General features: G+C 38.7%; 3 protein-coding genes across 6 annotated transcripts; all 3 read right to left on the bottom strand.

The window, feature by feature from the left end:
- Positions 1-1,212: 1,212 nt before the first annotated feature.
- gfpt2 (glutamine-fructose-6-phosphate transaminase 2) lies at positions 1,213-24,705 on the bottom strand. The gene is made up of 19 exons (XM_065287521.2): positions 24,558-24,705; positions 23,696-23,803; positions 23,114-23,209; positions 22,899-23,024; positions 21,268-21,326; positions 20,506-20,640; positions 18,488-18,549; positions 14,974-15,053; positions 11,656-11,776; positions 10,833-10,996; positions 10,646-10,741; positions 10,353-10,450; positions 8,405-8,525; positions 6,613-6,770; positions 5,005-5,119; positions 4,778-4,905; positions 4,502-4,669; positions 4,252-4,413; positions 1,213-2,272 (listed from the first exon to the last, which is right to left on the bottom strand). The coding sequence occupies exons 1-19, from the start codon at positions 24,562-24,564 to the stop codon at positions 2,228-2,230; spliced, it is 2,049 nt and encodes a 682-aa protein (XP_065143593.1). The 5' UTR covers positions 24,565-24,705; the 3' UTR covers positions 1,213-2,227.
- Positions 24,706-36,152: 11,447 nt separating this feature from the next.
- On the bottom strand, positions 36,153-53,383 carry kiaa1191 (KIAA1191 ortholog). Of its 3 annotated transcripts, none has more exons than XM_065287518.1 (9): positions 53,194-53,383; positions 52,416-52,540; positions 49,563-49,663; positions 48,788-48,981; positions 48,339-48,450; positions 48,130-48,254; positions 47,199-47,302; positions 46,922-47,103; positions 36,153-37,482 (listed from the first exon to the last, which is right to left on the bottom strand). In XM_065287518.1, exons 3-9 carry the CDS (start codon positions 49,588-49,590, stop codon positions 37,271-37,273), a joined length of 957 nt encoding a protein of 318 aa, XP_065143590.1. In that variant the 5' UTR covers positions 49,591-49,663; positions 52,416-52,540; positions 53,194-53,383; the 3' UTR covers positions 36,153-37,270. The 3 variants fall into 3 exon arrangements, with proteins under 3 accessions (XP_065143590.1, XP_065143592.1, XP_065143591.1); XM_065287520.1 differs by having other exon boundaries at positions 46,943-47,103; XM_065287519.1 differs by lacking the exon at positions 52,416-52,540.
- A 946-nt stretch (positions 53,384-54,329) lies between these two features.
- Positions 54,330-71,040, bottom strand: LOC135776668 (uncharacterized). 2 transcript variants are annotated; one of them, XM_065287516.2, is made up of 3 exons: positions 70,881-71,040; positions 61,007-61,085; positions 54,330-56,336 (listed from the first exon to the last, which is right to left on the bottom strand). In XM_065287516.2, the coding sequence occupies exon 3, from the start codon at positions 56,332-56,334 to the stop codon at positions 55,522-55,524; it is 813 nt and encodes a 270-aa protein (XP_065143588.1). In that variant the 5' UTR covers positions 56,335-56,336; positions 61,007-61,085; positions 70,881-71,040; the 3' UTR covers positions 54,330-55,521. The 2 variants fall into 2 exon arrangements, with proteins under 2 accessions (XP_065143588.1, XP_065143589.1); XM_065287517.2 differs by having other exon boundaries at positions 61,007-61,082.
- Positions 71,041-71,475: the final 435 nt, after the last annotated feature.

Genomic DNA, 71,475 nt, shown 5'->3' with positions numbered 1-71,475 from the left:
GGTTTTAAATTTTGCTCAAAAACAGCTGTACCTATTTTAACAACTAGATGGCAGTATGACATTGACCTGTGGCAGTAAGTGTGCACTATAAGGTGTGCACTAGGGATGACTATATACTCTATGAAGTTTATGGGCACTGTACACTGCACTACAACAAAATGCACAGAAATGTCAAACAATTAAGTTCTACCTACAGATTTAGAAATGAGATTTTTGCATTTTTATTTATACTGACTAACTCATATAAGTTCTTTCTAGATAACACATGTATAAATTAACTGCTTCTTTAAACTCTTATTAAGAATGTGTTGAATATATTTAGATTTACAGGGAATAAAAAAATCATTGAAAATAAGAGACATTTGGGGATTTGATGTGAATGTCAACTGAAGAGAAACTATAAGGGGCCGTTTCCCAGACAGGGCTTAAAGGACAACACCACCGTTGTTCAATATTTTACTATGTTCTTACCTCAACTAAAATTAAATAATACATACCCAATTTTTTCAATGCATGCACTTAATCTTTGTACAGTGCATCATGAATGTGTTAGCATTTAGCCTAGCCCCATTCATTCCTTAGGATCCAAACAGGGATGAATTTAGAAGCTACCAAACACTTCCATGTTTTCCCTATTTAAAGACTAGTTACACAAGTAAGTATGGTGGCACAAAATAAAACCTTTTTTTTAGATTTTTTTCGTGGATAAAAAAATGAAGAGCACTTCACTGAAAAAAATGTGGTGTTTTCCTTTAAGACTATATAGATACAAATATATCAGTGCGAGTGTTGTGTCTTAAGATGCACACCAGTAGTGTTTATTTATAAATTATGCTTTTAAAAAAAGTCACTTAAATATCCTAATTTAACTAAGGCCTAGTCCTGGTTTAAGCTAAAAACTGTCCGGTAAACCACCCATAAGTGAATGAGGAAAAGTGCTACGGTACAGCGCAACACAAACTAGTGGAATTTACACCACAAACAAATGATGTGTCTGTCCTCAGTTTGTAGCTGCATTGGGTAAGATTAGATCCATGCTCTTTCATACTTCTTTCACTGGATCTCAGTTTTATTCCACAATATTTTCATGTGGTTTTCTAAGCCTTCCAACTCTTCCACATGGTCATAACATTTCTGTTATAGTTTTAGAGCAAAGGAATGAACACATAAATATACGACAGACAAGAAATGATTAAGTAACTGACACGTAAGCCGTTTTTTATAGCATTGCTTTATTTTTATTGATCAACAATCAGGAATATAAAGTATTTCATACCTGCTCTTTTTAGACATGCCCATAAAACCCTTTACCCATTACTTTAAAAATACAAAACCAATTTAAAATGGATATATTTATAAGGCAAATAATGGTTTTAAACTATACAGAGACAATCAAAAGACGTTTATCCCAGCGAAACCGTAAAAAAATAAGTTATGGTTAAGAGTCTGAAATCTCATTCGGCACATCATATATAGATTGTGAAAAATCACTAAAATCATTTTTTAAAAATTAAAATGCATGTCTAATAACACGATAGTTACCACAATGAGTTCTTCACAGTCGACATAAACTCAAACAGTACAGTGAATCTTCCAGTGAAACCCAATAATTTTAAGATTTATGTTTTTTTATCTGAAGTGTTTGAATGCTATTGGTGAGTTAATGTAATTAACACTTGCTTGCTTCAGCTGAATATTAAACATGATGATTCGTAGTACAAATGTAATAAATGCAATGCATGTATTCCTTCAAACGAAATTCGGCTTTAATCTTAACTACATATAAAACATTCGCTCATCTCACACTTTTCTACACACACTTCATAAAAACGTTTTTGGTTGCTGTGATTTAAGACACTTTTCTTAAGATACACAAATTCATTGTGCAGATTAAAGTATTGCACTCCAGTTTGCAACAGGTAAACATTTGACTTATTTTACGATGCTTCAGGCTCAGTTCAGAGCTCATAGGATAAGGCACAGTTTGGGATTCCCTTAATTTGCAATTGGCACATAGGGATGAAAAGGCTACAATGGAATACAACATCCCCTACCGGTTCTCTTCAGGTCTGGACACCTTTAGTGTTTTGGTCACAATTCATAAATACCCACATTCCCACATTCACACGGACGCAGACACTCGTAAACATGCACACTTGGAATTGCACTTTAGTGATTAGGATTCTCATCTTCTGCATTCATTATTTCACATTTTGACGCGAGGAGCTTACTCCACTGTCACAGATTTGGCCAGGTTCCTTGGACAGTCCACCTGATGGAAACACAACAATTATAATGATTATAAGCACAAAAATACATAAAAATTAATCATAAAGAGCTGTGATTTATAATACACCACAATTGAATAACACATTATGGGCTCTATCTTACACCCGGCACAATGCGCGACCCAAGTGTCTTTTGCTAGTTTCCACCCTGTGCAATGATCATTTTCACGTTTATCGCCACGTTGTTTAAGTAACAAATGCATTTGCACCCCCTTTTGCGCCCATGGGCGTTCTGGTCTGAAAACGAGGTGTGTTCAGGCGCATTGTTGGCGCGTTGCTATTTTGAGGCAACTAAAATAGACTACGCAATTAACCAACAAAAACCTGCTCTAAAGTCTTAAGTCAATGGCGCAATATGTTTTCTGTTATTTAAAGAGCGCATTAGGAATATGCGCCTAAACGGGACGACAACGCGGGTTTGCTGATCACATACATAAATGCGCAGCAGCACAAAAACGCTTTTAAATATGAAAGATTAAAGGATTGAATGTAAAAGATTATTATTGAGTCTCTTGGACATAAATGAGGACCGATTAAGAGACGTTAGAAGGTGTAAAGAGCTGCTTCACCTGCAGCCTGATAAGTAAATAAATGCTTTGCTTATGAACAACAAAGAATATGAACAACCCTTTTCGACCGTGCGCTCGGCGCACAAACCATTTTTACCGTCGTTAAATTAGCAAAAGTGGCATCGGACATGCCTATTTAGACCGTGCGCCGTGCGATTTAGACGATGCCCTTAGATTGTTAAAATAGGGCCCTATGACTGTATAAATAATCCTTAACCATACACTTTCCGCTGTTTTACATTTTTTTATTATTAGTATAATAATAATATTGTATTATTAAAAATGTAACAGTAACAATGCAATCTTGGACTCGCACAAGCGTTTTAGGGTAGTGAGCATTAATTGCCATTGGTACGTTGTGCAGCAAGTCCAAGATAGTGTTGTTACCGGAAGCTAGTTCTTAAAGTTTCGAAAGTTTAAAATATAGATATTTTTCTTACAAAATCATATCAATTACCCACAAAGGACCTTTATTAACCCTTTGGAGGCGTGTGGATTACTTTTGTGAGGATGGATGCACTTTTTAAAGCTTTAAAGTCAGACGTTTTGATCTCTTTTTTCATGGCACGAAATTCAGCTTTTTTACGTGCCTTGAGCACGAATGTCTTTGTTGTGTCACTTGCACAAATTTCTATAAATAGTTTCTTGTGTCCGTGGCATGACTTTCCTTTTTGTTTCGTTTCATTTTATGTATTGTTTACTTATTTTTTCCCCTATTTTCTTACTATTTTCACTTGGGCTTGGGGTTAGAATCACTCTGTTACATTTTTAGACATCCTAACCCAAACCCCAACTCTAACCTCAACTCCAGGCGTGAATAGTTTTAAAAGTGGAAGAAAAACATGTAGAAACCAATACATAAAACATCCTAACCCAAACCCCAAATCTAACCCCAAGCGACAATGATTTAAAAATAGAAAGAAAATGAGAAAACAATACATAAAATAACACAAAAAAGAAAGTCGTGCCACTGCCACAAAAAACTATTTATAGAAATTCCTGCTGACATTCGTGTTCAAGTCACTTAAAGTCAGTAAAGCTGAATTTCGTGCCATGGACACGAATAAATTAATCGAATTTTTTGTGACTATAACACGACTTTCCATGAGATCATGTTGGATTTCGAGGCCTTGGCAGTGACCACAGAGTTTATTCTTCTCGGATCTGATCCAAAAGTGCATACCACCGGCATTATCCATGGTGACTAAATAACCTAAGATTTTCCATGGTTTTTCCTACACTATAGCGGTGCATGGTCATACAAATTATGGCACGCCACAAATGTATAAACGCTGTAACATTTGAAATCCTGAACTAAAACTGTTTTGAGTCAGCTAGTGGGACGCAACCTCAAACCACAGTTTATTTGTTAATGTAAAGTGATGCAAACGTACATCATATCCTCTGAGAACAGCCAGATGAAAGGAGATGAGCTGAAGGGGAATGACACTGAGGATGCCCTGCAGACAGTCCACCGTATGAGGCAGTTCAATGGTCTTATATGCCATCTTACTGATCTCTGGGTCATTCTGGCAACAGAGGATTATTGGCCGGCCCTACGACATACACACACAATGTAAGTTATTACAGAAAGATGAATGATAGATCCACAAACTGTAACTTTAAGAGTCTAATGATTGTTACCTGTCTGGCCGTGACCTGTTGCAAAGCATTTTGGCACTTTTGGTAACAGGCATCTTTCATGATGATCATAATGACCGGCATGTGCTTGTCAATCAGCGCCAAGGGGCCGTGCTTCAACTCGCCGGCCATAATCCCCTCCGAGTGCATGTATGTGATCTCTTTGATTTTCTGCACAACACACACACACACCAGAATCACACACTAGTCTAATAATTTAAATACTGCACGTAATTTGTCTTTGCTTGCACTTGCAACAATATATTATATTTGACTCACCAGCGCTCCCTCTAGGCATGTGGCATAATTGTAGCCTCGACCCATCACCAGTAGAGACTTCTGATGGTCGAGCTCATCTGCTAAGCTCTTGATCTTGTCATCAAGAGACAGAACTTCTTTGATCAGCTCTACACAAAAGACAAAGCCAATATGATATCAAATTCTTGCAAATATGGATAATGTAAATTATAGTACAGTAGACGTGGCACGCGTGCACAAATACACACCTGGCAGTTTCTTGAGGCCGTTGATGATCTCCAGTCTCCTTTGCTGCAGCGAAAGCCTGTCTTCGCTCATCATCAGAGCAAACATGATGAGAGACACAAACTGACTGGTGTAGGCCTGCATACAACCATAAAACAGTCAATGGATGCATGCAATATGCCAAACTTTAAAGATGACTTCACATGACTCTCTTTAAAATGTCAAATAAATCTTTTTGATGTCTCCAGAGTACGTATGTGAAGTTTTAGCTCAAAATACTCCACAGACAATTTATTATAGCATATTAAAGTTAGCACGTTGTAGATGCGTGCAAAATGTGCCGTTTTCGGATGTGTCCTTTAAAATGCAAATGAGCTGATGAAATGCTCTCTCTCTCTCTTTCTCTTTCTCTCTGCACTAAATGGCAGTGTGGTGGTTGGATAGTGGAGATTAAGGGGCGGTATTATCCTTTTCTGACATCACAAGGGGAACTACATTTCAATGAGCTATTTTTTCACATGCTTGCAAAGAATTGTTTACTAAAACTAAGTTACTGGGTTTTTCACATTTTCTGATATAAGCACTGGGGATCCAATTATAGCACTTAAACATGGAAAAAGTGACATTTTCACGCTATGACCCCTTTAACTTATTACCAGCCAGCATTTTTTGAAAAGTTGCCCGCCAGCATTTTTGTGATTTTTACAGAAGTTTCACAAAATGCCTTCCAGGAAAATGTTCTTCTAAAAATATATAAACATACAAATATATCAAATGAAAGCTTATAAAAAAACAATTAGAAAACAAACAAACAAACACTAAGTTTCATCCTATCTATTTTTCTCTGCTTATAAACTCTTAAATATGAGTATTTTTCTTTTATAATATTTTTTAGCAAAAAGCTGAAATAATTGCTTTTTTGTGAAGGAATTTTGTTGGAGATCAGATTCAGAACGATTATCAAAACATACACAGAGTTCAAAATTAGTAAATAACGTTTTGGCTTCATTTTTTTCATAAATTGGACAAAATCGCGAAATTGCAGATTAACATTAAAATTTATCAGAAACAATTTTTCTCTTAATGGACGAGATGACTCTTCAATGGCGGGGAAAGAGTTAATAAATGAACTAACAAAACAATGGCCAAAGGTAGCGAGGCATTTTCAGATATAATCATTATCAGACCCACATTGAATGTGCACCATCTAATGATTTCAACTTTCATTCTTCTAAAAATCCCTTATGCATGCTTGTTTAATATACATTTGGTCAATTGTGAAACTTATAAGAGGAAAAATGTAAGACTTTCCCCTAAAATCAACACTTAAAATTCCATACATTTTTTAAGAATTCCAATTTTTTTTAATTATGTCCCAAAGCGATTAAGTGTTTTACTTCTTAACTGGCTTAACCAGCAAGATCAGAGGCTTAAACTAGGTTAGGCAGTTTTACAAGAAACATACTTGTTAAAAACCCAACATTAAATATCCAACTGAAAAAAGACAAGCAAGTTATGCTGGCCTAGGCTGATCTATTCTGCACGGTACTCTGCATTCCATTTTTATACAACTACCCGTAATATACATTTATTTTTTGGATCCCCAACATTTATTTGGCACTGTATATTACCTTTGTACTGGCCACTCCGACCTCAGGCCCAGCATTGATATGAACTCCACAGTCTGTCTCTCTGCAGATGGAGCTGCCCACGGTGTTTGTGATACCAACAGTCAATGCTCCACGCTGTTTACAGTAACGCAATGCCATCAGAGTATCTGCTGTCTCACCTGATAACACACACAAACAATCAGTTATCAAGAGGAAATCATAACCAACAGCACCACATAGACGGAAATTGCAAAGTATCACTTTTTCAGTGTTTAGGAGACTTCCTTGATCAAATCTGACTTAATAACAAATGTTTCATATAAGTATACATTTTTAAATATGCATTTAAGAGTAAACAGCTAATTGAATGTTAACTTATATTATGGTAACACTTGACAATAAGGTTGTATTACTACATGAACAAACAATAGCATGTATTAATTCTCCTTAATGTTAGTTAATGTACTGTAAAAGTATTGTTCACTTTCAATTAATGTTAGTAAATGCAGTAACTAATTGTTAAAGGATTAGTCAATTTTCTTAACAAAAATTATTTTTTACTAACCACCGTGTCATCCAAAATGTTGATGTCTTTCTTTGTTCAGTCGAGAAGAAATTATGTTTATTAAGGAAAACATTCCAGGATTTTTCTAATTTTAATGGACTTTAATGGACCCCAACACATAACAGTTTTAATGCAGTTTAAAAATGCAGTTTCAAAGGACTCTAAACGATCCCAAACAAGGCATAAGGGTCTTATCTAGCGAAACGATTGTCATTTTTGACAAGAAAAATAAAAAATATGAACTTTTAAACCACAACTTCTCGTCTTCCTCCGTTGGTGTGACGCGCCAGTGCGACCTCACGTAATTACGTAATGACGTCGAAAGGTCTCGTGTTACATATATGAAACGCATATTTGCGGACCATTTCAAACAATAAACTGACACAAAGACATGAATTAGTATCATTTGACATACAACAACATCAGAACGGTCCTCTTTCTCCACACTTGTAAACACTGGGGTGTAGTTTCGCATACATCATCCGTGACCTCTTGACGTGATGACGTATTGCGTGAGGTCACAGGACCGGAGATAGATGAGAAGTTGTGGTTTAAAAGTGCATATTTTTTATTTTTCTTCTCAAAAATGACAATCGTTTCACTAGATAAGACCCTTATGCCTCGTTTGAAATCGTTTAGAGTCCTTTTAAACTGCAATTTTAAACTGCATTAAAACTGTTAAGTGTTGGGGTCCATTAAAGTCCATTAAAATGAGAAAAATCCTGGAATGTTTTCCTCAAAAAACATAATTTCTTCTCGACTGAACAAAGAAAGACATCAACATTTTGGATGACATGGTGGTGAGTAAATTATCTGGATTTTTTTTTTTTAAGAAAATTGACTAATCCTTTAATAAATACAACCTTATAGTAAAGTGTTACCTATATAATGATCTTAGGAGATTTGGATGAGACATGTTTGAGCTTTAACTAAAATCTTAAACTATAAAATGTGAACCTCTGTCTTTTGGAAAGCACATAAATCTCTTTTCAAAGATACAGTATGATGAGACACATAAGCCTTAAGCACTCAAGTTGCTCTCTATTTAATCTCACTGGTAACTAGGAGGAACAGTTAAAATATTAAACATAACTCTTTTTCTGTCCTACGGCATGTATGTGAAATGATATGATCTCACGCACGTACTGTTGTGTAATGCGGTATCATAGGGAATACAAAGGTCATTGTAATTAAGGCCATCCGGAAAAAATGAAACATAAGAATTGACGGTAAGGAGTTGTACTTTACCCGACTGACTGATGAAGAAACAGACGTCGTCCCTGAAAACAGGTGTGATGCGATCCAGGAAATCACTGGCCAGCTCGACCATAACGGGAAGTTCGGTCAACTCCTCAAGAATCTGACGTGTCTAAAGAGAGAGAAAGAGATAATACTGTCAGGTTTGCTGATAAAAACATCTAGAATGCACAGTCAGTCGCTTAACTGTCACCCGTCCCGTAAATGAGAAGAGTGTGCCTCAAACATTGATAATCCTGCTAGATGTCACTGTCCTGCCAGCGGGACGCCTACATTTACTTCAATGTTTTGCATGTGAAATCTTATCTTATCATGAGAAACTATATATCATTTAAAAGCTCTAAGAGTGTAGTTTTAATGTTTTATCATCATTTTGGAAAAATATTGACATAGTAAGATTCATTTACTAAAATGTCATGGACCCACGGGCGGGCCCACCGTGTTTTGACTTATTTATAACATTTTATTCTAACCTAAAAAATCTGGACAAACTATACATCTTTGGAAAGTAGTTGTCATACGTATTTCAGCACCATTTTAGGAAAAAAAATTATGCAGTGAGAGTCAGTTTCTAAAAGGTCATGGGCCAGCAGGTGGGCCCAATTTGTTTTGATGGTAACACTAATACTCTGTTCTAAACCTAGAAAAGTTATGACAAAGTATATATCGTTGGAAAGCTCCAAGAGTGTAGCCTTCGTATATCATCACCATTTTGGGGAAAAAATGACGTAGTGAGAATCAGTTTCTAAAATGCCATGGGCCCACGGGCGGGCCCACATTGTTTTGACTTATTTATTACATTCTATTCTAACCTAAACAAAATCTGGACAAACTATACATCTTTGGAAAGTAGTTGTCATACGTATTTCAGCACCATTTTGGGAAAAAAAAATTACGCAGTGAGAGTCAGTTTCTAAAAGGTCATGGGCCAGCAGGTGGGCCCAATTTGTTTTGAAGGTAACACTAATACCCTGTTCTAAACCTAGAAAAATTATGACAAACTATATATCGTTGGAAAGCTCTAAGAGTGTAGCCTTCATATATCATCACCATTTTGGGAAAAAAATGACGTAGTGAGAGTCAGTTTCTAAAATGTCACGGGCCCGCCCATTGTTTTTACATATTTATTACACTAAAACCCTATTATATAAACCTAAACAAACCTAAATGACAAACTGTATATCACTGGAAAGCTCTCAGAATTAAGTGTTCATATTTCAAGGTCTTCTGATAATAGAAATCATGTAGTTTTTTGTTACCTGACCCCCCAACCCCATGGAACGCATATTCATTATTATATAGTCACAAAAATATATATTCAGAAAAAAATCATTATTATATATTCACAAAAATATATACTGTTATAAATATTGAAAAATGTTGAGAAACTTTGTATCATTGTAAGGTTTAAGAATTTATTTTATATATTTTTAAAAACTTTTAGCAGTAATAATAATGCAGTGACAGTCATTTTTTAAACAGTGACAAGAGTATGCAGCAAACCAATGACACCTAGTGGCTATTCTTGATAAAAACGCAAATAAGTGACACACACCTCATTTTTAGTGATTTTAAATAGAAATTTGCTATTTGAAACTATTTTACAGCATTTCTGTCATTAAACATTTACATTTTTATCATTTTATTTATAAAATGAATATTATTTTTGTACAATATTTTTATTATTAAAATAAATTACAATTTTTCTGTTTAATATTTTCACCTCCAGATAAACTTTAAAGTGTCTTCTTTAAACCAAGACAAAGATTAGGCTTCTAGACCAGAAACGTTATATTAATTTAAAGGTGCACATCAACTTTTTACCCCAACAAGGCATAATGCATTAATGTAAATACTTAAACCAACTACAGATCAAATACACATATAAAATGACTGCATCAGTATGAAACAAATTGAGTTTTTGTTATAAAACACTTACAGCCACTCCTGCATGGAAACTGGTTCCACAGCCAATAATGATCAGTCGCCTGCATCTCTTGATCTCCTTCAGATGGTCTTTCAGACCACCAAGTGTAACTGTGCAAACAACATTGATGCTCAGAAAATATGTTGATGGATAAAAACACCTCTTGTCAAAGATTGCCAGAAATTGATCACATAACACCTTCAGAAATGCAATAAAAACTATACATAGACCCTAAATTAGACCCTATGGGCATTACAGCAAGACCTCCATTTCATGCAAGTTATAATGGAGGTGGGTTATGTTACCTTCATTGGTGTCAAAACAGATTCTGCCTCTCATGGTATTGAAGACCGATTCAGGTTGCTCAAAGATCTCCTTCTGCATGAAAGCCTTGAAGTTACCTGAATTTAAAAAACAATGGCAGGTGTTAGTATGGCTGGAATGCAACCGGGTTCATGTGTAGTGGCAGGTTATTTGGATGTGATCTGAGACCTTTCATGATCTGCTGGAGCTCCATCTGTAGGGTTTGAATGACACGGACTGGATCCTCCCCTGCTGCGCTCTTAACGCGGTGCACATACAACTTTCCCTCCATCACCACAGCTACATCATCATCCTCCAGGTAGATCACCTTGTTGGTGTGCTCGATAATGGCACTGGGAAAGAAAGCCAGATGTAATCATGACATCATCATTCTTCACAAAAATGCACTTCCTTGTATGTGAAATGCATGTCTATCAATACAATGTATGCAAATTATGATTGGTTTTGTGGTCACAAATGCTATGTAAGAACGCTGGTCAACTTCTCAAAATGACTGAAAAGTAAAAATGGTGTAATAAGGTTCTGTGGCCTGCAGAGGACACTTCAGTTCCTATTTGAAGAAGTTTCTGGAAGTTTGCTTTTGTTTTTGTTAAAATAATTCACAATAGCCAAGCTTAATCTGAGTTCTCTGACGTGTAAACACTGTGGCTCCGTGGTGCTTTGAAAACATTTCTCTATTTGTTTAAGCTTGACATACCGTAGCGACTACAGTGTAGTTTGGGGCGGGACTATGGATTTGCACACCAATGGGAGAGACAGGGAGTGTGTTGGGGAAACCTATCATGAACAAGGCATTTTTAGCAATTCTGCCTGCTGATGTCAAAAATGACGCAATTCAGCTTTAAAACTGGTGTTACCAGATGAACCTGAATATATTCATCCGAAATTAGATTAGCTATCTATAGATAGGCTGTTGAGGGTGAAATAATGATGTCATTTTCCTTTAGACCCCACAGTTTTATAAATACTGTATGGTATGTTTTTTAGTTACCTGGCATCAGAGGCGAAGTAAAACTCCACAGCCATGCCATCATGAACCGAGTGTAAAGCATTGATGCTGCCTTGTCGGTTCCGGAAGTTTTTCTCCTCTTCTGCCTCTTTCGTGGAATCACCTACAGGAATGACATACACTTACATTTATTAACAGTTCAATAACCATTCAGTGAAATATTAACATTAATAAAAGCAAGAAAGAAAGGCCGTTGTTGCTTTATTTGTCATTTTCTTTAAAGGGATAGTTCACCCACATGAAAATTCTGTCATCATTTACTCATCTTCATATTGTTGCAAACCTGTTTACATTTCTTTGTTTTAATGAACACAAGGAAAGGTATTTTAAGGACTGTTTGAACCAAACCGATCAGAAGCCCCATTGACTTCCATAGTATTATTTTTCTTACTATGGAACACAATGGGGCTTCTGATCGGTATGGTTACAAACATTTATTAAAATATATTCCTCAGGTTGTTACAAACCTGTATAAATGTATTTGTTTTAAAGAACACAAGGGAAGGTATTTTAAGGACTGTTTGAACCAAACCGATCAGAGGCCCCATTGACTTCAATAGTATTATTTTTTTTCTTACTATGGAACACAATGGTGCATCTGATCGGTATGGTTACAAACATTTATTAAAATGTATTCCTCATGTTGTTATAAACCTGTATACATTTCTTTGTTTTAATGAACAAAATGGAAGGTATTTTAAGTACTGTTTGAACCAAACCGATCAGAAGCCCCATTGACTTCAATAGTATTATTTTTCTTACTATGGAACACAATGGGGCTTCTGATCGGTATGGTTACAAACATTTATTAAAATATATTCCTCAGGTTGTTATAAACCTGTATACATTTCTTTGTTTTAATGAACACACGGGAGGGTATTTTATGGACAGTTTGAACCAAACCGATCAGAGGCCCCATTGACTTCCATAGTATTATTTTTCTTACTATGGAACACAATGGGGCTTCTGATCAGTATTTATTAAAATATATTCCTCAGGTTGTTATAAACCTGTATACATTTCTTTGTTTTAATGAACACAAGGGAAGGTATTTTAAGGACTGTTTGAACCAAACCGATCAGAGGCCCCATTGACTTCAATAGTATTTTTTTCTTACTATGGAACACAATGGGGCATCTGATCGGTATGGTTACAAACATTCATTAAAATATATTCCTCGGGTTGTTATAAACCTGTATTCCTTTCCTTTTTTTAATGAACACAAGGGAAGGTATTTTAAGAACTGTTTGAACCAAACCGATCAGAGGCCCCATTGACTTCAATAGTATTATTTTTCTTACTATGGAACACAATGGGTCTTCTGATCGGAATGGTAACAAACATTTATTAAAATGTATTCCTCATGTTGTTATAAACCTGTATACATTTCTTTGTTTTAATGAACACACGGGAGGGTATTTTAAGGACTGTTTGAACCAAACCGATCAGAGGCCCCATTGACTTCCATAGTATTATTTTTCTTACTATGGAACACAATGGGGCTTCTGATCGATATGGTTACAAACATTTATTAAAATATATTCCTCAGGTTGTTATAAACCTGTATTCCTTTCCTTTTTTTAATGAACACAAGGGAAGGTATTTTAAGGACAGTTTAAACCAAACCGATCAGAGGCCCCATTGACTTCCATAGTATTATTTTTCTTACTATGGAACACAATGGTGCATCTGATCGGTATGGTTACAAACATTTATTAAAATATATTCCTCAGGTTGTTATAAACCTGTATTCCTTTCCTTTTTTTAATGAACACAAGGGAAGGTATTTTAAGGACTGTTTGAACCAAACCGATCAGAGGCCCCATTGACTTCAATAGTATTATTTTTCTTACTATCAAACACAAAGGGGCATCTGATCTAAAAAAAAATATATTATTAAAATATATTCCTATGTGTTCATCATAACAAAGAAATGTATACAGGTTTGTAACAACATGATGATGAGTAAATTATGACAGAATTTTAATTTGTGGGTGAACTATCCCTTTAAATGTAAATAAGCATTGGGTAAAGTAAACCATTAAAATAAAAAATCTGTAATAAACAGTTATAATAAACAAAACATTAAAAAGTGTGATTTTCTAGGCAGATATATCTTAACCGAAACCAATTATTGCCCGATATATCGGTGCATCTCTATTAAAAAGAATAAAATTCATTCTCACGTATTTATAAAAAATTGTGATGTTTTATAAAGAGAAATAAATTGTCAAAAGTATAAAAAAGTGAAGAATGATGCCCTTATAGCAAAGATAACTGGGTATTAGGTCACATTATACAAGTAATTTATGAGGTTAATAAAGTTAATACTCCTATTACACAACTAGTACATCAATCTTTTTATAACATGTTGCTCCATTTGTATAAACAGAGCATCAGAGCATTACGAATCAGTGACTAACATCACACTAAATTGGGTTATCGAGAGATGCTATTGAACCATAAAGCTTTACAATTTATAACCGAAGACAACTATGCCTCACATTCAACTTTCCTCTACATTGCCACGCCTATACGTATCTTCAGGCTTGAAAGGTATCAGAGGTCATCGCTGTATGATTTGCAGATGCTCTGTGCCCGGTTGCATGAAACTCCTTAAGTGAGGGTTTCCCTGAGGTAAGGGATTTCTTTAAGAGCGTTGCTACAAACGTCTTAATGGTCACCTTTATCTAAGTGTTTATACTAAGTATTTTACGGTAGTATCTGCCAAAACACGCCGATGGATAAGCGGTTGCTATAGTTACATAATCTCAATGCACGCAGCTCAACAGACGCAGATTTGTGTACAATGAAACATCGCAAATAAAAGACTGTAAAGTGCCGCATGTATAAAACCTCAAAGTAATTCAAACTTGAAACACTTTTCTCTAAGAGATTATTTCGATCGTTAGAAATGCGCGTTGGTTCTTCATTTTCTTAAATAACCATAAAATCAGCCATCGCGTGTGACGTTAAGGGACCTGTTATAATCCCTTACGTTTTTAAGGGAAAATGGCACTTAAGGACTTTGTAGCAACGCATAGCAGAACTTCAGGTAATACTTCAGCATTTAAGGGTTAATATTTATTGACAGCCATATGGTTCACTTAAGGTTTTTTCTTGCAACCCATTTATTTTTTATTAAGGGTACCCTTAGGGATTTCTTAGCTTAAGGACTTTTATGCAACCAGGCGCTGATATTTATATGTTTATCTATACAATACAGCCCTAGGCACAGTCTTTTCCATACATTCACTTTCAGTGCTTAAAAGCTGTTTGGGCAGATAAACAGGAACTTACCGCGGTTGTATTGCACAGGAATCTGCTCTGTGGACAGCTCGTACTGACTGCGCACACCGATGAGCAGCGGACTGCCCCTCCTGTTTCAATGAGGGAGAGATAGAAGATACATTTGCTTTAAAATATGTATTTAATTCTTATTGTTGTTAGTGTTTATGAACAGAAAAGGAAATTGAAATACAGGAGAGGACACATCAATTTTTCCTACAGTTTGTTCCCACAGCACACCTGCAGGACTTTGTCTTGGTGTAGCCCTACTGTAAACAAGACACGTGTGCAGAGGTGACACCCACCTTTCTCTCTCTCTTTTACATCCTTGTTTAGATCCGCCCTCCTCTTATCTGGTGATATTTCAGGCCTGTCCTTTCCATACACTACCTATCTTGCCTGGAACAGTCCACTACGCTAACCATCCCCTTATGTGTCAAACATGGATCATGTGGGCTCTGCTTCTCAGTGCTTGCTTTGTTTGAAGCGGTTGGCTCGTTTGATTTCAGTGTGCACAGCAAGCTACGTGTGCACCACCCCGTGAAGTATATTTTGAAATCAGCTCTGACTATGAGATAGACTGACTATAACAGAAAAGAACAGTGCGCTATTAAAACAGTTTAGATAAGTGTCACTCATAGTGATAATCATATGAAAGTGAGATTTGCAGAAATATGAGACGCATGAGACGGACAGAATGCAAAATCCAAATTAACCTGTTGTTAAAATCTTTTAAAAAAAGAAAACGCTTGTGGCTAGAAGGGATAAAGCTACGGCCAAAATCTCGCCGGGTGAGTGCTGTTTTCATCCTAATCCTAACTCAGGGTTCTCGCACCTTAGTTAACTTCAAATTCAAAGACCTTTTAAAGACTTTCCAGGTCCAATACCCTCAAATTCAAGGACTAAATGTGGGGACACATTTCAAGTGAGAGCAAGGTTACATCGTGTTACCTTTTAAGATACATTGTTACAGTTCCCTTTTGAGGGAACTCGTGCTGTGTCACTGCGGTGACACTTTGGGGACGCCTCCAGGGGTAAGTGTGTCTGAATGTGTATATCAAATTCAACCAATGGTGAGGCTTACTGACAAAGACAGGGTGACGCGGGAGCCAGGAAGTATATCTCAAAATATTGACAAAGACAGCGTTACAGGGACGCAGGAAGTATGGCAGGGGAGACGCAGCGTCTCGTTCCCTTCTCAGGGAACAACTGTTACATACTTAACCCTGTCAAACACAACTATTCAAAAAAGCATTTTGGTATGAATCAACATTCACATACAGAAGATATAAGCATTTAAAGTGAACAGTTTAGCATGTGTGCTTAAAAAGTCTAGAATGTTTATGATATTATCCTACACTACGCAGGGAATAATATAGTTTTTTTTTTTTTCGAAAACTTCTTGCATAAAATAGAATCAAGCACTTTCAATGACCTGTATCTATGCATGTATATTTTCAAAAAATTCCCAGGGCCTTGAATTTTTCCCCCAGATTCACAAACTTTTAAGGATTTCAAGGACATGGGAACCCTGCTAACTGTGCTTTCATACCGTCGCTGGCGAGAGCGTCAAATTGGCCGGAAGTCATTCATTTTCAACGAGCTCCGGCGAGCAGCAAGCGTGTCTTGGACGATGTGACGGTACATTCACACGTAAGAGTTAACGCTTATCATTTACTTTGAATGGGGGAAGTCATACATTGACAAACTGAATAGTGGATCCGTCTCGCGAAAGAAGTTGAACATTTCTGCATCAGCTAATAACTTCGCCTTATGCAAATAACCTAGTGCAGAGCCAGCCAATTACGTTTATGCAAGACCGGAGAACAAAGAAGCATGTCTTGCAGCCAGTGCGGTTGGCTGTTGGCATCCGAAATCGCGTACTGTGACAGTACGTACTAAAATAGATAAGAGGAACCTACTCAGCGACGTTAAAATCTAGTATAAATTTGGGTGGTGTGAATGACATTCCAAAATGTTGATACATAACCTGAACTTGATCGTCATTAACTAGACTGATGTTTAACAAGCGCACTTTAACCACAAGGAACAAATGTTTACCTTATGAATGTCACGTTACCGCTTTTTGAATGTGACAACACCTCTCCATCATCTTCGTTGGTTAACTCCTCTCCCTCGGGATAGTTTGTGTCTATTGAATGCACATGGATACTTTACGCTACTGTTTTGTTTATATACTATGAACGATTAAAAATAAATGATTTTGGCCTTCTATATAGTATGGGGGAAGGCGATTTAGGACGCAGAGTAGGTTTATTTTGGATGGTTGCAAATGTGTTGTTAATCAGTTGCTATGGTGTTCAGGGTGGTTGCTAGGTTGCTACTGGACAAAATCAAAAACCTGATATTAAAGATATTGGATATAACAAGATTAAGTACTCCTATTACTATCAATGCAGTTTTTAAGTCACTTCCGTGTTGGCTTTATCAGAGAGATCGGAAGGTAAATTAACCACATAATTAACAAGGGGACATTGCACAAGACTTTTTTAAGATTTAAAATAAATCTTTGGAGTCCCCAGAGTACATATGTGAAATTTAAGCTCAAAATACCATATAGATAATTTATTATAGCATGTTAAATTTGCCACTTTGCAGCTGTGAGAAAATGAGCTGATCTCTGCACCAAATGGCAGTGCCGTGGTTGGATACTAGTGCAGATTAAGGGGCGGTATTATTATAATAAGATCCCCTTCTGACATCACAAGGGGAGCCAAATTACAATTACCAAAACTAAGTTACTGCGTTGATCTTTTTCACTTTATCACTTTCTAGCACTTAAACATGAAAAAATTCAGATTTTTAACATATACTACGTCCCCTTTAAAGTGTCATTAATGTCTGTAGCACACACACAAATGTTTTAAACACTGCATAATGCTTAGGGTTTGGTCCCTACAGTAAATATAAAAGTGATAAGGTTGCCTTAAAAAGCTAAAAAAAAAAAAACTTTACAAACAACCATCCATAAAGTCTCTCAGATGGTGCTAAAACAACAAAAGCGAATCTGTGTGCAGTAACTTACGACGAAATGTTTTGCAACATGACCTGACTTTTGAAGTTTTCTCCACAGCAGGACAGAATCGACCAAAGCCAACAGCACATGCGTTCACGATCAGAGACGGACAGATGGGAATAATTAACATCGGGCCTTGGCTTCAGTCGACTTAAAATTGAATATTCAGGGTAGAGTATCAATTATAGCTCTATCCTTTCATATACACCTTTGTTGTTTTCTTAATCCCTAGTCTTGAACAGCTATCAGTGCCTAGTTCCTTATGTTTTCATGTGGAAAATCGGACCGAAAGCCGTAAATCTTATCTGGCGACTGATCACAGACAGGGGACGGTAACCTTCTGGCTCCTGCTCATTGCCAAGGAAAGAAATAATGCCCCGAACCAGGAAGTTTATGTCAGAAGATTATGAGAGCATTGGAAGGTGAGAACATTAAGTTGCAAAGGAATGAGGAAACTTGAGATTTTTACAGTTCAGAGTTTTTACTGACCTTGTGGCAACGGCCTCCCCAGGGAAATGGATGCTTTTGAAAACCAGAGCAAAAGCCCCTTCCTGGAGAAAGATTAAGAAATATGTTTATACGGCATTCCTATCAAATATCTAATTTTAAACACTAAAAACCATGCAGAGATAATATATCAGGAGATGATCTCATCTGATAAACAGGGGGCGTGATATATCTCTGCAGCATTGTTTTAGTTTCAGCTTCATAAACAGCTGTCTAGTTTTTTTTACAAGATCGCAATGTTGGTAGTGCGGCAGCTCAGGCGTGCTCTTGTGCTCCGTTACTGATTATTAAAATCTCTACGGTACAATGGCATCTTTGTGCGTGGGCGTGGTTTGGGAAAAGGGGGCGTGTGTATAATTCGATGGCTGAAAATCTGGTTTCATCGCTGCAGCATCTTTAAGGTCTCGTGTTTTTCCTACACCCCCACCCCCCCTCCGGTACAGCTCCGGATCAGGCCTGGAGCAGAGGCCCAAAGAGGTGGAGGGGCACCAGGGAGCTGAGAGGAACAGAGACCCACAGTGAGGGTTGAGCTGAGGGGAATAGGGGCCCTTTCTGTGTGCTAAGGGAACTTTTTTTGCCTCTCACTGCCCAGAAGACACACACACACACATATGTATACAGTAGACACTTTTGCTGGACATATACATTTTATGTCTACGTGCTCAAACACATTAGCTTTGCTAAGATACTTTAAAAGAAAGGTTGTTTAATGGTGAATTAGGTCAGGAACATGCAATGCAAACAATTAAGCCTATTTTGCATTATTATATTATTGCATTATATGGTGCAAACAATCTGGGACTTTTTAGTGAAAGGTTTCTTAAGGCATAAAACTTTTGGGGGTACTAAGTGCCAAGTTAAGTGCACAAGCCTCAGTCTGTTTTCAATTAACTTCAGCTCTAAGACTTCCTTCTCTCCTGGACTCTTCTCTCGCGTCCCTTTAAACGTAAGGCGTCTTTCCCGTTATCATCCTTTTATCTCCCAACCCGCCGACGGAAAGATGGTGGGGTTGCCAAAGCAGTTTAGATAGCGTAATCAATTTAAAAAAGAAGCCATAAAGCAGGTAAAAAGTCTTAATAAAACGAGAGGAAAGTCACACAGGCATTACGCTGATAGGAAGGTCTGGCATTTTATAAACTCGTGATAAAGAAAAGATTTCTGTGAGTAATGTGTGACCCTGTCTGTGTAAACCAGGCTAAAGTCTCATAATCTAATTTTGAGATAACCAGCCTCAAAGTTGATTTGAACCAGTCTTTGACGTAGTCTTCCTCAGTTAATATTGAAGATATCAATGTTATATTTTCACAGAATGTCCTTTATATGTATTTTTGACAGACATGGTCACATATCATAAAGGCACAGCCCTTATTCATACGACATTGTTTGGTTTCCCAGCAGAAAATCTTATGGCCGTGCGAGCCGTCCAAAGGTGCTAACAGTGACTCATAAAACAAGGTCCACCTGTCTTTATTTGAAAATCTAGTTATTATTAATTACCTGGAGACGAGGGTGAGCGTGTTTGCCTTTCAGTGATGATAAATGTTTTATAACTCCAAAACGTCTTGGAGAAAGATCTTGGAGATAAACTACTTACCTTAAGCATCAACTCTTAAAACTGACAAGTAAGATTGATTTAATCAAGTTCCTTAACATTTTGTACTATTTTTAGGTTACCTTACAACATTGTTTAGTGTAGGAAACACTGGTTTCCTTCATAGCTGTGATAGTTATCTTTTGCATCACCCTGTGAACCCATTCACACTGATGAGCGTCTTACCGTACATTAATCCTTTTTTAAATCATCGGTGATACATATAACGCGACTGAACAATAAAGAATTGCTTTACTGTGTCTTTAAGAAGCCAGAAAATGAGCAACACTTGGTCTTTAACTTTCACAATATGAGCAAGGGGTTCCCAGAGGCTTGTGAGTAAGACCACCAGCACCCCCCTTTCCGAAAAACACACACACACATGCACGTACACACATCTGATGCTTACCAGCTGCTTAATGACGCGCTCCACCAGGGTGGAGAAAGACACAGAATCGCTCTCGCGGTTGTCATAGAGATACTTGATCAACTTGGGGATGACCTCCGTGTCTGTTTCCGACTCGAATTCGTATCCTTTGGAACCCTGTCAGTGGGTCGGGATGGAAAAGCCATGGTTACAGACGAGCGCAAAACAAAACATGTTTTTCCATATTGGAAAATGGGCAGAATGATAAAGAGTGAAATAAGGTGGGAGTGAAATTAACAAAAATTGGTTCTGAGAGCTTCTGGAATGCTCGAGAGATTGTGTAATGATGAACTACTGTGGCGCTACTTCCAAGAAACCCAAGGCACACAATTCAAACAATTCTGCCGCCCTTGTCCTCTCGCTACACAAACAGTCAGTGTCTATAATTATCTTAATTAACTTCTGTGGTCTGAAGTTATTAAACCACGTTAGCAATGAGGAAATGGCATTTAGGTCTACGTTCTTAAAAAAAAAGGTCTCCAAAAGGTTTAAAATGTAAGGAAAATGGTTCTTTTAAATGGTTCTTCTGCAGCAAGAACCCTTTATACACAAACTATTGTATTTAACCACAACTGTCATTGAAACAAGGGTTTAGGGCACAATCTGTGCTGAGTCCACACCCTAACAAATGATTATCACGTATAGTATGACATCAGAAGACATTCAGTCTTTATGTCCTTTAAAGCCCTGTGTATACTGTATCAATCCCACCTACAATGCATTATAAAGAAGACTGTTGCTCACCAAGTACTTTTTCAGCTCCTTGTAATTTGTGATGATCCCATTGTGGATGACAACAAACTCTAGAGGCAAAAAAGAAATGAATGAATTTTCTTGGAAAGTAAGGTTATATCTCATTCACTCATTACATGCTCATTAAAGTGATAGTTCACCCAAAAATTTAAATTCATTTTCATCTCTCATGTTGTTACAAACCTGTATAAATGCATTTTTTCCGATAGATATGTTTTAAACCAATCCGTTTGTGAGCTCCATTCACTTCCGTTGAAGGAAAAAAGAATACTATGGAAGTGAATGGGGCTCAAAAATGGTTTGGTTACAAACATTTTTCATACAGGTTTGTTACAACATGAGAGTAAATGATGAAAGAATTTTCAATTTTCGGTGAACTATCCCTTAAACGCATTCTTTTGAGCATCCGAAAAACTGTTTGGCAGCAGGTTGGGTGAGATTTCGCCTACTAACTAGTAAAACTTGCTGCATGTCACAAGCGTGAGCCCATCGTTGAACGTCACGCTTTCTGTGAAACGGGGCATGGTTGTATCTTAGTCTTTGTTTGGTGTTGATATTTCATACCGTCCAAACTTCTCATTAAGAAAAACAGCTTTAGGCGCACCTTTGCATTTCAGCGGTCATGAAAATAAACAGTATATTATCACTAGTATTACTAATGATTTAGTCTTGTACACAGATCGTTAAAGTTTGATTGAATGCCAAAACACCAAGATGTAATCTAGGCCAGGGCTCTCCAACCTTTTGTGACCAAAGGAGATGTGACATCTGGAGAGCTACTTTTTTGATACAGTCTACTTAAAACATTTTGGTTTTACTTGTTTATGTCTTTTATCATTGTTTAAAGAAGCCAAGCCAATATAAACAATATGTAATAAATAAATATTACAATTGAGGCTATTAACAGAATGTGCTTTGGCGGCAACTCACAGACTCTGTGCGGGCACCATGTTGGAGACCACTGATCTAGGCAAATGTAAAACATAAGATTGTTTGGATTTGCTTAACATTTTGTGTCATGGCATAATTCCAATACTTCCATATTGGTTTAATTAACAATTAGGACTTCTTTAAAAAATAATAAAGAAGCAGTAGGTGTGTCTAAACGTTTTACCTTTAAAAGTAAAAAAGGTCTAAAAGTAAAGACCATGATGAAAACCACAGGTTCTTTTTTTCCCATTTTTACCCATTAACCCATTTTTTGTCAAAAGTTATAATGTAAAATGAAGAAAAAAAGAAAATCCATGCCAGGTCAGATGCATGGCGTTATTAAAGCAACAGTGGGACCAAATACACTCCTTTCGTTCAGTTTTCCAGAAACTTCATCCAAACAGCTTCTGTTTTACTGCTGCTGTGGGGTGAAACAAACCTCGTTGTTTTCGACCCCTGCTAAGGTGTTTATTTTCAAAGGTGAACTTTCACATCTAAGTAGTCATTCACAGCATTGCCACCTTTGAAATGTTTTCACTACCAATCAAAACCTAATAGTTTTAAAGCCCCTGTTAACTTCCCAACCCTGTATTTTCAGGACTCACAAACTGACCACAGCTGGTTTTCTAATGGCCGTATAGAAACCAGATGACCGCAGTAGCGTTTGTGTTTGAAATCGTGCTGTCCTTTACCGTTGTTCTTGTCGGATCGCTGAGGATGACTGTTGACGGCGCTGGGCTCTCCATGTGTGGCCCAGCGGGTGTGTGCAATGCCAAAGTGCGTGTCCAGTTGAGCATCCAGATCGACGGATTCATTCTCTAATAAATAAATAGGGAAAAAGCAAAATCTGTATAAAAAGGCGATGCAAAAGAGAAATGAAGAGTTGAGAAGAAGTGATTTAACATACTGTAGATCTCTTCGTCGAGTGCCTTCACCTTTCCTTTCTTCTTGAACAGGGCGATGCATGCGCCATTATCTTTCACTGGGCCATCTACTGCGACACCTGCCCAAAAACATCACCAAAACATGTGACCAAATGAAATGAACATCCTTACCTGGAATGATACTGTCTGTCAGTATTCCCAACTCATTCCCAAATGTGTTTAATGGTCTGTCTTTTGTTTTTAGAAAGTTGTGAACCTAAACAGACTTTGATTTGTGAGCAGGGATATTCACATACCGGTAGTTTAACTAAGACGACCTCACCCCAAACCTGACAAAAATTTGCAGCCAAAATTGTTTGTCAGTGAAATTACTGATTATTATATACGAAGACATGCACAGGAGGCAGAATCGAGAAAAGTGAACACTCCACAGTAATCCCTTTCACACAAGTATCGACTGACTGCTACGGCTACGGCACTGGACCGGCTGACACTCCTGGTCCACCGGGCTGCCAAAATACAGGAAACCAGGTCTCGCGAGTCGTATCCGTTACCTGCAGAATACATTGACATTAACCAGAAAGAAGTGGGAGTGTCGGTCTTACCTGCAGAGTCGTAACCCCTGTACTCCAGCCTTTGAAGTCCCTTTACGAGCGTCTGTAAGATATCCCTCCTCGACCGTGGGACTCTGTAATTCAGGTACGCAAATATTCCTGCCGGACACAAGGTATTAAGGAGATGTCAGGAATACTGCAGATGATATGTTATAACATTATAACAAGATCCAAGAAAAGTATTTCTAATACAAATCAGGACGTATTATGTATTATGAATCTGACTAGTTAACTTAAAATGCTTGTTCATAATTATTACTATGAATTAGATTAGACAGACAGATGGATGAATAGACAACATCCTTACTGTATGTTCATATTGTAAGCTATACAACACGTAAAGTATGCATAGATATCAGTCTTTAGACTGTATACAAGCAGGTGAAATGTCACATTTGGGATCAGCCACGTCGCTAAAAGTGGTAAAGCAAGTATGTATCTCGGACGTGTCTCGAAACCTAACATGCTATCTATCTAGACACAATTGTGCTATAATCACACCGAAACTACTGCGCTGTCTACCTAGACAACATATATGGCCGTTAAAGTGACGTTGGGACATTCGTCAGCGTCACAGTGTTGGCTAGGTAGGGAGCTCAGTAGGTTTTGAGACTCCCCCGCATTATCTCACTCCAAACCGGATCTGTCACCTGAGCTGTCACTTGAACTCCAGAGAGAGATGACAGAAATCAAAACGTCACTCTTTAAATGTTGTATTAAAATCATGTTAATCTTTAATGCGTAGTACGTTAACAGTCTAAGCGCACGTAGTTACAGTGCGCGCGGATCTTACAGTGATAAATATGTATCGTATTACTTAGATATAAAGTAGTAATAAACAGTCCGAACTTACCGCACATCGTTCAAGTATCTTCTCTCGAGCAGAGGGTAGTTTGGACGGGCTGGAGGTTGAAGCGAACCAGCGCAATATGATCCAAAGTCTTGGAGGAGGAATTACAAACAGCCGCCTTATAAACTGCTCCACCTCTGGATACCATGGCAACATCCGCTCCGCCTTCTGCCGGACTGTTTGACAAACGAGTGCGGGGCACACAGGTTGATAGGTTAGTAATAACTTCTTTTTGATGTTTTTGAACCTGTTTATCGACTTTAATAATTACGGACTTATGATTGGGTCACACGGGAGCCACAAATAACGTTTAGGTAATTTTTGTAATTTATTGTTTGAGGCTTTAGTGAAACATTAAGTCACTTTGAGGCATGTATATATTAAGGGATTTAAAAGAAATGATGACACATAGCATGCATACTCCAGATCAGTTTCTTTTCTTATTTCCTGCTTTAAACAAGCTGCACACGTGAGCATGAGTGCACTCCTCACACACCCATGCAAATGAGGACAAGCCCCATATTTTAAATGTTTGTGTATAAGTTTTTTTTTTTAACGTATTTTAGAAATACATATTTTTATTATTATTCGCCATGTTTCAGATACAAAATAAATGCTGTTGAATATTTTCACATTTATTGCTCATTACAGTTTACTGATGTTTACACATTATATGGGTTAACCTATTATTACGTTTTACAACAAATCGTAAAACAACATCAAAAACAGGAAAAATGCTAACATAAAGAAATATCATAGATTGAACAGAAATTGTTATGTAAAAAAGTTAGCTTGTTTATTACCTTTTCACTACTGTACTAATGGGAAAATTATTTATAATTAATTTTCAGTTTGATGTTATAATTAACAAATTATAATTTTATTATCATATTAAAATATACAAAATAAACATATAAATATAATATAATATAATAGTTTTGAACTACAAATGTTACAAGTCATTTTGGATAAAAGGATCTGAATAAATGTTACATAAATGAACCATCACCCAAATCCAATCTGTGTTACTATCAAAGAAATATGTAACTCCAAATATATTTTAACTCTGTCAACTTCCCGGTATCACATTTATTTTTATGATGGGGATTCCATCCAACATTTAATCAAAACAGGTGTAGGAGGAAGTTGTCTTGTTTCCTTCAAATGAACTCTACATCTGATAAACCTTTGTCTTAATAAATCTGCATTCCATTACATAGTTTCATTTTTCTAAAATATTTTACAAATGAATTGCAGAGTAATTGGTTACTTTAAATATAGTGTTCCTGTAGCTCAATTGGTAGAGCACCGCCCTGGAAAAGGTCATGAGCCCAGGCAACACACATACCCATAGCTTGTAATTCATTTTAAATATAAAGGCATAAAAGCGTCTGCCAAATGTGTAAATGTAAATATACTATATGGTTAATTTAAGATCCTACACTGTAAAAAGTTGGAGCAACTAATTGGTAACACTTACAAAAACACTTACTTTTTTAAGTGTTACCAATTGAAATCATTTTTGAAGTTGATCCAGTTTTAAAAAAAAGTGTGTTGAATCTACAAAATAACCTTAATTTTAGTATTGAAGCGATAGTTTACCGCTAAATGAAATTTCTGTCATAATTTACTCATCCTCATATTGTTGCAAACCTGTATAAATGTCTTTTGTTCTGATAAACAGAAGGAAGATATTTTGAAAAATGTTATAACAAAACTGATCATGAGCCCCATAGTATTGTTTTCCTTTCTTGAAAGTCAATGGGGTTTCAGTTTTGGTTACAAACAAATTTATACAGCTTTGTAACAAGATAAGAGTGAGCAAATGACAGAATTTTCATTTTTGGGTTTAGCTTTTTTATCCAAGTCCTGTTGGAGCTACAACAGTGTGAACTATCTTTTGTGTATACATCTGGGTCATGTTAATCTGAACAAGACATGGACCCTGTGTGGTCCCCCTGTGGGGGCTATTGTGAGGATTTGTGAAACCAATCTATCACCCCCACTATATATATAAAATAAAAGTAATTTTCTGCATAATATGAGTTTGTGCTATGTGTAAATAATATATATATATATATATATATATATATATATATATACAAATATACAAACACACATACATACACAATTATATATATATATATATATATATATATATATATATATATATATATATATAATGCATATAATTTCATATACATGTTTTATTTATATTTCCTTTTTATTTATATATCATATAGAATATATAAAAATATTAATAAATATATATACATATGTAAATGTTTCTTAAATACATACATAATTGTGTGTGTATTTATATTTAATTAATAATTGTACACAGCACAAACTCATATGTTATGCAAAAAATAACTTTTATTTTGTATGAGATTAATCTAGATTAATCTATGCCCAGCACTATATATATGAAGAGTGCAAAACCCGCTGGAATGATTTTTTTGTCAATTAGCATTTTTTGATCAGACTCTTAATGGATTCTGCCCCAAAACAGGTATTTCCGAAAGGCCTGAGGGCGGGATTAAGTGCATTATTTTTGACACAAAAGCAATTGATGCATGTAGTATGTGTCAAGAGCATTCGGTTACAATCATTATCTCATTTTTGACGTGGCATTTGCATCGCGGAAAAAATTAAGAGACCACTTAAAGTTTTGACTTTAATTATCATTTCAAGATGTATTGTGGCCATATAAGTCCTTTAAGTGTCTGTTAAATTTCAACATAAAGTTACCCAACACCAAATTTAAAAGACTGAGAGCAAGATGTGACTTGAAATTTAGCAGAAATGTTATTGGTAATTGACAGAATGAAATAAATTTACTTACACACATACCTATATATAGTAGGAAAAAGCGGGGTAAGTTGTCACACTTTTCACACATTTACTGAGCACCATACATCACAATGGCATTATTTGTTTTGGGTTGATCAAACCAGTATTATTTGGTCTCATGAATCTATTACTAAAGTTCATAAAACTATATATACTATATGATTTTCCATGTAATCGTAACGCGTAACTTATTACTGGACTTTGTTCTTGTCAGTACTACATAACACAGAATAATTAAGAGTTTTATATTGTAACCAGTTTTTTTTATTAATCAGAGAGATGTTTTTTCATGCTACTTATAAATATCAGTGGTGATGTCTCACAACATGTTTTAATAGTAAATGATCAAGTGTCCCAATGTATAGTGAGCCAGTGTCCTTACCAATGCCAGAGCCTGTACACAAGTTCCAAAAGGCATTTTTGCATCCTTTTAAGGGCACTTTGGGAAGGGTACACGCATAAGACGATGCTCTAGATAAAGAGAACATGATTGTTTCTTATTGCTTTATTCACCAAGTGTATTTTAATCGTCCATGTGATGTGACATTTTTGCGCTACTCCCTTGAAAGTTCACATCCAAGAGTTCTGATCTTCGAAGGGAATACGGCATAGGGATTTATCACTTCTGATTGGGATTAATTTTGGCTTTTATGCCCATGGATGTGTGTGTGTGACCATCCGCTCTGGTGGCAGCTTTTTCATTCACAGATATGTGAGTGACCTGCGGCTCAAGTTCACCCCTCCCTCACTCATTCTAAAATGACCAATGGTGGAATGATACGTAAATTATGCGAAATGGTGAAGCGGTTACCGTGACGATACTGGTGGAATATCTCACGGCTATCATCCAATCAGATTTGAGAACAAGAAAGAAATGTTTTATATTCAAGGTTTGAATAGGTCACTTCATAGGAAACACAATTATTTTGAATGACATGGGATGCCGTACACAAGGACATTCTAAGTAATTGTGTGCTTTATTGAGACATTTGTTTGGGGAGGGGCATTTTCTTTGTATTTGTGTGTAACGCAGGCCTATGAAGAACAATTATACAAAATGTGGTGTTGAAAAACTTGATTGGCCTATACAAAGCCTCTGGGAAGAATTGGAATGAGCCCAAACCCATTCATCAAACATCAGTCAATACGTCACTGATCCCGTCTCTGAATGGCAGTAAATCACTGCAGCAGTGGTATAAAATACAGAGAAAAGCCATTATGAAAGAGTGAAACCTGTTTCTCCCTATTTAGGCCAATGCATTAACCAAACGCTCGACAAGCAGAATATATACAACTCTGGTATTTGACTGAAGACATAGCCTACTTTAACGTCAACTGCTGTATGATTATGTTTTAAAATGATGCCAGCTTTCTAAATTGTCAACGAAAAACAGATGTAAATAACAATAGAGCATTTCTCTCACACATAAGACCATATGGTCCACTATTGCATAATCGTAGTTTTAGGCTACAGTATGTCAGATCCCTGTAGTTAATTTAAAAAAAAAGAGTAAATGAAAATATTGTGTAAACGGGGTGGCAATGGACTACCTGTGAATCACCGAAAGTTACCAAAAATCCCAGCCCATTACATAGACAAAATAAATGACTTAACTATTATATGGCAACGTCATAATGGCAAAAACTGCATTTTCTTCTCTGTCTAAAGAAATGATTTCGTACCATGTGGAGTGAATTACAGTAAACACAGTAAATTTGTCAGGGCTGTGCGGCGTCATGAGTGGGTAGTCGGTGGCCATTGAAAGGGTGGTACAGAAGATGAACAGTCACACCCTCAATAATGCTTTTACAGAGTCAAAGTGCAGCTTTGTGTTGCAATGTCTTGTGATTCAGTACCCAGCTCACTGCTATCTGTATTTTATCTTATATTTCACTGTTTAGTGTCTTGCACATTGGCATCAATTCAGTAAAGGCTAATACACACAAATGCTAATATTTGAAATGAGTTTGTTGGTGTTCATCCGATCAGTTTCAGTTTAGCCTTTAGATCCAACATAACGGGATTTTAACAGCCCTGATAAACTTTATATCAATTTTAACATATCGGTAGTTTACTGACATTCATAAACAACATAAATCAATGATTCGTTTAGCTCTCTATCATCACACCACTATAATAAAGATAGTCATAAAATACACACTAAACAATGCAGGGTTTTTTCAGCCCAGTATCGGGTCAAAAAGGGACAAACCCAGCCCGAAAATGTTAATTTGACCCAACGATGGGTTATAATAACCCATCACAGGTTAAATTACAACCCAACGGTTTGGGTTTGTCCCTTTTTGACCCAAATAATCCAAAAAAAAATTTGTGTGTAATTGAAATGTCTCATCTTGTAATATTATAAAAATACAGTAAATAATAATAATGTAAATGATTAGACGTCAGAGGTCATTCCTAAAACTAACAATCACAGTTCAAGCCCAAGTTTTGATATTCAATCCCTATTGAAACCATTACAGTTCCTCATGTTTTGGATCTGAGCCCATAGTTAACTATGTCCTTTATCATGGGAGATTAAATCTTGCAACATCTGCATTTGTCATTTACTTTTTATTACCGGCCTAAGTCAAATATTTAATGTCAGATGCTTTATAATATTACATTTGTTGGATACTATTATGTGAAGAATACAGATTTGTCTCGCCTGAAAATGCATACTCTGTAAAAAGTAAAAGTTGTATTAACTTAAAAATTACTACAATTCTTAACACCTACAAAATGTAAGCTTTTTTAACTTAAATTTTCTAATTTCATAATTCTCGACTTTACAAAAGAAGAAGATGCAAATAACATGAGAACAATTGATCTATGATCATCCATAGCATTTAACAGGACACTCCTATTTTCCAGGGCCCGTATTCATAAAGAATCTTAATGCAAAGAGTAGCTCCTACGCATTTCTAAGTAAATTCTTAGAAATGTGGGCGTTTACTCTTAAAATTAAAGAAACAATCCTAGTAAAGAAAAAAGTAATTCAGAAAGCATCTTAACCCTTAAAAGAGGTCTTAAGGTCAAAATTGTTAGGAGCACGGACGAGGACTTTTAAGAGGCTTAAGAGTTTTTTTTAGCAAAAAGCCGGAAAAGTGGACAAAACACAAAGAGGGAGACAAAAATGTTGCACACAATGCATGACATTTAATGTAATAAATGTATTATATATTAATTCTATATATTTTCTCAATTTTTATGTATGTATATATATATAGGTAAAAGTATACATGTAATTTCAAATTGATGGCGAATAATAGATCCTATACTTCAAAGCTCTCTTTTTCTTCCTTCTTAGACAACCAACCAATCACAGTCTTCAAAATATTGTGTCACACATAGCAACGGGGCAACCCCACCTCCTCACTAAGATAAAGGTTTTTGACTTTTCCTTACTCAGAGTTACTCTCAGATCAGTCCCATCGCTCTTAAGACTCCTACGTAAAAGGAGCAGCAGTCGAAAATAGTGTCCTTAATAACTTTTAATAGCAGGGAAATATATTCGGGCAAAGTGGAGTGTCCCTTTAAGTCCAAAAAGTGTAAAGAAGTTCTGGACAAAAATGCATCACAACTCAAAAATATACAAAACCATACAGTTAAACCAAATATCCTATTTTAAGATTATTGCATGGCTGTAATTTATCATAAATTCCAAAGTGAGCAATATTTCAATTGCTATAAATCTTACACAACCAATATGCTTGCCAAACACCGAACCATGGATTTAATAGTTCTCTGGTCAAAAATGTATTATGTGACTGCTGCACTGCAAATAATTTAATAAAGATCAAGCGGACCACTGGGCTCAAGACTGACTGTTCATCCATACAAAGCATCTGCCATGTGACACTGGAATGCATCTCATGTGACTCCAGTTCACCTAATATACAAGATCCTCTCATTAATTCAGATTAATATCTCGATAAGTCACCTAATTATAACACATTGATCAGCAGATGTGACTGTCAGCTTTTTTAAGATTTTTACTTTTACTTTTATTTCTACTTTTACTATCCATGTTTATTGCTTGATATTTTATTTTAGTTCTTAAATGTTTTGTGATGTTTATTGTACAGCACTTTAGTAAATACTTATTGTTTTAAAAAAGTGCTCTCTAAATAAAAAATTGATTTGATTTATTAGTGCTATTTACCATTACACTGTAAAAAAATCTTTTTGTACTTAAATTTTAAGGTTTAGTCAACTTGGATTTACAAGTCATTTCAACTGTATTGACTAGTGATAAGTTGTTGTAACTTTTAAAATAAAGTTACATCACTTTTTTACAGTGTAGGTCGATCAGGTTCACCATCAAAGCGTTTTATTAATGCAGAAATATGAATACAGCCAAAAGGTTATAAATATGTAACTAGCCAGACATATAAAAACATGGCAAGTTAAATCAAGCTTAAGGAAAGGAAAAGCCCTTCTGTGGCAAAACGAAATCTACTTCCTTGTATATGAAAAAATGTCTTATCAGATTAATAGATCTTAATTACGTGTCACGTAAAAATATTACATTAATATTTGCTGTAAGAAATGCAGCATGTAGTTAAAACAATTTGCTTATAAAAGTCAATTCAACCTACTATTTCAAGTTTTGACTTGACATAACTTATAAAAACAAGTTGAACTTAATTTGTTCAATTAAAGTAACTTAAAAATATAGGTTGATCTAATCTAATCATGTTTGTTGAATATAACCAAACAATTTTTATGTTGACCTACTGGAATCATTTTAGGTGGAAATATGCCACATATTAAAACTTATGAGCCTCTTTTTGTGTGAAGGCTGCACTGTAAAAATTCCTTGTTGCACTTAAATATTTAAGTTTAATCAACTTGATATTACAATTAATTTCAACTTTCTTGATTAGTGAGGAGTTACTATAAATTATAAAAATAAAGTTAAAATAACTGAAGCTAATTCAACTTTATTTTTTATAATTTAAAGCAACTCACTAAAAATGTACAGTAAACGCAACAAATCATTTTTTACGGTGCGTGAAAAATCTGTAAAAATTCTTTGTTGCCTTAAATTTTTTGTTGAATGAACTCAGATTTACAAGTTATGTCAACTTACTATTATTTATCTTAACAAAAGATGAGTTGCTACAACTAATAAAACGAAGTTGACTTCTTTCAACTATATTTTATAAGTTATAACAACCCATCTCTAATCAAGATAAATAATATGACTTGTAAATCTTCAAAAGTTGATTCACCTGAAAATGTTAAGGCTGCAGTGCAGGAAATATACAATAACGCTTATGGACAAATCTAAATAGCATAATAACAAATAAAAACGTTAAGACAATAAACATTGCTAATAAAGTGATTTTAACCATCATTTGAAGCAGCACAAGAGACTGTTGTTTTATGAGTAACATCAGCAGTACACTCCCCACTGACAAACTTTACACAAACACAACAAACCAATGTGCGAGCCTCCCCGAACCCACGTCTGTAAACTGTGGTCAGACTGTGATCTCATAACTATCACAGTGACTCATGTACAACAACAGATCCCCTCACGCTCACAGAGCTGGGTGGACCGCCGGGCTACATATTAAATCCAGACATCCCAGTGGGTCCGCCAAACGTAGGAAGGACCTACAGTGTGTCAGCGTGTTAAAGTACAACGTCATGGAGGGCCTTTGGAAGAAGGTGTGTGTGTTAGACAGACCAGACACACGGAGAAAAAGAGAGCGAGAGAGAAAGCTGTTGGGTGGAGGAGGTTAGACTTCCAGGAAAGCATGTTTACTATGGCAGCATCTGATGCGATGAGACTGCCAAGGAAGGCTGAAGCAAAAGTTGTTGCGTAATGTTTCTGTGATGTGCTATTCTGTATAAACGGATGTGTAAGAATTTGGTTTTTGTTTTGTTTCTCGTGAAGAATGATAAAATATTTAGTGCACGGGTAGTCTTGATCATACTGCACCCAACATTTTATTTCCATGATAGTATACTGTGAGATGTGTGGTTATACCTGAAAAACAACTTGGGAAGCCACTGCCTCCATGTGGATGATTATTATACTACAAGAGGTGGAGACAGAAGGAAAAAGTGTTCTGGGGTCAGAGGAAAAGAAATATAAAACCAAGTAAGAGCTTTTTATGGGAACAGATTAATCTTATAAGACGAGAGCATTATTTTCCTTATCCTTCCTTTTTGTGTTTTTTTGTGTGGAAGAACTACAGGTTCTCATTACAGAACAGATTTAAGCAGATATGCCCATAGATTTATGCACATTAGTTTACAGCAACCCTGTTCCTTAAGATTTACTTTCCTTCCTCACATTAAACACACCTGGACCTGTTAATCAAGCTTTTCATGGCTACCTAAGAAATTGAGGCAGGTGTGGTGAAGCAGGGTTGGGTATCAAACATGGTGCCCACGGGCACCAGGTTGCACACACAATAAGTCACTGCCAAAGCACATTATATTAATAGCCTTTATTTATGCATGTTTTCATTTTAAACAATAATGGATAAATGATGAACATTTAATAAAATCAACAAAAGTAAAAAAAAAATGTTTTGAGTAGATTAAAAAAAAAGTAGCCCTTCAGATTATTTTATCCATTCTGGTAGCACTTGCTCACAAAAATGTTGAAGACCCCTGAGGATAGATCTTCATGAACAGGGTTGGTGACCACTGGTTTATACTATGTGTGCCTGTCAGTGTTGTATTCGAGACCAGCTAATTTGAGGCCGACCCAGTCCAGAGAGGGTTGAGTCAGAGTCAAGACCGAGACCAGAGAAGGTCGAGTCCGAGTCAAGACCGAGACCAGAGATGGTCGAGTCCGAGTCAAGACCGAGACCAGAGAAAATCGAGTCCGAGTCAAGACCGAGACCAGAGAAAATCGAGTCCGAGTCAAGACCGAGTCCAGAGAAGGTTGAGTCCGAGTCAAGACCGAGACCAGAGATGGTCGAGTCCGAGTCAAGACCGAGGTCATAGTCTGTGCTATGGCATTTCTGATCTCACTCAATTCATGTTTTGTTAAAAATGTCAAAGTCACCCTCAATTTACTGATTTTGAAATCCACTCTATAATATTAGGACCTACAATATACACAGGTCCACTGTAACACAAACCAAATGATACCAATTTACAAAATAAATGTATTATTTATGAAACAAAATAATTTAGTTAAAGATAATTGCTTATACGCGACAGTACTGTGCAAAAGTCTTAGGCCACCACCACCACCAGAATGGTTGTTTTAGAAGTTTTAATGTCCATCCATGTTTAATTTTCAATCTTTTTTATTAAGATACAAATTGGAAAATATAGGAAATACATTTATTAAAAAATTAAATTTTCAGGATTAAATGTCTTCTTTAGGCATCAATGACCTCTCTTATCACTAAACACATCTTGAGTGTTTTTGAGCAGAATGAAGTAAAAAGACTCAATTATTTAAAATTAGGATTAAATTATATTTTATTTAGGTTTAAGAGATCCTGCAGTTTCCTGCTATTGCTCAAGTGGGAGTTAACCCTAAAAACTTGACACTATAGTATTTTATACAGTTTTTAATACTATATACACATTTCCGGTATTTTCTGGATGTATTTTATTAAAGAGAATGAGAAACAATTATATATGATCACTAACATTGAAAAAAACAATAAATCTAATTCTGGCATGGTGGCTGTATATTTGAAAATTTAATTAATAAATAAATGTTATTATGGTATTGTGTAAATAATTATCACAAACCACATAATAATTTCTCTTCGAAGATATAAATCCAGAATAAAATATAAATAATACAGAAATATATCTAGACTAAATGTACAATATTGTGTTGACTCGTTTAGTGTTGGAATTATGTGTAGTGCCACTGTTTTAGCGCCACCGTCTTATCATTTTGGGTAACATCGGCTTATCTAATGCTTAAATCTGACTGGACGGTGCGTTTTATTGCAAAGCCATGAGGTAAATGTCATGCCAGTGCAAAAAAAACCTCATGTCTGACGTGTGCAAAAAAAATCACCAATGACTGTTTGTGTCAATCTTACATTAGTTTAAAGAAACAGTAATATACATTTTAAAAGGGACTCAAGAATAAGTCCGATTCCAAATGTATTCGAGTACGAGTCGAGACAGAGTTAAAATGCTCACGAGTCCATGACAAGACCATTAAAACATAATCGAGACCGAGTCTCGAGTACTACAACACTGGTGCCTATATTAATTTGATATAAGCTTATTGAGGAAATTGAAGACCTTTAATGTTGAAAAAGATATTCTGGTGGTGGTGTATAAATCCGTTATCGAATCTGTGCTTACTTTCAACATTGTTCAACATCGCTGTTAAATGTAAAAATAGACTTCGAAGGATTATAAATATAGCTGGTAAAATTATTGGAGAGAAACTGGTAACCCTGTCTGATCTTTACATTGTGGCAGTAAAAAGGAAAGCATCTGCTATTGTGACAGACTCTGCCCATCCTCTGTATAGCTCATTTGATTTACTTCCGTCTGGCAGACGATACAAAGAAAATAGCTTAATAACTTTATTTTTATAATAGAAATGTTTTCTTTGTAAATTGTGTATTTTGTCTGTTGTATATTGTTTGTTGAGCCTCTTGTCACTTTTGGGGGGATAGACAATAAAGTTTTTTAAATTTGATCAAATTTAATAATTTATTGTCTTATGCCACGACATATAGGAAATGCACCACCACAGGGAATTTATGGAAAAACAAACCTCAAGAGCAACATGACATTTGTTTATATTTATTTATCAATGTATTAACAGTTTACAAGACCAAAATTACTACATTCGATCTTCTGAGAAATTGAAACAAAACATTTAACTTGTAAAAAAAATATAACATCCTCTCTGGAGAGCTGCTGCATTAAATTAAATCTCAGCCAAAACATGTTTTAGCCTTCAGTCATTTTAGCGCCTCATCATTTGTTAGACCGTCCTTGTCACAACCGCATCAAAATGATGCTTAAAATGTCACAGATCACGATACGTAACAGTAAAGACTTAAAGAATTAAGTTACCACCGAAGCCGTTGTGTACTGATGTTATACAGAAAAATTACAATAGCATTTGACAATTGCCGTAGGGAGACAAAAACAAAATCTCAAGTTTAACGTGTGGCTATCTCATTCTGCACATTAAAACTTTATGCATTTGATTGGTCAGTGTTAAAGTAAGCTAATGAATATTTACATCATAGTAACGCACAAACCCACATGCTCACGTACAGAGATTATTCACAACAGGAAATTCTGTAATCTCATTCCAAACCCATTGTCTTATCTCTGTGGAAAATGAAAAGATATCTGAAGAATGAGGAACGTTCAGGTTGCTTCTTTATCCAGAAAAATGAAACTTAACACTACGATTTTGCTTGATAGTATTCCACGAAACACATCAAGTCATATGGGTTTAAAACAATAGGTGCTTTTAATCTCATTGCGCACCGCCTAGACTGACAGGCGTCATTACATCAAAGTACAGTGAAGGAAGACACCTACATATGCTTTTAAATCGCTCCCGCAGTACTTTGATGTTGTATTTCTGTCGGTGCTGCATTAAGATGCCCAAATGATATTTACTTTATTGTTGAAATATCTCTTTACAGTAGCCATTTTTTGGATGAATTAAAATGCAAAGCAAAGACTGGCACCGAAAAAGGTGATCATTCACACAAGACATCTTTCGAAAGCTAACCCTATCGACATTAGACACCAACACAGTGATGCTGTAAGCATTATGTGAGCATTAACCGAACAGCAAGACAGCACAGGGGAACACAGGGGTAGACCAGCTACAGGTTGGTTCACAATGTGTACGATCCGAGGAAGTAACAGGAAGTGGTTCTTAGAATCCTGATGGCGTAAGCACGTTCATGTCTCTGTGTTTGAGTTTGTGTGGTCGGGCCATCGGCCTCTTTCCCTCCACGGTAGGGATCTCCATCTTGGGGGGAGGTATAAAGTTGGTGGGGTCCTCGGCCAAGCGGGTGGCCTGGGCCTTCATCACTTCCATTGGGGTTGGTTTCTGAGCTCCCTTATAAGACTGCAGAGCAAAACCTCCTGTGGAACGCAGAGGGACGACATTTAGCTCAGGCATGTGATTGGCCAAGGACAAAAAAGGAAGGAAGGAACCCAACATGCACTAAACTGTACATCAGTGGCAAGGCCAGAAATTGTAATTTTGGAATAGGGTGGACCTCAATGTTTACATGTAATCTCAATATAGTACTGGTTAAATTAATTACATTGTGGTTTTTGAGTCACGGGTTAAAAAAAAAAGTAATGGGGAAAATAAAATAAGATCAAATCAAGCATATAAAAAAAATAGAAAAGAACAAAGTTACAAATAAAGTAAAGTTGTACAGTTGTAATTAGATACAGAAATAAAATCAAATGAATAATAAAACTGCTTTCATTGTATAAATTAAATACAATTAACCTTTTTAAAGCTATAAAAGTGATTTTCATTTTGTCTTCTGTAGTTTGATTAACATTATGACACATACATAAGTATATATTATAAGGGGTACTGTCCCTTTAAGACCAAATAAGCACAAATCCATACCCTGCACATCTAATTTCTTTCTGAACTGCTCACTTATAACAAACAACTGTTTTTTTATGAGAATACTTGCCAAGACTGTGGTATTATGAGATAATTTTGTGTGTATATCTCCTGTCAAGCGCAAAGAAATTCTGTGTTTGCGTGCTTTTTGAAACGCACCTCTGCGTGCATGCATTTTGAGTTTGTGTCATATATGGGTGATTCTCGTGAAAAAAGACTTATGAGGTGTCATGAAACATTTTGATAAAAAAAGTAAATGCTATCAAAATAAGAAGAATATAGTTACCAACATCTCTTCACATACTATTTTGCACATGATTTCAAATGACAATCATACAAACAAATTTTGTTGTTTTTTCCACATTATACATTTTCATTACCACAACGTGTCCATGAATTGATTTGGGTTCTTTGACATGGAAAATGTATAATAAAAAAATCTAAAAAATAAAAAGCTTCAATGCATGACTGCATGTTATACTATAAGCATTTACAGTAAAGGAACATGTGGTATTTGGTGATCATTGGTAAATGTAGAGACAATAATAAGGAATATAAATGTGTCCAAGACCAATTTTCTCATCCTCCGCAACAATTTTCAATCATTGTTTAAGTCCTCAAGGAACTAACATTTTCAAAAAAAAAAAAAATTTGTTGTATGGGACATAATTGACTGTGACACTCAAGATGGCTAGCAGGTAAGCAGTTCTTATTTTCTCTCTCCAGATAAAAGTTAAAATTTTGTTTGTCATAGTACCTAGACAACTTTTTAGTTCTCTTTACCGAAACATGAGTTTGTAAATGCATATATTTAATGTAATATCATGTTGCGGTAATGATCATTTTTGGTAATGATAATCTAAAAAAATTTAAATAATTTTATAGGAAATATTTTTTAAATCCTCTAAAAATAATGGTTAAAGTAACTTCAGACCTTTATCTTATATGTGCAAATAAAATTGGCTTCAAGGGCTTTTTAAAAATTCTAATGCTGGACAGCACCTAATTCTGGATTTCATGAGAATCACCCGTAAGCGCACAGAAAACAGCTCACGTTAGCATCTTTGTGGCTCAAATAGTCTAAAATCGCTTCATTGTAAACATTTGCAAGACTTAAAAAACATAACTTGCGTGGTCTCCTAACTTTTGGCCTCACGAAAGCGCCAAGCACCTCTTGACGAGTAAAGACGATGAGGTGAGAAGAAATTAAGTCAAGAATTTATGAAGTTATAAAGGTTTACAGCGTTTTGTCTCTTATACTCGACTGATGACTTTACGTCCCGAATGTAGTCGCTCTGCACATCCTCAACAATCATACGCAATGACAGAAAACTCAGGAAAGACGTCTGACATTAAAGTAGTGTGAGAGTAATTCGAAAACAGACTCCTTATGATTTCTTGAATCACTCTCGTGGTACTTTGATGTCACCTGCCTCTCGATATATATATATGCACATATTTGATTTAGACAAGTCATCCCACCAAGGTCAGAAAATACGGAAATCCGTATTTATACGAAAAATCACATCCCTGTCAGCTGGAGTGTGTTCGCACTATGATGTTTGGAGAAGGGGGCAGCGCAACATCTGTTGTATTTTCGAGCAACCTTTGAAGAGCTTTATATTGTTACACTGCACTGGACCTTGTTTCGGTCAACAGAAGAGATCTGGTCTCTGCAATGGTTAGTAAATATAGATAAAAGTCCTTGGATAAACATGAGGCGCTGGCGGGGCCAAATAATGATGTAAAGTATGCGCTGGTATCTTAAGTGCTTTACTTCTCCAAGGCAATAAGCCACAAGAGTAGGGGTGTCACGATTCTCCAAATCCTCGATTCGATTACATTTTCGATTCTAAGGTCACGATCGATTCTCGATTTTAAAAAAATTCCAGTATTATTTATTATTATTACTATTATAGTTCCCTTTCAGTCGGTCACTACGACGTCACGTCGTGACCGACGAATTGGGAACTCGCTTAGAGAGACCAATCTGCTTCGAATACTACTAAAACGCCAATGAACTTGGCATTGAGATATTTGCATAATGCTGGCGCCGCCCCGCCAGGTGCGTATATAAGCAGCAGGTGCAAATAGGGAAATTAGCTTTTATTCGCTTCGAAAGCCTGCAGTATCTGCTACTGAGAAGCTACTCTACTCTGTTGGGATCTGATTGCTGAAGTTGGTTGTACTAGCAGTACCACAGCGGACGCTTCGCTTATTCCACGGCTCTACATCTGTTTGTTGTTTTTGAGTTTAGTGTGTGCGTTGCCTTTCCCTGTGCGCTCATCAACTAAGCATCTGAGTGAATTTCCCTAAAAGAGTGATACGAGAGAGCTTTGTGCCTTGTTAAAGGCAGCCACTCTCTCGTATATCCGGACATCAGCGTCCTTTTCAGGATGGCTTTTCGTCCGTGCGATCTTGGGTGCGGCAAATACATGGGTCCGAAGGACGGTCACGAGCGTTGTCTTTCGTGTTTGGGCATCGAGCACGCAGAGGCAGCGTTCGCTGGGGGTAAGTGTTCTCACTGCGAGAGCATGTCCCTTGTGGATTTGCGCAGACGGTTGTCTTTCCTCCGGGAAAAGCGCAACCCTCGTCATGCGAGTGCTGAACGCCGCCACGGTGCGGCTGTGAAGCTCTCAAAGGACGACCTGCGCATCACTGTGCTGAGCCGAGCGGGGGATTCGTCCTCAGGCTCCCAGCCTCCTCATCCACAGCCGGTTGATGTGCCGATGGAGACTTCAGCGTCGTGTTCTACGATGTCTCTAGAATCCATCGTGCCGCCCTCCGGGTCCACCGACGCCGCAGCATCCGAGGGTGGGCCTCCTCCCCCTGACGTGGACCCCGACGCCCTTCCTCCCTTTGGTCGGGTTGGGACGCCGGAGTTCGATCCAGAGATGGTGGCCGTGCTCGCTCGAGCGGCGGAGACTGTAGGGTTAGAGTGGGTTCCCCCCCCTCAGCCCGAACCGTCCCGCCTGGATGATTGGTTCTTTGGAGCTGCCCGGGTTTCACAACCCTCTCCACCGGTGCCTTTCTTCCCCGAGGTGCACGAGGAGCTGACTAGAACCTGGAAGTCGCCGTTTTCCACGAGATTACGGCCGTTTCAGCCCTCCCCCCTCACCTCCCTCACCAGCGGAGCCGCTAAGGGTTATACGGGGATCCCTCCCGTGGAGCGTGCTGTCGCGATGCAACTGTGTCCGGCACACGCTCCCTCTTGGAAGGACCGCCCAACCCTCCCCTCTCGTGCCTGCAGACAGTCCTCCGGTTTAACGGGCGCTGCCCACCAGGCATGTGGAGAGGCGGCTTCAGCCCTGCACGCAATGGCGTTGCTGCAGGTTCATCAAGCGAAGGCCTTGAGGGATCTGCACGAGGGAGGACACGACTCGCCTGTCCTTTCGGAGCTCCGGGCTGCCACTGATCTGGCTCTTCGCGCTACGAAGGTGACAGCGCAGGCGATTGGTCGTGCCATGTCCACGATGGTGGTCCAGGAACGCCACTTATGGCTATGTCTGGCGGACATGTCGGATGCGGAGAAGAACAGCTTCTTAGACGCTCCCGTGTCCCAGGCTGGTCTCTTCGGTGAGTCGGTGGAGTCTTTTGCCCAGCAGTTCTCCGCCGCCCAGAAGCAGACGGAGGCGATCGCTCAGATCATGCCCCGGCGGCCCTCCAGCGCCGGCGGCCCCGTCTGCTCCTCGCCGAGGGCGCCCTGCGGCGGCTGCCTCCACCCCCCCCACTAGAACATCTTCCAGGCCACGGAGGGGGAACAGCCGTCGGCAGCCCGCCCCGCCCGCCCCACCCGCTTCCCGTGGTAAACGGAAATCGAAGCGGCCCTGAGACGGGCGACCTGGATACGGATGGGATCACTCTACGGGAGACGGTGATGGCATCGCTCCCTCCACCGGTAGAGGGCCGGGTGGAGAATCTTTGGTTTCGTTTTGTTCTGTTCCGCCGGCTTCTCAGCCGGCACCCACAAAACCACAAAAAGAGTGCATTCCTATTCCTTCTCCAGGTCTCCAGAGGATCGAGAGAGATGTGAGCGGGCATTTACGTGCTCTTCCTCCCTCTCCTCTATCGCCAGCGGGTGTCCTGAGGAGTTCCAGCTCTCCGCTGAGGAGACGGGACCACCAGCACCCTCTTCGGAGTCTGTGCTCTCCGCTGAGGAGACCAGACGACCGTCACCCTCAGCGGGCTCAGGTCAGTGTCACACACACATACTGTAGATGCTTATGCTGTCACAGCAGACGCACCGGCAGTCCCACCTGTCTCGCTTCGCTGCCCCACCGCGGGTACTTCGGTAGTGTCGTTATTTCTCCTCGTACGGTGCCTGGGTGCTTGGCTTCAGTTCCCAGCCCGTTTCGTTGGGTTTTACGCACGATCCGCCTCGGTCACGAATCCGGCACACCCCAAAATTTCGGGCTTTCGTTTCACTGTAGTGAAAGAGTCCGATGCACATGTACTGCGTGCAAAAGTCGATATCCTGTTGGCGAAGGATGTTCGAGCCGGTCCCTCTTACCGAGATGATGATGATGATAGGGTTTTCCAGCCTTTATCTCATAGTACCCAAAATACGCGGCGGGTTACGATCGATTTGATTTACGCACCGGCTCTACGAAGGTGTTCTTTTTGGATGATAACGCCGAGGCTCGTATTTCAATATTCAGATCGGTTTGCAGCCTTAGACCTGTAGACGTGTACTTTATGTGTCCATCTCCCCTCGCTTTAGACCGTTTTTCGCTCTGCGTCGTGGGGTGGGCATATTAATACGAAGTACACCATTCGAGCTGTCTCTCTCTCTCCGTGTCTCCATGTGCTAGTCACGGCATTAAAATGTCAGAGAGAGAGCGTTGTTCGCATTCTGCTTTTTTCTACGTCGACTTATAATAGCCCGTTCTTGGCAGACGTGCGCGAACACAGAGAGTTAATGCTTTGGCATCTCGCTCGTTTAAGTCTTCAGGTCGACTGGGAAAGAGCAACTTTGCCCCGTGCAGAGGATCCTTTTTCTCAGTATGGAAACTAGACTCGATCGACTAAAGGGCGTGTTTTACAAGAGCGCGCAACCAGTCAGTTCTGACTTGCCTCGGTTTAATTCGAGGGAAGTACGCGGTCCCTCTGAAACAATTTCAGAAGCTCCTGGACATATGACAGCATGCTGCGGTTGTGACACCGCCCGAGCTGCTTCATATGAGACCGCTTCAGCGTTGGCTTACGATCGAGTCTCGAGGAGAGCGTGGCGCACCGGCATACACCGTGTAAACATTACACCTGCGTGTCATTCCAACTTCCCCGTGGTAGACCCGGCATTGCCGATAGACAATGCGCCCCTGAAAGGTCTCCTGGCATTCTGTAGCATGTATGCCCTTAGCACGGGATGATCGCCACGTATGACGGGCTTGCAGTCTCAGGGGTGTGCATAGCACCCCAACTGCCGCGAGCGGTGCGCTGTATATCTGGGACTTGTACGCTCCGCTTTGGAGATGCGAGGGAAGGATGTATTAGCCGACACCAATAACATTGCGACTGTTGCGTTATTTACCGTTAAGGCGGTTTTGCGCTCTCGTCACCTGTCGCATCTCGCTCGTCATCTCCTCCTTTGGAGTCAGAAGCATCTGAGGTCCCTTCGTGCCATTCACATTCCGGGCTCGCTCAATACAGCAGCGGACGCGCTTCTCGAGCTGCGCGCCCCGGCGAATGGCGACTCCACCCCCAGACGGTCCAGCTAATTTGGAAGAAGTTCGGTTGTGCGTAGATAGATCTGTTTGCGTCGCCGGACGATACCCACTGTCGCCTATTTTATTCACTAACCGAGGGCAGCCTCGGCGTGGATGCGTTGGCACACAGCTGGCCTCGGGGGATGCGCAAATACGCATTCCTTCCAGTGAGCTTAATCGCACAGACACTGTGCAGAGTCAGGCAGGACGAGGAGAGCCTTTTATTAATCGTCCGTACTGGACGACTGGGAATTGGTTTTTCATATTTAATGCTCCTCGCGACAGCCCTCCCTGGCGGATTCCCCTGAGGAAGGACTTTCTTTCTTAGGAAGGGGCACATTGGCACTCGCGCCCCGACCCGTGGGATCTCCATGTATGGTCGTTGAGCGCGCGCAAGGTTTAGGTGATTTATCGCAAACGGTATCTAACACCATCGACGCGGTTCGAGCACCGTCCACAAGACGGGCTTACGCGCTTAATGAAACCTTTTTCGTCACCCGGTGCTCTTTGCAATGCGAGGACCCCAGAGAATGCCCCATTAACATTGTGCTTTATATCTTCAACATAGGTTAGATGGTAGGCTGTCCCTTCGCCATTAAAGTTGATATCGCCGCTATTTCTGCTCGTCACTCACTCACTTATCAACGGCAGATCAGTTGGCCAGCATGATTTGGTTATTACACTATAAGAGGCGCTCGCAGGCTAAACCCCTCGCGCCCTCCTTCTATTCCTCCTTGGGACCTGTCCATGGTGCTGAAAGCCCTTCAGGCCCCCCCGTTCGAGCCTTTGCAGTCTGCGAGTCTGAAGCTTTTATCAATGAAAGCTCTGACCCTGCTAGCTTTGGCCTCAGTGAAGAGAGTAGGGGATTTATATGCATTCTCTGTTGACGATTCGTGCCTTCAGTTTGGTCCTGCTGCCTCGAGTGTAACATTGAGGCCCAGACCAGGCTACGTGCCCAAAGTTCCCACCACTCCTTTCAGAGATAAGGTGGTGAGCTTGCAAGCGCTGCCCCCGGAGGACGCAGACCCAACCATGGCTTTGTTGTGCCCCGTACGCGCACTGCGACTCCACGTGGATCGCACGCAAAGCCTCAGGACCTCAGACCAGCTCTTTGTTTGTTATGGTGGCCAGCAGAAAGGGAAAGCTGTCACTAAGCAGAGGATGTCTCATTGGATAGTTGATACTATCGCCCTGGCTTATAATCTTCAGGGTATTCCTTGCCCCTTTAATTTGAGAGCGCACTCCACACGGAGCGTTGCCTCATCTTGGGCTCTAGCTCGTGGTTCCTCGCTAACAGACATCTGTAGAGCTGCTGGTTGGGCGACACCTAATACGTTCATTAGATTTACAGTGTTCGTATCGAGCCTGTATCCTCTCGTGTTCTTTCCTCACCAGGGAGGGCACGGAGAGCAGACTCGCAGGTCGGCTTGCAGCCTCCAACTGATGCTTCATAACTGTGTCAGTATGGAAGGCCTTCAGAGCAAAAATGCGTAATGGTTTGAATTGCTCTTCCTCCGCTGCCTTGGCAGCCTTTGTTGCGGAGCATTGGCTGTCAGCCTTCACTAGCTGCATCCTCGCGAACCTACGTGTTGGCTCGGGCTCCACATTGTGTCCCACCGGGTTCCTTTGTGAGTATTTTTCCGTGGGGTTAATCCTACTAGCCCACGTTTCCCTTAGCAGAGCACTGCTTTGCTTACACAGCCACGGCTGTCATTTTACCTCAACTACGGTTGACTTTCGCCCACCATTAGCCCTTAAGAGGGGCGGTGGCTTCCGCAGCGTTCCTATCCCGCTCAGGTAGGGCGCTTCCCAGTCGCTGGCACTTCTGTGGGGTTAAAGGAACATCTAGTGCCCGGCCTTCTGCCTTAAAACCTAATTCTCCTTATCCTTAAGTGGAACCGGAGGGCTTTACGCAGACACTGGAAGAGGTCAGCCCCTAGTGGCGTTTTGATAGGGATTCCCAATTCGTCGGTCACGACGTGACGTCGTAGTGACCGACTGAAAGGGAACGTCTCGGTTACGGATGTAACCCTCGTTCCCTGAAGGAGGGAACGGAGACGTCACGTCCCGTCGCCACAGGTGCTGCCACCTGCTGTTACGGCCGGTCACACTTTCCGGCTTTCTCAGCGAATAAGAAGCTAATTTCCCTATTTGCACCTGCTGCTTATATACGCACCTGGCGGGGCGGCGCCAGCATTATGCAAATATCTCAATGCCAAGTTCATTGGCGTTTTAGTAGTATTCGAAGCAGATTGGTCTCTCTAAGCGAGTTCCCAATTCGTCGGTCACGACGTGACGTCTCCGTTCCCTCCTTCAGGGAACGAGGGTTACATCCGTAACCGAGACGTTTCACATTATCATGCACATTGCATGCTTGTGGGCTTCACTTTACGTGAGAGAGCTTGTAAAGTGACTTCATGTGCGCGTTTTGGACTCCTAGCATCTGAAATAAATCCAGCGCGTCATAAGCAGCTGCACTTCTTTTGTCCGAAGTCTAAAGATAAACTAAATTAGTAATCCTTATGTATTTGTTTCGTTTTATGCGTTTCATGCAAGCTGTGGCAAACTATCCCTTTTGTTTCAAATATAACCCACTGCACAAAAATCCTCTCTCACTCTCGCTTAACTTACGTCCAGAGAGCTGCGCTCTATCCAAAGTCAGATCACTAGGTAGTAAATAATCCTGTTTATGATATGCATTTCAAGGAGTTGTAGAAATACATCCCTCGTGTTCAAAATATAAATTGTGTTCCGCTGGACCGATGTTTTTAAAGACACCTCTGAGAGTTTTTTTCCCCGCTTGGCAAGCCGACCAGACGTGACATGGGGGCGTGGCAGCATTGACAATCCCATTTTTTATTTCGAAGTTCGAGGTTGTGACTTAATTTCGATCGATTTTGATTTAAAATTGAAATCGTGACCACTTTACACAAGAGAGAGATTTGTTTTGTAAATGATGCTAAACAAAGATACATTTATTAATAATAATAATACTTGATTAAATTAGTCAAGAAACAACACAGCTTTCCTTTCCAAAATGTAACATTTGTAGGTGGAGAGGAATGTGCCAGCCTACTATCAAGTCATCCATATTAAATACCAAAACCTACTCTTAAAGAACATTATTTGAACAAATCATGCTGCTTACTTTTGATTCAGTGCTGTAAAAATTGATTCAATCAAAATTTTTCGTTAATTTAGTCCATTTTGTGGGAACATGCAGGTTTACCTGTTGGGGCTGGATCTGTACCTGGGTCAGTGGTAGATTTGCCGACTTGAGGTCGAGGTCCAAAAAAGCTCCAGCGCTCCACGGCTCCCTCACCTGTAGGCAGATCTATACTGGAGCTAGAGCTGGTACTCATCTCAGAGCTTGTGAGGGATGCGGTAGAGCCCTGACTGTTGAACCAGCCCCTGCCAAACACACAAACATTAATTTTTAGACCACACAAATGATACATGGATAACAAATGTCATTGTCAAGCAGGTCTATCGCTCTCAACTCGTACTTGCGTCTCTGTTTGGGTGATGACTGTGGGGTCCCGGCGGGTGTTGACTGACCGGAAGACGGCTGTTTATCCTCCCTGGCATCCACGCTTTGCATCTGAAGTTTCTATAGTAAACACGTGATTCAAAAGACTGAGACTATAAACAGCTTTCAAAGAATTTAATTTATTTAAAATGTAGTATTTACATGTAATGTAAATATTTAAGACTAACATGAAAACTGATGACCACAGTAAGTGAATTTTTTTTCTAGGAGAGCGAGAAAGCTGGCAGTGTGGAGAGAGAGAGAGAGATGAAAAACTGATCTATAGAATTAGGCAGCTGAAAATATGTTGAAAGAAAAGACATAAATGGTTGCCAACCCATTTGACGCAACGTAGGACGTGTCTAATCCTTTATGTCAAAACTGAATTCAGAAGGGATGGTTCTGTATGAAACACATTGCTTTAAAAGTAGTGATTCACTGATGAAACATTTCTGTGATGATACTAATATTTGATTACTTGGAATTATATCTACTGTCAGTTTTTCTTTTTACTTGTTTCAAAGTATTATGTCATGAAATCCTAGCTATGATGCGCTTTTCTGCTCCTTTTGATTGCCAGGATATAATCTGCCCTGATTATCGGCTGTCCCATAATGGATAAAATGTGCATCCCTACTTGAAACTGATCAAATAATTAGGGTTTGGATCTGTAAAAATTCTGGTTTTATGTGGGCTTTTTGTTTTTTTCAGACAGTTCAGAGTTTAGTTAATATATCTATCATAATATTTACTGCCCCCTCTGCTCGTGTGATATTCTTTTTAAAGACTCTCTCCATTGTAGGACTTAAATTTGATTATATTTGTGCGATAAATAAAGCTTTAATGTAGCAGATGTGAAGAACTTCTTGCTGGAAGGGATTTAAGATGTACTGAGGGTGTCTGCCTACATGCATGGACTCTGCCAGACGATGATAGCGGGTCTCTTCGGCAGTCAGGCCTTTGTGCGGGGTGTAGCCCGTATCGGTAAGTCCTGCCTGCTTTTCGAACTTGTGCATGCTCTCCTGGGTCTGTTCTGTAACACAAAGCAAAAAGTCAAATTAAGATAACAGTTTCACAGCAGAATAACACGGTCAAATACAGTCTGTGAAGTTCTTACTGATGATGAGGGAGTTCATGACAGACGAGGCTTTTGCTTTCACCACAGGGAGTTGGGGTTTGGAGGATTCTAAGGTTGCACTTTGTTTTGCTCCTCCATCCGACTCCTCTTCCTAAACATATACAAGAGGAGAAACCAGAAGATTAATTAGTATGTCTACAAAATCTAAAGTTACATCTACTAAGATGGCTTTATCTGGTCTGGTATAAATGTATTCTTTGCTTTAACATCACGCAATCCTATAAGTGAGGTTTGACTGTTTAGAGAAGAAAAAACTGCTTTCCCAGGAGAAATAAATAAATAAATACATTTCCCTAAGAGATGACTTCATACAAACATGCCGTGTTAAGCTATTGACTGACTGGGCAATGAAGTGGATCACTTCGGTTTCAGACATAGCTACATAAAAAACCTCACATTTAAATCAGGAAAACCAATGAAACGCACACCTCAGCTAGTCGTGCAAATTTCCTCTCAGGAATAACAGGTCGCTTCCAAAGGTTGCTAATATTAATGTCGGATGGAGGCGGAGATATAGGTCGCTCAAGGTTTTCGTCATAGCTGAGAGCTCGGCGGGTCATCCCGACGGGGATGGACAGTCCTCCGAGGAGACCATCAGGGACGACTGAACCTGCTTCCAGAGCTGAGGTACAAGAGCAAAGTGATGCGTCACTTTATCCAAAACAAATCACAAATGAGGGAGCATTTAACATTTTGTCTAAGGGGACAACAATAAGCATAGTCTCCAATGCTAGATTTACATGTAGGAAGCGAGTTGAAGCTAGGGAAATATAAATAACATAACATATGCATAAAAGTGGCTTTAAAAATGACTAAAAGTGGCAAGTTGTGATTAAGTTATTCAAAATATAGGTATGCATGTTTTATGCTAGGGCTAACGCAACATGTGATAACTTGCTAAATGATGTGATATATGTGATAAAAGTAATGCTTTAAGTTTGTAAAATCAAGTTGAATAATAATAAAATATATTTTAAAACAGCCTACATGTTTCACACTCTTTTTAAGAAAAGAAAACATAACTTTCTTTGTCTCACAAGTTTCTCTGCTACCATAACTTTTTTAAGTATTAAAAGCAATCAGCTATTGCAAACCATTGCTATACGTGTATTGCAGTGTTTACAATATTACGATGATTTCAAATATCTTGCAGCTCTATTTTATGCATTGCAAAGTGTAAAGAAAGAGGCCTATCTTCTTTACCTGGAAGCTCTCCAGGTCTGGACACCATGTCTTCAGAATGTTTGATACACCAAAATGTAAAGAGCTGGATAAACCCGGTATGATGGGAGACTGGAGTAAATCTATTGGGGAACAAAGTAAAATATTAATCAAGCATTATTTGAGGGCAAGGCCAAAGAAATCATCCAACAGTCTGAAATTAATCATTACATAGTTTTGCAATCTCCTGGCACAGTGTAACCATCTGTTCCAAAATGGTCAGAAAACATTATTATCAATGAATGGGTGGACTAGATTCACAGATCCCCTTCATGTTTGATCCAAGCTGATTTTCTAAACCATTTCCACATGGTAAACATAAGGAATATTTTAATGATAGGCCGTTGAATTATTCGAAAATAATGCACACCCAAGGTGGTAATGCCGTTACACCCCCGGTGTGCAATATTTTCAAATCGGACCTGAGACAATTATTTTTCTTTACCCACAGACATTGCTCTGGTGGTTATTTAAAAACAGATCAGGTGGTGTGCGTTTACTGAAAAATAATGCATACCCGTGGAACATTTCTTAACCAATCAGAATAAAGCATTCAAATATTTGAAAAATAATAAAAGTTTTGATCACAAAAAAGAATAAAGCATTCAACAGCCCCGTGGTATGAACAACTATACACCACAATGTATAAACAAAGTTTACTAAATGTCTCGATGAACTGTTGCTTTAAAGAGCACCTATTATCCAATTCACGATTGTACATTTCCTTAGGTGTGTAATGCTGCGTTTACACCAGATTTCACACCAAATTCGAGAAAGTCACGCGGAAATTTGCATCATGGGAGCAGCAACTCCGCTGAGACTCCACTCGGTTACTGTAATCACGTCACTACTACAACAAGGTCCTGATTGGTTAATGCTGCGCGGAAATCTGCCGAAGTTAAGATTTTTCAACTCGCGTGTTTCCAGCGGCAACACTCAATTCGCGCAGAACGCGCCATCCGCGCTGTGCCTTCCGTGCCGCGCTTAACGTGTGTACTGCGCCGCAGGATGCCTAAACGCGTCTTTGCATTGACTTAACATGTAAATCACCCGCACTTGCCGCCTCTACTGCGGGTGGTGTAAATGCAGCATAAGTGTGTATCAGTACATGTTAATGATATGCAAAAGGTACTAATCCCAAAGTAAACAATGGCGCAAGTTTTCTTAAATCTCTTTTTTGGTCTAACACATTGATTATTATTGAGGCAACAGTTTACTTCCTCGGCCTGTTGATGTGGACACGACGGTCATTATCATAACTCAACCCGCTTTTGGCTCACAGCCTGTAAATAGTTTATGTTTTTATATTTAAAGAATTTGCGACTGACTAAACCATGATTTTAAACACAAGTTTTGTGCAGTGCAGAGTAGCGCTTGTTGTTTGTTGTTTTAAGCTGCGCTGGTAAAGTTGATCATTTAGCTTGGTCATTTGTATTTTTTCGGCTTGTATTGATAAGGTAGTAAAGATGATATTAACCCTTGTCAGTATTGCATTTTGGGCTAACCTTCTTAATACGGTAAAGAGCATCACATTTCCGGCTGACATCAGAGGTATTCAGGCCAATCGGAGGACACTGAGCTTTTCAGAACAATGAGCTTTGTACAAAATCAACGCGTTTCAGGGAGGCAGGGCATAGAGGAGCAACAATAACCTATAGTATGTCAAAAACAGTGTGTTTTTCAACCACAAACCACACAAACAAATTGTATTTCACCAAATAACGTTGTTTTTAGCAATGTAACAGGTGCTCTTTAAAAAAAAAAGACAATTTAACCACTCATGTTGTTTACATTTTGCAAAATACAATAGTAGGTACTTTAAGAAATATCTACTTATAGAAAAACATGTTGGCTTCGAATGACTCAAGGGTGTGTAAACAATGAAGGTGCTTCATATATTTTTGGTTAAACTAATCCTTTAATGAGGTTAAAACTAGGGATGCACCGATAGGATTTTTTTTTAGGCATATACCGATACAGATTTAAACAGACAACTTCTGGCCGATACCGATGTCGATATTAAACAATTGTATACAATACTATACAGTTGGTCTATTAGCTAGTTTATTTCTGCATCAAATAATTTTTACTGAACATGGATTGGATCTAATTAACATTCAACTGACCAACATAATAAGAGAGGCACAAATTAAGCTAAAACAAATATAATAAGACAGCATGACAACCTTCAAATGTGGTTTTTGCTATTCAGCATTTATTTTATTAACAACATTAACTCATTTTTTACATATATTGGATTTCTTTATGCAGTTAATTAATAAACAATCGGTATCGGCCTTTCTCGCGCTATTGCCGATATGCAGATGGTTTCAAATTCATCAAAAATCGGCCGATAAATATCGGCGGCCGATACATCGGTGCATCACTAGTTAAAACATCTAATATTTGATGGCTTAAGTACTGCTTGATCACCCTAGAGGTCGCATATGCAGGCTGCATTCATCATCAAGCCTGATTTATTTTAGGTAACTGGGCATTACATTCGCAAGACATATGCATATTAACAAAATTTACGATTGGCTAAGATTAATAGACAACTTTATAATTTTAAATATTCTGAAATAACCCTTGATGACGTATGCAGCCTAGATATGCAACCTCAGGAGGCTACAGCCTTCGGATTGAGAAACGGCCTCCTGGTATCATGTGGATGCTTACATCATTGCTATGACAACAGATGTACAACACATATAGTCTAAACAAACAAACAAACAGATCAGATTTCACATGAACAATCATGACTAAAAGTCAAAAGCAAATAAAAGACATGATTTTTGTGCCATCAACCCTATGAAACAAATGAACATCACTTACTGGAAGCTGATATGCACCAATGCTAGTGCACACGTTGATCTTGCAGGCTCTCACAAACTAAAGTTTGCACAAAGAGCATTGTTTTAAAGCACATGAGAGAGCACAGCCGGGATGGAAAAGGAGAACTGGAGAAGAACCAAAAAAGCCATCAAGGCCAAGCAATAGTATCAGCTTACAAAGGAGATAAATGTCAGACTTCTATGCACTTTCAACACAACACAGGCCATTAAATGTTGCGTTTACATGACGTTAGTTAGAATAACGGCTAACCTTTACAATCCAATACACAATGACAATGCTATGACTACTGGTGGTATTACTCAACACTGAAACCATTGCTGATGGAGCATGTATGTTTCTCAATACCACGTTGGATATAATACAAAAAACCTATAAAACAACAAATCTCAATCGTGTCCAAGAAAACAGCCCACACAGGGATCGCAGCAGCTGTCGAAATGATGTTATGGAAGTTAATGTTTTTCACTTTCCCAGTAACGTTAACGTTACTGCTGTGTGCTGCGTGAAATGCTACCACATTAGCGTCTAATGTTCCTACTCAACATGTTTTGTCTAACATTACAACGGTCAAGATTGAAAAAAGGAAAGGAACAATGACCATCTGACTGAATATCATCTCAAATTTTACAATAAATTGTTTTAAAATTATATTTAAATGAGCAGCATAGCCGTTCAATCCAGTTTTGGCGACCTGAAACCGGTTTGAGGGATGCGCTCGCGAGCTCCTTTGAGGAGCCCATAAATCAGTTGTTTTTACCTGCCGACGTGTTTTCTTGCCTTCTCTACAGCACCTAACAGTCCAGCAGAGATATTATAGAGGGCAGTTGTAACAAAATGGTTAAATAACACATCACAGCCGCTTGAGAAGCGTTAAGCTTTGCATTTGCCATAACTTCCCCACCCAACCACTGATATAGCAGCCAGCCAGCACCGCACACACAGTTGGGGCTTCACTTCACGCTCAATCTCGCGAGACTTCAGTTTGTTATTATAAACAGCTGTTGTAGTACCTGAACCTGAACACACGGGGCAGTAAAAGACCATCATACATCATACGACTGCACAACCGATCGCCGTTTCTCAATCGGAGGTCGCATCTCTAGGCTGCATATGTCATCAAGACTGTCTTATTTCAGAATATTAACAATTATAAAGTTGTCTATTATTCTTAGTTAATCGTAAATTGTTGTAATATGCTTATGACTTGCGAATGTAATGCTCAGTTAACTTAAAAAACAGACTTGATGACGTCTGCAGCCTGCATATGCGACCTCCGCAGGCTGCAGCTTTTGGATTGAGATCGTCCATTAAGTACCGCGAGAGCGAAATTGAAGAAATGCCTTTCGAATGGCTCTCGCGGTGCTTTGATGTCATACACTGATCGGTCTGCGCAGCGTTACAAGTTGAGCACTCCTATTAGCTTATAATGGCTATTTATTCCAAACTCAGGCGCCTTGATTAGTAGTTGGTTTTATTATTACCGAGAGAATAAAATGAGAAAAATATGAATAAAAAAAAAATCCAAAACTGTATCTAAATTCGAAGCAAAATCGTGCTTTTAGTTAAGTCACGACCAATTTATGAAGTCTTTATTAACCATACGAGTGAACAGCAGTGTCCACGGAATCACCTTTGCTGAAATAAATTGTATGTTGGCATTTATTATAATAAAACTATTTGAAGTGCATTATATAATATAAATAAATAAATACCATATTATTTAAATATAACACTCATATCAAAATATTAAATAACAGTAATGTTATAGTATACAATATTACGTAAATATAATGCTTACATAAAAATAAGTTTAGTGTCAGGAATAACGGGTAGACTCAGCACAAATTTTGTAATTTTAAAAGTCATTAAATAGATGAAGAAAGAACAAAGTGCAACATCAAACCACACAGACATTTTATTTATTTAGAAAAGTGGGGGGAAAGTACAAGGCTGTTGAAAATTGTACAAACAACAGATTACCTTTACTCATAGTGTTATATACAATTTTCTCTTGGATCATTACATCCATAATAATAATCATTTCAAGATTTTTTATGCATGAATACAAAATAATTTAGAAAGTCACATGCATTAATTCATCTTTTATCAGTAGGTTATCTAAAAATATCGAAACCAAATTAATGCAGAGAAACAAGACTTTCAGGTGTGTACAAACAGTCTATTGAGAATAACAGTGTAGCTCCACATTGTCTTTTTCTCATAAATCTCAATTTCAAAATGAGATATGGGCATATTTTCATTTTTTTTAACTAAAGTGATCCCTAAACAGGAAATTTCATAATGCCTGTCTATTTATCCTCCAAATGGACTTTTGTTATTTTTAAAAGCGTTTATCAACAAGTTTGCAAATCTGGACATGAACGGTCCCAGCATAATGGACATTTTCAACATTATCTCTATTATATTGCCATGGCAGTCAGTAGATGGCAGTGAGTTTTCATAGCAAAGATTTAAGGCCAGTCCTTCTATATCTATAGGCTCATAATTGTTCCCTTAACCATTCTGTTTTTTGAACTAAAAGGGATTTACTGTTGAAGTATTATATCGAAACAACAAATCTCTGATCTGTATTATGATCTAAACATGTCTGGGTGATGGAAGGGACTAGGGATGTGTCCTAGTCCATAAGTCTCATTTTATAGTTAATCTTTCACAAATTAGAGATTATAGGAAGCATGGTGTATTAATTCTTACAGTAGCTGCCCTAATTTGCTAGTAGTGCAAATTTACTAACACCTTTGTCTTAAAAAAGAATATTGTATTGAGCATCCTAAGAACTGCAATTGTGATGAGAGATCTTCTTTACTTTTTAAAATCTCAACTAAACAGAGTTAAAATCATCCAATAATCAATGCATTTATTGATCACGACTGGACATTACTGGTCTGACTCAGTCTTATCATTGACATTCATTGTAACTCAGGGTCACTGGTTCAGAAATACATCAAAAATGTATATGCATATAAACCTGGAGTGCAAAGTCATAATTCCACAATAATCCACATTACTCTACATGACGTCTGCCTGTTCGGCATCACTGGAAAGGGATTTTTGCGGGCGTACGTTACTTCTCGGCGATGGCGGGCAGCATGCATGCACGAATGCGGGCCTCCTTCCATGCACTGCGACACTCGGCGATCCAGTGCGACACTATGGTCTGTTTGTCCATGCAGCGACTGCTCTTCCCCCGCCAACCAGCAGGGGCGCCATCGAGCTTATTGGGAACAATGCTGCGTGTGACCAGGTTGCAATCATCCAGCTTCTTCCTGTTAAGGGGCGACCGCTGCAAGACTGTGGCTGAAGTGCTCGTCTCTGCTAGACAGAGCTCCGGGCAACTGCTCTTGCGCTGTGTGACTGGTGCGGATGAGAGACATGGGAAGGTGTCGCACCGTGGCCTGTGTGGGGGAATGCTGCCCCTTCTAGGGGTGGATGCTAGTGAACCCCTGTGGCTGTAGAGGTATTCCAGTGGATCAGTAGGGTGTGGGCCATCAGCCCTGCATGCATTAGTTTCTTCAGGTGCTTGGGACTGCAGCGGTTCTGATGTAGCACATTTTGTGATTTCTTTCTCTCTCTGGGGTTGCTGAACTGCGCAGTCACTACTTGTGGAGGTGCACGGTTGTGGAGGTTGCAGATTCTGGCGTAGGCGGTGCAGTCGTAGGCAGGGCTTTGGGGAGTTCAAAGGGCCGATGGAAAGAATGTCGTAGTCGGGCTCATGTAAAGGGAAAGTGGGCCGGGCCAGATGGCAGATGGAGAGGAAGTAATCTTGTGTAGTAGTGTGCTGACTGTTGGTCTGGTTCAGATCTTGCACCAGTTCCTCATAGCCCTCCCTGATGGTGGGGAGGCCTCGTTTCGCCAGTAATCTGGACCTGGGACGCATGACTGTAAAAGAGGGGGTAGTGGGTCATTATATAGGCATGAAAAACACATAGAGAAAAATCACAAATAATATGGGACCCAGTCTGTGAAATTCGCGTTAAAGGTGCAATGTGTAGATTTTAGCGGCATCTAGCAGTGAGATTGTGAATTGCAACCAATGGCTCAGTCCACCATTCACCGAAATGCAAAAAGAAGCTACAGTAGTCGCCACAGGACAGACATGTTGTTGTCTGAGACAAAATACAGTAGTAACAAAACGCACTCTGTAGAGTAGTTTGTCCATTTAGGGCTACTGTAGAAAAATGGCTGCACAAAATGGCGACTTCCATGTAAGGGATGTTTTGAAACACATACAACAATACAGTTTATTATGTAAGGTCTTTATACACCACTGATAATATAGTTATGTATATTATATTGCATTTCTGTCATTAGATCCTTCTTAAAGTTACACACTGCACATTTAAAGTCAATTTCATTGCGGGAAGTACAGTGGAAGTCCTTATATGGGCACTTTAACTGGAATAGCGCACGTACAAACCAATCAAGAGCTGACGTGAAATCAACGTCACCAAAGAAGTGTGTTGTTGTTTGTGAGGGAAATTTAAGCTTGTTCAGCTTCCAAATGAACCCAGCATATGGAGACAATGGATGTAGTTTGTTTACCTGGGGTATCAGCGGAGTTGTGCGTGTGTTTGTTTAATGGTGGATTTTGTTGAAATTGGGCGGTCCCAATTGGATCATGAGTCGCAGGCAGTAAGTAAAACTGCAGAGAAATTTCTTTTTGTAAGTGCATATTATGTAAAGGACATGAACATGTAATGAATTATAAGTTATCCAGAGATAGCGGGACAATGTTTTGTGTGTGTTGCTCATGACTCGCTTCACACGCGGTACACCTCTAGGAACTCAGGTTTATTCAGAAAGAATCAATAGAGCTTATCTGTCAAAACTTAAGTCTGGTTGGATATATGAAGGATGTAATACTACTTCATAGGTACTCAAGATTAACATGAGATAAGCAAAAACAGCGTATGTTATGTGAGCTTTACATTTTCTCACATTAAAGGATTAGTCCATTTTCTTTGAAAAAAAAAATCCAGATAATTTACTCAGCACCATGTCATTCAAAATGTTGATGTCTTTCTTTGTTCAGTCGAGAAGAAATTATGTTTTTTGAGGAAAACATTCCTGGATTTTTCTCATTTTAATGGACCCCAACACTTTGCAGTTTCAAAGGACTATAAACGATCTCAAACGTTTCATAAGGGTCTTATCTTGCGAAACGGTTGTCATTTTTACAAGAAAAATCAATAATATACACTTTTAAACCACGACTTCTTGTCTATATCCGGTCCTGTGATGCTCCAGCGCGACCTCACGCAATACGTAATCACGTCAAGAGGTCACGGATGATGTATGCGAAACTCCGCCCCAGTGTTTACAAGTGTGGAGAAAGAGGAGCGTTCTGACGTTGTCGTATGTCAAATGATAATAATTAAAGTCTTTGTGTCAGTTTATTGTTTAAAATGGTCCGCAAATGTGCGTTTCATATATGTAACACGTGACCTTTCTACGTCACTACGCAATTACGTGAGATCGGGCTGGCCCATCACAGGATAGGAGATAGACGAGAAGGGTGTGGTTTAAAAGTGCATATTTGTCAAAAATGACAATCGTTTCGCTAGATAAGACCCTTATGCCTCGTTTGGGATCGTTTAGAGTTCTTTGAAACTCAGTTGAAAAAACTGTTACGTGTTGAGTTAAGTGTTAAGTGTTGGGGTCCATTAAAGTCCATTAAAATGAGAAAAATCCTGGAATGTTTTCTTCAAAAAACATAATTTCTTCTCGACTGAACAAAGAAAGACATCAACATTTGGATGACACGGTGGTGAGTAAATTATCTGGATTTTTTTTAAGAAAATTGACTAATCCTTTAAGTGTTACGATAAAGTTAAAGTAACATAAAGATATATGTTGATTTGACAAAAATGCTGCATTTTTTTACAGTGTGCTTTTATGTCTGACCAGCCCATAACACTCATACATCGCAGCCCATGTCTTTTTTCTTTTGCTTAATTCATTGATGGCACCAAGTCTTTGTGGCCACGCAATGCATTTGTCGAAAACTTAGCGTAAGATCATTTCCAGACAAACCCTCCCATGAGACATTAGCTGTTCGTTGGCTCTTTTTTCTGGACATTTGGCTGGACCAATCACATCTTTATAAAAAAATCCCATTTTGGGCTCTCTGTGAGCGTGCAGCGTCAGTGTGCATCTGACAAAATGTCAGAGAGATGAGGGAGAAGCAAGTGGAACTGCTTTTTAAAACACTTAAGCTAGTGTTGATGGGGACCCCCTTTATAAAACTCAGTCAAAAACACGAGTGCTAGACAAACTAGCTGTTTGTGTTGATAACACTACAATAAAATAACTGCACTCCTGGCTCTGTGAGACTGCGACTATGTCAGTTTGGCATGCTGCATTTATAAGCGTGGGAAGCTACCAAAGTTACCATAAGGTGGTCGAAATGATTAGTTAACACATTGAGCACACAATCTAAGACAATTAGCAGATCTTTAAAACAGTGGCGGCCGGTGACTTCTTTTTTTCGAGGGCGCACGATGTGAAGTTCATCACAACATGTATGTAGCCCGTCATGTGTGTGGTTCGTAATTCATAATAATCATGTTGAGAGATCCTATGTGCATCACGTGTTTTATCAAAATAAGTGTCTGCTGCAGACGCGTCCAAAGGGTTTATGATGAGACGCTCGTGGTTGCCAGATACTCGCATAATCTCATGTTTAACTCTTTCCCCGCCATTGACGAGATTTCTCGTCAATTAAGAGAAAACGCTTCCCTGCCAATGACGAGATATTCCGTCTTTCCGCAATACCGCTATTATCCACCAGGTGGCGCCCTTCCGCAACTTTTTAAAACCGGAAGTATTTCCCTATGCCAAGCTGCTGCATGTCCGTGTCTGTTTTAAAGATCGCTCTGAATGGATGTCTATGAAAAAACCGTCATAAAAATTGAATTATTTCTGCTTTTTGCTCAAAATATGGTGTTTTTGCACAAACCTACCCATATTCAAAAGCTGATTGCAAAAGAACCACTAAAGGTAGGATGAAACGGTTTTTTTTGTTTGAAAGCAGAGGGTCTGCTCTTTCATTTGGTATATTGTATGTTTATATATTTAAAGAAGAACATTTTCTGGAAGGCATTAAACTTTGGTGAAAATCATGAAAAACGCTGGCGCTGGCTGGCAACTTTTTTTAAAAACGCTGGCGGTGAAAGAGTTAATCAGAGTTTACTGTTAAGGGAGTGTCTTGTGTGTATTTTGTGAACGTAAGCGTCTCTTTTATCATAAACGTCTTTGACGTGTGTGCAGCAGGCACTTATTTTGACAAAACACGTGATGCAAATGGTTAACATGACGCAACAAATACATGTTTGAAAACACGAGCAACACACATATTTTGAATTTGTGCCCCTCAGAAGTGCAGTCACGAGCTGTCACTGCTTTAAAACCTTGAAAACCTTTTACAGTGCTTGCATTAAACTTATATAAAATCTGAGGCGTGTTGTGTTTGTCTGTTAATCAATAACACATGTGGCGTCTTAGCAGTTTAAACCCTCACTCTGAGTTTACATCATGATTTAATGTCTTCATCATCTTCTAAGTGGTTCTCTGATCTCAATGTAAAATGAAAGTAGAATAATAATCACCAGGCCGTTTGCGTCCTCTGCAGGCATTTAATTTCATATACACAATGTTAGTTAATATTTCATTATATTGTACAATATAAACAGGTGTTTATTTGGCGTAGTCACACCCCTGTTATTCATTAACATTACATTACAGCTGACAGTATTTTTTCATTATTTATTATAAATTGTAGGTCGAATTGTGATTTTTAGCAACTAATAAAATGTGTTTGTGAGACATCTTTTAGTAAGTTATTTACATGGAAGACAGTCATAACACGTGACACTTTTCATAACATCACAATCATAACCTTTTATAAGTATTTAATGTGTCAAATCCTTCCTACTTACTTATTATATGGCTTTTGCTTTAATAGAATATGGTATACAACATAGTCATGGTTGCATGGGTGGTATTTGGGATTATAGGTAGTGGGCCGGTCGAGGCCAAAATTCCAGGGCCGATTTTTTTGTCCCAATCCAGCCCTGCTTTTAATGGGAAGGATTGGTTACGGGAATATGTGAAACGCAGTCTCCATGGCAACGCCTCTTCCCATCACATCCCAGACTGTGCTCAGATTTCATAGAGCGCATACACGCACATAAACACACACACACACACACACACACACACACACATACACACCGTGAGGCAACTCCTCCCCACACCCCCACCACCCCAAATCATTTGTACACCCCTCTTTATTGTGGCAGACCAATGTAAATAACCCAACACCCATTTTACCATTTTATTTATTCGATGCACCTACACAATTTTTCTAAAGAAAATAATGTCTGAAGAGAATTATAAGGATGCTCTGCCCCAAATTTTCATTATGACAGGAATGACAATCCAAAAATTAATATATATATATATAAAACAAGGACATGCTAATCATTAGTAGATATGTTGTATACATAAAGACCATACAATGACACAGTAGGCTATTTATTTTCTCTTACCTGAGTCTCCGGCTGCCTGGTGTTACTGAGGGTCTCTTCTTCCTCCTCTCCTCCTGCCTCCGTTCAGAACCTCCAACTGCTTCAACACACAAAAATAATGATTTACTCCCCTCCTTCTCTCTCTCTCTCTCTCTCTCTCTCTCTCTCTCTCTCTCTCTCTCTCTCTCTCTCTCTCTCTCTCTCTCTCTCTCTCACACACACACACACTCCTGTTTGCTCGCCCTCTCTCGTGCGTTCACTCTCTCCCCTCCCTTGGTCAGCGCTAAAAATAGCGCCTTCATTCCCGTCTCTGTGACTGTAGAGAATCATTTGCGAAATGGATTTCACCGATGTGGTAGAAAGGAGAGAGGGAGAAAAATAAACGTGACAGTGGAAAGAAAGATGAAAAGATAGACAGGGAAACAATCGGCTTTCAAAAGGATGGCCGTAAATCTGCATTTGATTGACTGGTTAAAACCGCGCCCATTCTCACCCTGACATGCCCGTGTTTACAGATGTTTAAACTGATATTGACATTGATTGTGGGAAACACAGCTATGATTTAATTTTTTTTCTATTTTCTTGACATAATACTTGTTTTTGTTTGTTTGTATGTTTGTTTGCTTAATTTCTTAATCAAAATAGTCTTCCGTTACAGTCTCGAGTTTTATATTTGAACTTTCTATGAAGAGGGAATGGTTGAGTCAGATGTTTGTTCTGTTAGTAATTTTAGAGACTGAACTCTATTTTAATCTGAATGATGCTCTTATCTCGAGTGAAAAGATTTTATAGCTCTGTTTATACTGCTATATATGGCTATGTCTGCAGGTGTAGCTAAAGAAATCATTCGGACAGAAATGTAAACTCTGACTTCTTGTATTTACGTCATTGCACTAGTATAACATGAAAAGCTATAAACAGTGGAAAATTAACCTATTCCATAGGAAAAAATGAATGGTGACCAGTGGCTGCCAAGTTACAATAAAAAAAGAAGAAAAATAGGTAACTATCCCTGTAAAATTTAATGAAAGGCTTTTTTTTTGGTAATTTACTGTTTCCTGTTTAAAACCATAAACAATGTAAATAAAATTCGGTAGCACTATATTTTACAGTACGTGTACTTACTGTAAAATAATGCATGTACAATTTGTATGTACAGTGTTTGATATTAGTTGTCATATATGTAGCCTACATTATAAATATAATATATATATATATAACTTGCTTGTAAATATAAATACTTATATTGTACATTTATTTGTAAGTACAGTAATGTTTCTCGTTAGTTACAGTATACCTACACTATAAGTGTGTATCTGTTATTACCCAGGACTTATCTAGAGTTACATAATAACTACCAAGTATGTACCACTGGTAAGTACAGTAATGATACCAATTAATTACCATATAGATACCTAAAAGTAAAAGTGTCGGTAAGTACAACTTATTTACCATATATGTACAAGGTAGGTATACATGGGCGGAAATCCCGGGGGGGTCGGGGGGGACAGGACCCCCCCTATCTGAGGGTTGTCCCCCCTAAATTATCATTAGAATATGTGTATTGAAAATAATTTAATGATTTATAATACTTAAACTAGTTGTGTAAGAAGTGAAACAATACAAATGCAAACGGAGCAACAACAAAAAAACGTTTTAAATATTTGGATTCCCCCTCCCTTGCCTCACAGTGGTTTGGTCCACTGCCCACGCCTCTTTTACCTCACCACCACACATTCCGGTGGTAGAGAAGTGTACGGAGCCGACGCGTTAATAAGCTATATACAATACAACGTTTCCCATCACTTATCAGTTTATCCTCATATGTTTTAAAACTGGACTATTTTGACATATAAACATGAACATATTTCGTTTTCTGAGAACAGAAGCAGATAAACGATCAAGAAAACATTTTTATGCATTCATGCAGAGGTGAGGCAGAGCTGAAAGTAACAAATTACATTTACTCACCTTGCTGTAACTGAGTTTTTTGTGTACTTTTACTTTGAGTAGTTTTTAAAATCTGTACTTTACTTTTACTTAAGTATGTTTAAAGTATTGTTGGTTACTTCGCTACATGTTAAATCATATCCGTTACTGAGTAAAAATAAATAAAAAAGTAAGGTGATAAAGACGCGCCACGGTCGGATGATTGATTGATGGGCGGGGGAACGCGCAAAAAGAACCATGGAGAGGGACGAGACAGGCGCAGGCTAATGCAGACCCTCAATTCAATTCTTACGAAAGAAACCCCTGGCCATTGACGCAAAGCGATTGTTTCATTCAGGTAGGGTTCATGCTCTTGAGTACGGAGTTTGAGAATTGCCGACCGTGTTTAACCGCTAATTTGCACGATGCATTTTTAATACATGCATGCGCATTATCTTCCGAGGTCTAGCAGCTTCGCGTCAAGTCAAACAACTTGAGAACGTCCTCGAGAATGCGCAGATCATTAGACATTGCAGAGAGAGAGAGAGCGCGAGAGAGATAGATTGAAAGACATCAGGTACACAGGTCTGGGAGCTAATAAACGTGTAAAGGATGTATAGTGTATAGCCATGGCACTCATCTCATTATATGTTCATTTATGTATATAGTTTAATAACAATGTATGTTACCAGCAATACATCAATTACAACCTTCATATAATGATTGTATTTACTAGCTGCTGACCTCATATTATTTTTGCTTCAAAAGTGCATAACTCACCTGTAAAAATCATTAAATAATTCCATAAATGTTTCTTAGTTATAAAAAGCTTTTTATTTTATTAACATTTGTTATTGCACTTTAATTGTAGAGATGTTTACAATTAAAAACATAGTTTGAGATGTATATATCCTTCCTTTGTGAACTATACTAGAAACCTCTCCCCGCTGTAAAAAAGTAACTCTTAAAATTAAAATGACTTTTTACTTGAGTAGATTTTTAGACCAGTAACTTTACTTTTACTTAAGTAAAATATTATTAAAGTAACTTTACTTTTACTTAAGTAACATATTATTAAAGTAACTTTACTATTACTTAAGTAGAAAATTGTATTACTCTTTTCACCTCTGCATTCATATGTATTAAAATTAAATTTGCGTCCGTTCATAGAGAAAGAGAAACGTTTTCTATCTGTACCCATTTCCTTGCAAGTACAATTTTGCCTGTATTATTGGTGTCCCCTTCAAAAATTGTTCTTGAAAAATTTTATGTTTATTGTCCCCCCCAACATTTAGATGAGATTTTCGCCCCTGTATACATACTGTAAAATAAAGTGCTACCGAAAATTCTGTGATATCCTATAGTGATGAGTTGCTATAAATTACAAAAATAAAGTTGTTATAACTTAAGTCTATTCAACTTTCAAATTTTTTTATTTATACCAATTCCTCACTAGTCAAAAAAGTTTAAATGACTTGTTAATTCATGTTGTTTAAACTTAAAGTGCAACAATGATTTTTTTTAAAAGCATTGTGACGTAATGCTTTATTATTGGCTGTTAAGTGCTCGGGTCAAGGGTTGCTAGGCAACCATCCGGGTCGGTAAGGGGAGAAACCGGAAAGAGCAAGTCATTTTAAGTAGATTAAGATTGGGACATAGCAACTTAAATAGCACTCTTCATATTATAGGAAAGCATCCAACAGGTTTGTGTGATTATTGTCAGGAAAAGGAGACTGTGGAGCATATCCTTATATCATGTGGAAAATATAATCAGGAAAGGCAAGAAGTGATGGCACAGCTACAGAGTATGGAGCAAATAGATGTAAGTGTTAAAAATATCTTATATTTAGCGGAAAAGGGACAAGGAGCAAGTTATTTTTTTGACTATTTAAAAGAAACTGGACTGGATAAGAGAATTTAGGAGGAGACAAATATGAGCAGAAGATGGCAGTAGTGCAACAAACTGGATGCAAGCTGCCGCTAAACACCAAAGAAGAAGAAGAAGAAGAACCATCCGGGTCACGCTGTATGTGATAGACATGACACGAGGTGAACTGCTATCTGCCGGAGTTCTTAATAAAGCTTATATTTGAGTTTGTAAGAGTGCCATCCTTTTTGTATCATGACATGGTGTCAGAAGTTTACGTTCGTCGCGCACTCCTCTAATCTGTGAAAGAAAACGGAAGGAAAATGTCGAAGTTTCACGCTCCTGAATCCTTTGATTTTGCACAGCCAGCAAGTTGGCCGGCATGGAGACAGCGTTTTGCACGGTTCAGGATTGCAACTAAACTCGACAAGGAAGACGATGATGTCCAGGTGAACTCATTACTTTATGCTATGGGCAAACAGGCAGAACCTATATTCAGCACGTTTACATTTTCCGCGGAGGAGGAAAATGATTATTACAATGCAATGCTTAAAAAGTTTGATGAACATTTTGTGCCCAAACGCAACTTGATTCACGACCGCGCATGCTTTCACAGGAGAGACCAGAAAAGCGGCGAAAGTGTAGAAGCATTTGTCAGGAGTTTATACGAGCTGGCAGAGTTTTGTGACTTCGGGGCTACTAGAGATGAGCAGATTCGCGATCGCATCGTGATTGGAATAGCGGATAGCAACGTATCTGAAAAGCTGCAACTAGAGCCAGATTTGACGCTCGAGAAAGCGATACAGATTGCTCGCCAGTCAGAACTCATTAAAATGCAAAGTGCTGATATGAGAAGTGCAAGTGATGTCAACGAAGTGCGACGTAAGTTTAAGCACTCAAAACAATTCAACAAACATAAAGGAAGTAATCCAAATGCCAAACAAAGAGATGGAAGTAATAATGAAACCTGTTCACGATGTGCACGCATACATGACCGCTGGGCGTGTCCGGCACAGGGCAAACGATGCCGTAAGTGTAACAAAACGGGACATTTTGAAATTGCGTGTAAAACAAAGACTGTTAAGGAAGTAACCAGCGACAGACAGGAGGCTGAAGCAAACGAAACATGGTTTCTGGGATCAGTTTCTGATACTGGTAATGAGGACGAGTGGCATGTGAAACTACCTATGAATGGCACAACGGTAAAGTTCAAGATTGATACTGGAGCTGATATCACGGTAATGTCTGAGCAAACTTTCTTAAAACTACCTCACCGCCCTCAACTTACCAAAACATCAGCAGACATCAGGAGTCCGGGTGGCAAACTGGACTGCATAGGTAAATTTGTGTCATGCACGGAAAGAAAAGGTCAAAGCATTAGTTTTGGACGTATGTTCTTAAAGGCCCATACACCAATAACCTTCTTAGCCGTAAAACTGCCTGTGAAATGAACCTAGTAAGTAGAGTAGATGGCATTACTACTGATGATGAAGTTTTTGGAGAGTTTGGAGTTTTAAATTGTGAACCAATCAAAATTGAGCTCAGACAGGATGCCAAACCATACAGCCTCTCTGCACCTCGGCGAATTCCCTTTCCATTGCTGCCAAAAGTGAAAGAAGAATTGCAGCGGATGCTTAAGTCAGGGATAATATCAGAGGTCACTGAAGCAACTGACTGGTGTGCTCCTATTGTGCCTGTGATTAAGAAGAATGGAAAGGTGAGAATTTGTGTTGATCTAAAGAAACTAAATGAAGCAGTAAAGCGTGAGAGATTTATTCTGCCTACTCTTGAGGACATTGCACCACAGCTGTCTGGTGCAACTGTATTCTCCACGTTAGACGCATCGAGTGGTTTCTGGCAGATACCATTGGACGAAAGCTGCAGAAAACTTACCACCTTCATCACACCAGTTGGCCGCTTCTGTTTTCAAAGATTACCTTTCGGGATTACTTCAGCTCCCGAGATATTTCAGAGAGAAATGAGCACTCTTCTCAAAGATCATATTGGCACGGTAGCAGTGATGGACGACATACTTGTGTTCGGCAGGAACAAGGACGAACATGATCGCAACCTCGAAGTAGTTTTAAAGACTATCAGAGAATCTGGTTTAAAATTGAACAGAGACAAGTGTCATTTTGGTAAATCTGAGATCCAATACTTTGGACACATCATTGGAAAGGATGGAATCCGACCGGACACAAATAAAGTAAGGGCTATAACTGAGCTCCCCTGCCCAAAGAATCTGACGGAACTGCGACAGGTATTGGGGATGATTAATTACCTGGGTAAATTCCTCCCTGGGCTTTCATCAGTTCTTCATCCAATGACCGAGCTGCTGAAGCGCGAGACTGATTGGGTCTGGGGTGAGGAACAGACGCTGGCATTTAATGAGGTCAAGAACATGTTGACTACAGCACCGGTGTTAGCATTCTACGATGCCAACAAGACCACTGTGGTCAGCGCGGATGCAAGTAGCTATGGCCTTGGAGCCGCCCTGCTTCAGGAGCAGGAGAATGAATTTAGTCCTGTTGCTTTTTGTTCACGGACCTTAACAGAGACAGAGCGGCGCTACTCACAAATAGAGAAGGAATGCCTAGCAGGTGTATGGGCATGTGAACGCTTCTCACGGTACCTGCAAGGTATGGCCAGATTCGAGCTTCAGACAGACCACAAGCCGTTGGTCCCCTTAATAAACACTTACGACATTGATAAAGCTCCTCTAAGATGTCAGAGACTATTAATGCGCCTGATGAGATTCAATGTCCGAGCAGTGCATGTGCCAGGTAAACAACTTATAGTGGCAGATACCCTGTCCAGGAATCCCATAACACATCAAGGCGAGTCCGATACAGAGGGTGATGTCAAAGTGTTTATACAAGCAGTACTGTCTACCAGGCCTGTAACTGACGATAAGTTGAATGCTGTAAGAATTGCCACTCAACAGGATGCAGATCTTCAGCTGGTTAGTAAGTACATTCATGAAGGCTGGCCAAGTCAACTGACACACACACTTCATGGGTTTCACACAGTTAGAGCTCACCTCTCTGAAGTTGAGGGACTTTTGCTGTATGAGGACAGGATAGTGATTCCGGGCTCACTGAGACAAGATGTGTTACGGCAGCTTCATACAGGCCACCAAGGTCTTACTAAATGCAGAGAAAGAGCCAATATGTCAGTATGGTGGCCGGGTATAGGCAGAGATATCATAAAAACAGTGATGACATGTGAGTTTTGTCAAATCAACAGACCTGCACAAAAGAAAGAACCCCTAATGGTCACCTCCCTCCCTGATGGTCCTTGGCAAAAGATTGCAGCGGACATCTGTGAACTGGATGGTAAGAAATACCTGGTAGTTGTGGACTATTTTTCTCGTGACATTGAGATTGCACATCTGCATGCTATTACAAGCCAGCAAGTAATAATGCACCTGAAAAATATGTTTGTTCGATGGGGGATCCCATATGAACTTGTGTCAGACAACGCTACACAGTTCACAGCCTCTGAGTTTGTGGAGTTTGCCAAGATCTATGATTTTACTCACACTACTTCTAGCCCACATTATCCGCAAGCGAATGGTGCGGCAGAGAGAAGTGTTGCCATTGCAAAACGGGTGTTAAGACAGCCTGATCCACAGCTAGCACTGATGAGCTACCGTTCTACACCTCTTAACGCCACAGGGATGAGTCCAGCTCAACTTATGATCGGACGTCAGATCAGAACAACTGTTCCAATGCTGAAAAAACAGCTGCTGCCAAGTCCAATCGACTATGAGGAAGTCAAACGGAGGGACAAACATACTAAACAGGCCTATCAATACTTTTACAACCGACGACATTCAGCACGCAGTTTGCCAGATTTACATCCAGGTCAAAGTGTTAAAGTCAAGTTGGATGGTGAGAAAGGGTGGAAAACACCAGCAACAGTTGTTGAGAAAGCTCCAGAACCCAGGTCGTACATTGTTCAGACTGATGGAGGTGCTATTTCCCGTCGGAACAGGAGACACATTCAGAGTGTCCCTGAAACAGCTGGCACACCGGAAAGTGAAATTGTACCTGAGAGCATTGAAATAACTGATACTCCCTCCCACAAGACTGAGACAAATGGGCGGGATACCCCAACTCCTCTTAAATCACATCCACACAAGTTGACCTGTAAAAGAACTCTTGTTGGTCGGGAATTAAAACAGCCAGTGAAGTTCAAGGATTATGTTTTGGGATAAGTGTATTTTCCTGTTGTACTAGTATATGATTGTACTTTTATGGTATCTATGCATGTTACTTTTTCATAATTCTCAGTGAGGGGTAACAGGAAAACGAATAATGAAAGTTGTAATGTTGTTGTTGACAATTTATGCTAATGCAGTTGCAGACAGTTAATATTGTTCTATATATGTTTATTTGTAACTTACCTGCTTTCTTATGTCAAAACAAAAGCAACACTACATATACTGAAAACAAAACAAATAAGAAGCAGTGGAACTTTAAAGAGGGGAGATGTGACGTAATGCTTTATTATTGGCTGTTAAGTGCTCGGGTCAAGGGTTGCTAGGCAACCATCCGGGTCACGCTGTATGTGATAGACATGACACGAGGTGAACTGCTATCTGCCGGAGTTCTTAATAAAGCTTATATTTGAGTTTGTAAGAGTGCCATCCTTTTTGTATCATGACAAGCATTAATCCGATTTATCTGATTTACGATTTGATTTGACATTTTCTTTGGTGGGTACGTGTGTATTCGTAGCCTACATGTTAACGATATGCAAAAGTTACTATCCATAGTAACCAATGACACGCGTTATCGTTTCCAACTTAAATCTCTTTTCTTAGACTACAACAAACACAACGATTTAGGCAACAGTTTACTTCCTGGGATTGGTGATGTAAAGAAGACGACATTATCCTAATTCCTCCCACTTCAGACTGTAAGTAATCTATGTTTTTATATTTTGAAGAAATTACTGTTGACTAAACCATGATTAAAACAGAAGTTTTGGGCAGTGCAGAGTAGTGCTTGTTGTTTGTCGTTTCTACGATCACAAATGTAGACATGGTTTTATGTTTTAGTATCCTTACCTTACCAAGTGGTTACGTTTTGCTGAAGCCGCGCTGGTAAAGTTGATCGATCAGTTTGGTCATCTGGATTTTCTGGATCAGATTCGGCTCGTATTGATAAGGTAGTAAATACAATATTAACTTCTGTCAGTATTGCATTGTGAGCTAATCTTCCATACGGTAAGGAGCGTCACATTTCCACAAAATACAGGTTAGCTTGCCAATCGGAGGACACAACGCTTTTCAGATCGATAAGCTTTGTACAAAATCAATGCATTTCAGGGAGGCAGGGCATAAAGGAACAATAATATACGCTATGTGTTTAAACCACGCGAACACATTGTATTATACTAAATACACCAAATAACGTTGTTTTTAGCAAGGTAATAGGGACTCTTTAAGTTTTATGTTAAATATCCACTATAGAAAGAAATTCAAAAGGGTTTGAATTTTCATTTCCTTTAAAACCTCACTGACCTTTCATATTGTTTATGTTATTGTGTCACGTTGTGAAGTGACAGTGAACTTGGTGTCTGTATAATAAACAACATCACTGGGCAAGTCGATTGCCCGCATGTGGTGCCTCAGATGTGTACAGTATATATGATTTTGCGATGAAAGACTCAAACAACACACTGCATCATTTCTACTGGAGCTCTTTCCCAGACCAAACTGACTTCATCATTATAAACATGAATATAAAATACTGTGCAAAAGTCTTAGGCCACCATTACATTTGTTGTTTTTACAATAACCATATCAAATTACAGGAAATTTGTATGCAGAAATAAAAAAGGTTATACACTTAAACTTGAGCAATCGCAGGAACCTGCAGAAAGGACATCAGCCTCTTTAAAAGTGGGTCACACAAAAACCTGAAATTTATAAACATATTTTCTGTTTATATCTTAAAGAGAGTGCAAAACAAATATGGATGGTCATATAAACTTTACTAAAACAACAAAGCTGGTGGTAGCATAAGACTTGGTACAATACTGTACGTGTACTCAATAAGAAATTCAAAACGCAAATGCAAAATCTCTTACCTGTTATTGTTGCTGTTTCTCAGAATAAGCTGCGATTGTTAGGTGACTTGTTGCTCTGTGCCACCAACAGGCGTTATCATTAACATAAACTTTATGAAAGCTAGACTCTCCTCTTTACAACACCATCATCATGTTCAATCGTAAAAAGTGTTGTCTGACAGAGAACGTGAGAGAAAGGAGAGAGTAAAAGGGAGGGGTTGGGAGAGAGGGAGGGGGTTGTTTTGATGAAGGGAAGGTGGAGCAGCTTGGAGATCAGCACGTTTCCAGACCGGCCCTGACTAACTCAATACAATCTCATTTCATTTATCTCTCTGCTGGTCAGAGATCATTTTAGTTGGCTTTTTGTACTCGTACACAGATGTGGACTGGCTATAAAGATAAAATAAACAACATAAAGGTAGAAAATATCAATTTGACTTTATTTTCGAATGGCACAGGGTTGCGCTGTCTCCACTCTTTGCACTTAAAATGTATACAGTAGCAGGTCACTTTTTCAAAGCACTCATCTATGCTGTGTAATGATTGTTTGTAACAAAAAACACTCAGTATAAGATCGGGAAGAAACTAAAGGAAGTGAAGAGTTTTGAATAGACAA

This window comes from Paramisgurnus dabryanus, chromosome 18, assembly GCF_030506205.2.
Source record: "Paramisgurnus dabryanus chromosome 18, PD_genome_1.1, whole genome shotgun sequence".
NCBI lineage: Eukaryota > Metazoa > Chordata > Actinopteri > Cypriniformes > Cobitidae > Paramisgurnus > Paramisgurnus dabryanus.
The sequence above is the reverse complement of the archived record's forward strand: the minus strand, read 5'-3'. Positions and strand labels throughout refer to the sequence as shown.

Bases quoted from the DNA above. Each gene is read 5' to 3' on its own strand.
- gfpt2 (XM_065287521.2), bottom strand. The intron at 23,210-23,695 runs GTAAGACCGACA...GTTTTTGGGCAG, and splicing joins CAGGGGTTACGACTCTGCAG to GTGTCGCAGTAGATGGCCCA. The intron at 23,025-23,113 runs GTATGTTAAATC...TTTATTTATTAG, and splicing joins ACTCGACGAAGAGATCTACA to AGAATGAATCCGTCGATCTG.
- kiaa1191 (XM_065287518.1), bottom strand. From the start codon at position 49,590: ATGGTGTCCAGACCTGGAGAGCTTCCAG. The intron at 48,982-49,562 runs GTAAAGAAGATA...CTTGTACCTCAG, and splicing joins CAGACCTGGAGAGCTTCCAG to CTCTGGAAGCAGGTTCAGTC. The intron at 37,483-46,921 runs GTAAACCTGCAT...TGCGTTCCACAG, and splicing joins TACAGATCCAGCCCCAACAG to GAGGTTTTGCTCTGCAGTCT.
- LOC135776668 (XM_065287516.2), bottom strand. From the start codon at position 56,334: ATGCGTCCCAGGTCCAGATTACTGGCGAAACGAGGCCTCCCCACCATC.